Genomic DNA, 72089 nt, shown 5'->3' with positions numbered 1-72089 from the left:
ATTTTATCAAGTTGATGGAGAAATTCAACATTGGAGTAAAAAATTAGATGTGGAAATATGGTTTGGAAATACTCTATGGATCCTGTAGGATGCTCTTGATCGTCAGCTAGTCACCTAAAAATGGATGAACACTCCAGTCGGGAGTGCCGGAATTAGCACTCCGACGGACAAGTCAATGTATACTCTCTTGGTTGCTTGTATCTCAAGTTAATCTTATTTGTTCTCACACCCTTTTTCTTAGCTGATGCTCCTTTTATTTATAGTCGTCCTTGATATTGATGATTAGGCCCACCTTTGGATCAACGAATAATTGCTTACTCAACTATTCTGTCCTACCTATTCGTACTCGACCTAGTTTACAGATGATTCTACGGTCGATTTGGTCATTCAACCTCTGTGTCCCTTCAGGATAGAGCCGTATAGTACATAACTTGATTTCTTTCTTTAAACTAAATCGGCTTGCCTACGTAAGAATATTATCCGGCTCCCACAATTGCTCCCCAAACATCTTATTAATGTCAGTTATTCGGCATGTTTGGTCTTGGACTTAGAGGGTCAAAAAATACGGCGGTTTCCCTTATTCCAACGCAAGCGTCAGAACGCCTACTCTTTTTAGGAATTATTATAATCTCTCGCCCCTTCGTACGCTTCATTCATTTAATACGATTTGAAACCATGTTGTCTCTTTGTTTGTATGCTTTTTTGAATACACAAGGTTTCTCGTTGCCTGTAAGTTCACCTCCCTCGCTTTACGACCTCTACAACTTCTTTCCGTTCCTTATTGTCCTCCTCATTTCTTGTAAGTTTTTCTCTCTTCCATTTCGACTCCCATTTCCTTGTTTGTTTTCTGTTTAGAGTGTCCACTTCACTGGCTATGATGGCGAAACATTTGAAAGCCCTTCTTTCTGCGAATCGAGTCTCTGGTTTCCGTCACCATTTTTCTATCCCTGACGACGTCTATATGTCACACATGGCAGAGAGCATAGTTGACATGGAGAGGACTGATGAGAGTACAATCGCCTTTCCTCTCTTGTCAATCGCTGAGGGTGGAGTCCGTTTCCCCCTTCATCCATTTTTTAGGGTTGTCCTTCACCATTGGGGTTTAATCCCTTCTCAGCCGAACGTAAATTTTTACCAAATAATAATGGGAATTGTAAAACTAAATCGACACTTTAGGCTTAACCTTGGAATCACTGCTATTCAGCATTGTTATGCCTTGGCCAAATCCTCTGGTCGGTAGGGGCGCTACTTCCTCAGGGCCAAGGACACAACCATCATTTGGTGACTATGCTTGCCAGCTCTGGCAAACGTGTTAATGATGTCATGGTCGTTGTCTGCAGCAACTGGAAATTCGACGAGGGCGAAGATTGCCTAGATCCAGTGCCCAGGCGAAGAGGCGAACCAGGTGGCCGTTTAACCCCCCACAAATATTTATTAAGTATTTACCTGGTTCAAATTCTACGTATTTACCATTTTATTTGTGCAGGAAACGATTTGAAAAAAGTTCTCGTCTCGGCCGACGACGCTATACTTGCGCAGATCAGAACCGCACTCCAGTTCTTTGGCTGTCTGAATCTCCAGAAGCAATGGAGGGCGGCCCACATTCTTCTAAGATACGAGCCAACTTATGCTACTTTTTCGACCGCAGATAACATTCCGATTCCGAGGGGTGAACAACACCTTACGGCGCTTATTTTTCTGAACTTCAAGAACTTTAGGCAAATTGGTCTTGAAGCTTCAGACTTAGAGCCAACGGACGAACAAGCAACCGAAGGAGTCGTTGAGCAGCCAAATCAACCCTCCTTGGACAAATCCGACAGACTAGAGAAGAAGGTTAACGCGACACTAAATTTGGCTTTTGAAGAAGCTAGCCTCAATCATCCATCCACTTCTGGCCAAGCGGACATGTCCTTCGAAGATATTTTCACCGACTTAGGGGACCTACCTGGTTCATATCCTGACAACATGGCTGGTGAGTCACTTACTCAAATGGCTAGGAAAAAAAATATCGAGAGGATAGCAGCCCGTAGAAGAGCCGAAGCCGAGCGAACTGAACCTCCACCCTCTCCACCCGACGCTAGGGTAGAATCTCCTCCACCTGCTCCTGTTGAGGAAACAGTTCAGACTGATGTGGTCGAAACAGAGCCTGTTGTCGATCAACAAGAGGGCCAAGTGACGGAGCACAGGGGGAAAATGTCCGGCCGAACACGAAGTCGATTATTCGAAAAACCTAGTGGATAAACGGCCACGCATGAAAGAATCGGACTTGGTTGTGCCGTTTATAATATAACCAGGGATAAAGAACGTGCTTGTTGCTTCTAATGCATCGGTTGTAAAAGACGCCGCTGTGGCCTTAAGCTTGGCATCCTCCATTTCTCTACCGGTTGACAGAGTAACCTTTGGGGCAGAGCCCGATCTGCTGTCCGTCGCATTAGCTGCTCAATCGGCGATATTGGTACATGATCCTTGTTTATAATTTTGCAAGGCTAAAAAAAAAAAAAAAAAATTATATCAGCTATCTTACTGATTCCTTGTTTTCTAGGTGACGAGAATGATAGTTGAGATTAGCCGTCGCCAACATGACGCTATCGAACAGATCGACTTTCTCATAGCCGAGGTGGAAAATGAAAAGGGCAAGGCAGCAGACGCCTCTCTCAAAGCCGAGTCTGAGGCCATGAAAGCGACGGAATAAAGAGCGAGAGCCGATGCCGAAGCAGATACGGCCAAGACTGCTGACCAACTGAGATTGGCCGTCGAGGAAAGGGCGAACGCAAGCAAAGAAACACTCAAATTGGCCAACGAGACGATTGCCAAGCTGGGAGTCGATTTGAAGGAGTCGAAAAAGGCGATGGTAAACGCCGAATCTGAGATTTCCAAGTCATTCCAAGCTGGCAAGGATACGGCCTTGGAGAACTATGTAGAGGAAGTGCCTAAGTTCAAGAATAGGGGGTTCAAACACGGCTGGCTCAAAGCCTTAGCTGCCGCTAACGTGGTATCGGAGCAGCCGATTCCGTACGAGCAGGTAAACGTTGAGCCGCTGGAGTCTAACCCTGAAGACTGACCTAGAGTCAAAGTATTTTTCATTTTGTTTTGGTATCATGTGTATGTACGTTTTGTTAGATTTGTTAGATTTTTAACTATTTATTTTTGTGAGAAGCTAATGTAGGGTAGTTTTCATTTATAAAATGACTTATGTTTGTACTCAGTTTATGAATGAAAATTGTCTTTGCCTTTCTGCCTGATGCATGTGCTTGTTAACGGCTAAGTAAGATGTAAAAACATAAAATGAGATGAATGGAACAAACTACTGATAAAATAACTGCATAGCACTGTGACTTAGCCGAATAAATTAGTGAATATGTCATTCCCCAGCAAATTGATGAACAGGACCGCCGAACAACGGCAGTTCACGAATTGGCTGGGATAGAATAACATTTCGGCACACTCTGACATTTAGGCCGAATAGATTAATCAATCTGTCCTTGCTCCAGCAAATTGATGAACAGGACCGCCGAACAACGGCAGTTCAGGGATTGGCTGGGGCACAGTAGCATTTCGGCGCATAGCTCTGATATTTAGGCCGAATAGATTAATGAATCTACCCTTACTCCAGCAAATTTATGAACAGGACCGTCGAACAACGACAATTCATGGATTGGCTGGGGCACAATAACATTTTGGCGCACTTTGATATTTAGCCAAATAGATTAATGAATCTGCCCTTGTTCCAGCAAATTAATGAACAAGACCGCCAAATAACGGCAATTCATGGATTGGCTGGGACACAGTAACATTTCAGCGCACTCTGATATTTAGCCGAATAGATTAATCAATCTGCCCTTGCTCCAGCAAATTGATGAACAGGACCGCCGAACAACGGCAGTTCACAAATTGGCTGGGGCACAGTAACATTTTAGCGCATAGCTCTAATATTTAGGTCGAATAGATTAATGAATCTACCCTCGCTCCAGCAAATTAATGAACAAGACCGCCAACCAACGTCAATTCGTGGAGCAGAGCATTGAAGGGAACGCTTTGGGAACGTTGCACCCGCGATTAATAAGAAGTGTGGGGGCTACGTTCGTTTAGGGTCCATATTGGTGTCCAAATTTGGCAGATCACAAGAGGGAGCAGAGTAGTGGGTTTGAACTAGATGTTTAGAAGACTATTCTTCAACAGCAGAGGAAAGGGTAAAACACTGGCTGAGATGGATTCAGCGATGAATAGAGGTGGCGAACCGTTGCGAATGGGAAGTAGGACATCGGGGGAGCGCAAAAGGCGCCATTCTCTGTGTCGTCGAAGCAGGTCACCTAGGAAGGAAAGGCAACAGTGGGGGAACTCCTCTCACTCGCGAAGTAAGACCAGTGGGGCACCACGCCCGTTGAGCTTTTTAGTCTTCGTGGGGAACAAACCGATGACAGAGACAGATTCGATCATTCGTGATCCAAACGTGGCAGTTGAATTCGCCCGACAGATTTTTTCACGAGAAGTCCAGCAGTTGATGGTTGGGTGACCTGATTTTGAAGTTTTTCAAGAGGGCATCCACGGAACGATGAAAGAGCTATATACTTCATATAAAATCAGCATCCGTCTCTGTGCCGCGTGACAGGAGATTGAGCAGAAAGATGAGTGCATTCGGAACTTAGAGGCGCGCATAAAGAGAGCCGAACAAGAACTAAAACAGGCAAAAACTACTGAAAATCACTCGATAGGTCAAGGTAACCTGATTGTAGAGGAAAGGGTGACCCAATGGCTGTTAAACTAGACCATTGTCGACCGAGATATGGCGAGCATGTTCGCAAAAGAAACGATAAGGACGAAGGCCTATAATGAGGGATTTTTTTACAGTCGAAAGATTGGTATAGAGAAGATGAAGGAAAAGTTGGCCAAAAAGGTCTGCCGATGCGAAAATCGTGGATTCAAGCATGGGTGGACCAAGGCTCTACAGGCAGTGGGCATTGATTCGGCGTCGCCTCTATATCAGAGTTATAATTTGCCCTTCGCGACTTTTGAAGCTGAGAAGACTAACGATGATGATGGTGCCGAATAATATATTTCTCTTCAAATTTTTTTTTTTAACACATGTATTAAATGAAACAGATCAAAGATATGCATGACCTATTACAAATTTGATGCGAATTATGTATTTTATGATCTATTGAATGAAACATCTTATTTTGAATGTCTCTGTATTATTTCAATTATTGTTCGTAAATTAAGTCATGACCATCGATTACTGTTAATCGCGTATGCGGCGGCCAACTGCGATGTCGACGAAGCGCTTCGATTCTGGATGTTTATTCGGCCCAACCGTGACATACACGGAAGGGGCTCCAAATTCATAGGCTTTTGTTTTGGCCAATCGTGTCATCCACGAAGGCGCTCCAAATCCGGAGACTTATTCGGCCCAAACGTGTCATTCACGGATGGGGCTCCGAATTCGAAGGCTTTTATTTTGGCCAATCGTGTTATCCACGAAGGGCGCTCCAAATCCGAAGGCTTATTCGGCCCAAACGTGTCATTCACGGATAGGGCTCCGAATTCGGAGGCTTTTATTTTGGCCAATCGTGATATCTACTAAGGGCACTCCGAATTCGGAGGCTTATTTGGACCAAACGTGTCATTCATGGATAGGGCTCCGAATTCGGAGGCTTTTATTTTGGCCAATCGTGGTATCTACAAAGGGCGCTCCAAATTCGGAGGCTTATTCGGCACAAACGTGTCATTCACGGATGGGGCTCCGAATTCGGAGGCTTTTATTTTGGTCAATCGTGGTATCCACGAAGGGCGCTTTGAATCCGGAGGCTTAATTGGCCCAAACGGGTCATTCACAAATGGTGCTCCAAATTCGAAGGCTTTTATTTTGGCCAATCGTAGTATCCACAAAGGGCGTTCCGAATCCGAAGGCTTTTGATTTACCGAACTAAATTTCACATAGCGAGGAAATAAGAGGCCTTGCATCGTAAAAGTGAAAGTTGTACACGGCGAACATTCAAAACAAGTTATCATGCCCCACAAGTCGGGTTAAAGATAAAATTTACGCAAATGCATGGAATTCCAAGGACGTGGCAAACTTCTCCAAGACATGTCTTTGAGCCGATATGCCCTTGTGCCGGCGATTGACTCAACCTGATAGGGGTCGTCCCAATTAGGACCTAGCTTTCCGTCAACGGGCTTCCTAGTAGCAAGAAGACCTTTCTTGAGGACCAATTCTCCAGATATATAAAGTCACAGCTGCACGCGTTGATTATATGATTTAGCGAGCTACTGCTGATACTGCGCCATAGATGCGAGGGCACAGTCTCGGCGTTCCTCGATCAGAGTCAAATCCAATGCTAACATCATGTCATTACGGCCCAAGTCGAAGACCTTCATTTTCAGAGTGGGTAAGCCAATCTCCAGGGGGATAATTGCCTGGGTTCCAAAGCATAGGGCGACCGGCGTTTCCCTAATGGACCGTCTTGGTGTAGTGCAATGAGCCCACAACACACTAGGGAGCTCTTCGACCCACCTGCCTTTAGCTTTTTCCAACCGTTTCTTGATGCCATCCAAAATGGCTTTGTTGGAGGCTTCAGCTTGACCATTGCTCTGTAGATAAGCCGGGGTGGAGAAATAGGGTCGAACACTATATGTGCAGCATAATTCTCGGTAGACGCCACAATCAAATTGGGTGCCGTTGTCTGAAATTAGTGTTCTTGGAATGTCGAATCGTGTTATGATATTTTTCCATACAAAATGCCTAACATCAGTATCTCAGATGTGTGTTAGTGCCTCCGCTTCGACCCATTTTGTGAAGTAATCTGTCACGACAATCAAGAATCGCTTGTTCCCTGGGACCCGTGGCAATGGTCCGACGATATCAAGTCCCCATTAAGCGAACGACCAAGGATTGGTGATAGAGCTTAACTCCTCAGCAGGAAAATGAGTTAAAGGGGAAAACTTCTGGCACTATTCACATTTCTTGACGTAACACTCGGCATCATCGCTCATGGTCGGCCAATAGTAACCCTGTGTTACAGCTTGAGGGGCCAAAGAACGCCCGCCAAAATGGGCACCACAACTACCTTCATTTATTTCAGTCAAGAGTTCCTCGACTTTATCCGGATGAATGCATTCTAGGTATAGACCAGAAAGGGATTTTTTGTAGAGCTTTCCTTGCGGATCTAAGTAATATCGCAGGGCTTTGCTTCGCAGTTTGTGCGTTTTTTTCTTGTCCATTGGGAGTTGTTCGGAAGATAGAAATGCAGTGATAGGGTCCATCCAACTTGGACCTGATTCTATGATATTGATCTGAATTGACTCTGAAGGGGCAATACTCGGCTCAGGGATGAATCCTACTTCAATTGTCCGTTTAATTTCTGAGTTGATGGCGGAGGCTAGACAAGCCAGGGCATCTGCTTGTGTGTTTTGATCCCGGATTATTGGATTCAATTCATGATGGTCGAATTTTGCCAACAAAGAATTCGCCATTTTCATGTAGGCTGCCATACGGTCATTTTTGGCTGCGTATTCCCCCTTCAATTGGTTGATGACTAGTTTTGAGTCGCAAAAGATAAGCAGACGCCAAGCACCAAGGAGAAGTGCATTTCGTAAGCCGGTTAACAATGCTTCGTATTCGGCCTCATTGTTCGATGCTTCGAAGCCCAGTTTGACAGCCTGCTCGATCATTGCCCTGTCGGAAGCCATGATCACTACACCCCCCCCACTGCCACGTTGGTTGGATGACCCGTCACAATACAACTGCCAAATGTCCCCAACGTAGATTCTCCAGTTCGGCTTAGGTTGAATTTGATCAGACTTAAAGTCGGCGAGACACCCAGTGAATTCGGCCACAAAGTCGGCGAGCACTTGCCCCTTGATTGAGGTTCTGGGTAGAAATTAGATATCGTACTAGTCGAGTTCGAGAGCCCATTTTGAAACGTGCCCTGATGCTTCCATGCTACGGAGCACTGACCGGAGTGGGTAGTCCGTTAGTACCCCAATGGTATGCCCTTGAAAGTAATGCATCAGTTTTCTTGCTACCATGACGAGAGCAAGGACAAGTTTTTCCAACAAAAAGTAATGTGTTTCGGCGTCAACATTTGCTTTGTCAAAAGTGGAACTGATCGGAGGTAACTCTTCAAACCGTCCAAAGCGGCTTCGCACTCGAGGGCCAAGTTTGTAGAATGACTAATGAACCTGTTAAGTGCGGCGGCCATTCCCATCAGCTTCTGAGCCTCTTTAACCGACCGATGAGAGCCAAGTTCTAGAATTGCTATGATTTTCCTCGGGTTGGCTTCAATTCCATGGTGGTTAACAATGTAGCCAAGGAATTTGCCGGATCTGATGCCAAATGTACATTTGGAAAGGTTCAGCTTCATTTTGTATTTGCGAAGAATACCGAATGTCTCTTCCAGATCGGCTAAATGAGTTTGCTCTTCTTTGGACTTGACCACCATATCGTCGATGTATACTTCCATGGTACGACCGAGTTGCTCCTTGAACATGGCAGTCACTAGTCTTTGGTAGGTTGCCCCGCATTCTTCATCCCGAAAGGCATAACCTTATAGCAATAAGTTCCTCTTGGGGTGAGGAATGTAGTTTTTTCTTGGTCCTCCAGATGCATGGCAATTTGATGGTAGCCCCTGTAGGCATCCAGAAAGCTCATATGTTGATGATGTGCTGTTGCATATACGAGTTGGTCTATTCTGGGGAGGGGAAAGCAATCCTTAGGACAAACTTTGTTTAAGTCCATGAAATCCACACAAACACGCCAAGTTCCATTTTTCTTCTTTACAACTACAGTATTCGGCAGCCATGTAGGATAGGTCACTTTGCAGATTGCCTCGGCATCAAGTAACTGATCAACTTCTTCAACAATGGCAGCAACATGTTCCACGGCTGACCGCCGGCTTTTCTGAATAATTGGCTTACATTTGGAATCAACGTTTAAGCGGTGTTGGGACACAGATGGATCCACCCCCAGCATCTCATATGGTGACCATGCAAATACATCAAGGTTGCCGAGTAAGAAGGATATTAGCTCTTGCTTGTCGATTTTATTCAGGGAAGCGCCGACCATGAAAAACTTGTCAAGATTTCCGTCAATTTCAACCCGATCCAGGACTCCAGTTGCCTTTTCACTTGGGAGCCGCCCAACGTCGTTGAGGCTCTCTTGATCCGGCACCTCAATTGAATTCACTTCCATCTCTCTTAGTGTCTTTGCAGCAAGAAGATAACATATCTGCGCCAATTTCTGGGAACTTCGAATTTGCTCTATGTCGCGTTCAGTTGGAAAGCGAAGTAGTTAATAATAGGTGCTTGGCACGGCCTGCATGGTATGCAACCAAGTTCGTCCCATGATGAGATTATACGGCGAAGGAAGCTTGACAATAAAAAATTCTACATCCACTGATCGAGAGTCCGCCCGAACTGGTAATGTGATTTTGCCCAAAGGATATTCTGGAAATGACTAAGGGATCAGTGTGGGGGAGCATTATGCCGACCAAATCAGAATCATCGAAACTAATACTGGCAGCTTTATAGGGCCGTTTCGCTGGTGTGATTTGCTTTTGGGGGTTAGACTACAGCTGAATTGTATGTACCGCGATACCGTCAGCAAGTTGTATATCATATGAATTACACCGAGTGAAGGTGAATCCTGCCATAAAGCTACTGTTTTTGTTGAATTGTTCTTTCGGACGTGTTGCATAAGCCGACCGTCTTGTACCAACTTGTCATGACCCAAACCTGCCCCTATAGGTTTAGCATCGTAACCAGCCAGTAATCTTGGGATTACTGAAGGCCTCTGAGACAAATCAACATAATATAAGGGGCTAGCAGAAGCAAATAACAAATATACAACGTCCATTGAGCTGTACTGACTTATATGAGACAGAAAAATTTTAAACTTTTTATATACATATATGTACATCATCCTTACGTCATTATATATATACAGATTAGACAAAAAGGGACTTAGCCATATTTACAAAATACACAAGACTTGTCTAACCAATCAAGAAAACAAAACTTAAACTTTAAATCACATAACCATAGTCACTTGACACATCTGGAACCTCCATAGGAGGCACATAGGTTGGCTGACAAAAACAGATCCCAGGCAGATGCCTCTAAGCCTGGTCACGCGCATGCTCACCTACATACATAAATAATACAGTGAGCTAGAGCCCAATGAATAATAACAGAGTAAAGGGTTTTACTGAATGATGTCCATATCGAATTCAGAAATCAGATTTCAAATCTCTTATCAAATCAGAAACATAGTCATGTTTATGTTCGTATTCGTATCAGAAACAGAGTCATATTCATATTCATATTCAAATCATGTGTGGTACTTCCTTTAGCGTAACATATCATGTTGGTCAAGCATATCAAGTTCCATAATGGAACCTCCGGTACCGGATAACATATCTCATACATCGGTCACGGTATTATTTCCCTCGGGCGAGGGCCTGGGCCACGGTATTGTTTCCCCCGGGCGAGGGCCTGGGCCACGGTATTATCCCCCGGGCTAGGGCCTCATGACCATAAGCCACAGTATTATGTCCCTTGGGCGAGGGCCTCTGCTAAGAATATCACAATTACGTTTCAAAGAAAATTGGACAATCATTCATTCATACAAAACATAGCATTTCAGAAAACTTGTCATTTCATATCATCAGAAAATAATTAAAGTTAAACATAACTTTACAGACTCATAGATAGCTGGAGAAGCAGATCAGACAGATCAAGCAGACAATAGCACGTAACCTACACAAGCACATAACATATACACATTAAAACACAATATCATTTCCTTGATCAAACTTAACTTTTCTTGTCTTTTTCTGTCTAAGTAGTCCAAAGTTCTACTATGATTATTCTTTTTTATTCAATGAATCAGGTTCTCATTTCACATATTCTTTCATTACTAAATCATTCTTTTCTGATTAAATCAATTCCTTACTTGGCTTCTTAATCAAGTACTATCAAGTTAATGACTTATTCTTTAATCAACTAATTAATGTTGATTGTTAGCTTATTAATCTTTATTGAGCCATAAATCATGTCTAAAATTCTTTGGAAAGAGATGAGAATAAAAATATGAATTAAATGCAATTTTTCAAAATATGCTGAAAATAGGGTCTTCGCTCGAGCGCCACTTTGGTCGCTCGAGCGGACTGTAAAATTTTGAAAAACTTCTGGGAGCTCGATTTTCACGCTCGACCGAGACTTTCCTCGCTCGAGCGGATAGTGTGAATTCTGGAATTTCTAGAATTGTAATTGAAGTTCAAATTTGATATTCAAAGCCTCAAAACTTGTATTTTTGGTACACAAATATAGAGAACCATTGTATAATTTAGTGAACACTCTCAATTAGAAATAATTTATTCAAATTCATGCTCCAATCGTCCAAATTTAGTTTTAACTCATTTTCTTTATATCAAACCCACAATTTTAAAATATGAATTTAACTTTCCAAACTCTTGAAATTTCGTGATGTATATAAAAAGAGAACCCAATTTTATTATTAATAACAAAAATTAACTTAACTATGAATTACACAAATCAATTTCTTAGAAATTCAACTTAACTCAATTTTTAACCAAAAGCTTAATTTATAATCATAGATGTTCTAAAATGTGTTTAAATTGAATAAAACTTTTAAATTAAATTACATGCATGGATTAAATATCAAAATCAAACAAATTCCTAATTTTCAAAACTTTTCCTCTTCTCTTTTTTTTTTCTTCAAAATATGAGATTGAATTAGTCCAAATTCTTCAAAATCCAAGATGCATGTATAATTAGAGTATTAAACTTGTAGAATTTACTCATGCATGTAACAATGAGGCTTAATTTCATGCAAGATCATAACTTCAAACTCAAAATAATTAATTTCTAAGTTAATTTCCATAAATTTGAACCTAACTCCATTGCATGGATCAAATTTTCAATACATCATTGTTGCACGTAATTTATATAACAAAATTTAAGAATAATTCTCAAAATTAAACTCAAACTTAACAGATTTAAAGAATCATAACTCATAATCTTCATCCTAACTTGATTTTTCATGCAAAAACCCAATTTCTATCAATTTATATAATTGATCCTCAATCTTCATTTTTAATCCTCTCAAAATTCATCTTGAATCAATTTATGTCTAGATTATTTAAACAATACTAAGAAGATGATAGAATTTCTTATCTTAAGATGAATTTTCCATAATTTTTAATTTCAATTTTTGGCATCCCACAAGACTCTCTTCTTCTTTATTCTTCCTTCTTCCTTTCCACGGTTTGCTCCACCAGATTTGGCCACAATGCATATATATATATATATATATAGATAATGAAGTTCTATCTCTCTCTCTCTCTCGGCTGTCTTGTTCAAGCCAAAAACAAAAACAAGATAGATGTATAGCTCCAATGTACTACATTCCCCCCCCCCCTCCTCTTTTTTTTTTTTTTTTTTTTTTTGGTTTAAGCCCACGGTTTTGCTCCAGCAGAGGGTGACTACATTGCATATATAGGTAATTGAGCTCTCTTTCTCATTTCTCATATTTCTAGAATACTCCAATTCTCTCATCTTATTTAATTGACTTGATTAGATTATTACACTGATTATCCATTAGCTTAATTAATCACCACATCACTTGAAATAATTTTAATCATAATTTAAATAATCATATCTAATCACAAGTTCCAAATAATTTAATTAGTCTAATTAGCTTCAATTAAGGCCCAATTAATTATTGTGTGGGTGAAAATCTAACCACACTGCTTACTTAGTGATCAACTGGTGAGCACAGGCAGAATAGATGGCTTCAGCAACCTGAAACAGAAAGAAAAAGGCTCCGGCGGTGGTTCTTCCACCCGGGGGCACTCCGACGATCAAGTCAGTATATCTCTCAAAGATAATCAAGTGCAAAACTTAATACTCAAAACATAAATTGCATACCTTAGACCCACGGGGTGCCTCTCTTTTATAATATACTCAATCCAAGTCCCACTAAAAGTATGACTTCTATGAACTCCAATTTTAGTGCTTACTTTGGACTCTTTTAAGAGATAAAGATAAACTCCCTAAGAGCTTTATCCTTATCTTGGTTAAGTCCCCTCTTTGCCTTAGGACTCTTGTTCCTTATCTGCTTATCTCGGATTCCGATATCTTCGGGAATAACCTCGGCAACTCCGAGATCTTCTCGGCATAACTACCATGACACGTGGCACCTCGGCTGACACGTCGGCGTCACCATGCCACGTGTTGGTATTCAGAAAATATATCCCCACAACTGCCCCCTAGGTTCTATTACCTCGGCATTCTGAGGTGATGGAACCTATACCGACATTTCAACATTTCTTTTCTGAGAAATGGCTCAAAAACTGTTTAGCCAAGATAATCCTCTTCCAGCCGATGTGTTCTCTTCGGAGAACAAGGTTTCGATCGTACTTTCCCACGCGCATGAGCTGTCATGCATATCTAACCGTTTCTTTCCACGTGTTTTGTCTTCATTGGAGCGTGTCTGTGACGCGCCTGAAAGCTGTCTGTCATTTGTCTGCGCCGTCTGACGCCTGCGTTGCTCTAGGCGTAATAATTGCCCTAATTTTGCCGCCGTTTAAAATTTTTTGACAAAACTCTTTTTTGCCTCTACTTTTCCTTCACTTTTTCGTTCTGGTTTCTTGCTCTTTCTCTCTCTGAAAGCTTTCTCTTCCTCGAACCTGCCATTGCTTCGATCTCTCATCTGGAACTGTCCTTAATCTCCCATTTTTGTGAAGCTTTCTTTGCTGTTGCAACCGATTTCTGAGCTCGGCGAACATTGCCCCGGCTTCATTTGTTCTGGTAAGACCCTTTCCTTTAATTCTTCTATTCTCTTTATGTGCTTTTACCATTACTGCTTTGTTGCTCGATTTCTCCCATATTTTGAACATTTGTACTGTTTCAATATTTTTCTTGCCATAATTCTTGACCTTTATCCCTTTGTATTCTTCGTGTTTCTAATAGTCCATCTTTGTTCTTGAATCTGAAACTTCGTCTTTATTTTCTCTTTTTTGTATCTGTCCCAGATCTGTGCCTTCGATCTTGATCTTTATAGTTCTTAGGTTTGGGATTTGTGCGTAGAACCTTCAAATTTAGGGAAAACTGAAATAAGCCTTATCAGCCCTTTCCTAGATCTTTGCCGAGGTTCTTGTAACCCTTCTTAAAAACGCCCATCTTCTAAAACATATTTTAAGCTGACATAATGGGTATGTGGAGGCATAGGGTAAATACCCCAACAAAACTTGAATACTTTAGGCAAGAATTCTCTATCCCAGCCGATGTTCACCTTAAGCTAGCTGGGGATAATGATACCATCATGCCCACATATCATACAATGCCTTTTCCTATAGTAGCTTTTACCGAATGTGGACTTCGGCTTCCACTTCATCCCCTTTTTCGTGAAGTTCTTTATTTCTACAGGCTGAACCCCATGCAACTTACTATCAACTCATATAGGGTGATTAACGGTATTATAGCTTTAGCTAGGCAGGAGAATCTTAGAATCACCCTGGCCGACCTTCAGTACTGCTATACCATGTGTCCCCTCAACCTGAAGGATAGGGGCTTTGTTTATTACCTTAAGCCGAGATCCACCCAGTTTAAAATTGTAGCCGACCTTCCAGACTCCAACAAGGGGGCTGGAGATGACTTTGTTATTGCGTCGGGAAATTGGAAATTTGGCCCAGACGAAGATGTCCACCTCTACCCTCTTCCTCGAACAATTTCAGAGGGCAAGGGTAAGAGCCCTGAGCCAACACTTAGTTGTTTTTATTTAAGTCTTTAATACTTTCTGTTTCTGACATCTGTTTCTTTGTCATGCAGATCTTCATCAGCCACCGAAAAACTTCCGCCAATCCTTCTTCCCAGGAACAGATCTGAAAAAGCTCCTTGACCTTCCAATCCACAAACGAAAAGCCCCACTATTACTAAACTTCATCCCTACGTACAAATCCACTTTGCCCGACATCCCAAGAAGGAAGAAAAAGAGTCTGTCTCCACCTACTGCTACAACTGTAACCGCTTCTTCATCCCGGACAGATCAAGGATCCACCTCTGACCCAGCCGATCTTCCATCAACTTCGGCCCCCTTCTTAATACCAATTCCAAAACGTAAACGTCGACGAAGACTTGTAAAGACTGCCGAGATGGTTCGTCCAAGGCCTGTCGTTCAAGATCTTCTTGACGACCTTCCAACTGACGCCGAGGCTGTACCAACGCAATCAATGCTCCCACCAAAGCCAAAGAGAGTTAAAAAGGCTCAGCCCAAGGCCAAGGCTACAGATGCCGAGGCTGAGGATGCTTTGCCTATTTCTAAACTAGCAGAAAGCAAAAAATCAACCTCTGTTGCCACCAAGAGGTCTGCTGAGGGCCAACCCTCAGGGTCTACACAATCTAAGAGGCCAAGGTCATCGTCCGCGACGACCTCGGCATCAAAGAAGCCCGACGTTCCATGGGCTCCTGAACTAACTCTGGAGGATAGGCCTATCATGGCCAGTGAAAGTGCCGACGATATTAACGTTGATGTCGCCCTCAGCACTGCTCTTCTCCTTCCAAATGATTTGGATCGAAATGCTAAGCTTAGTGAGTATGAGAATTACGCTCTCATGCTCCAACACTCCGTTCAAGTAAGTGTTCCTGTTTGCACTTGCGATTTTTCCTTCTGTTTCCTACTGAAAATATTTTCTAACACTTCTGTTTTTCCTTAGGCCATTCAGCACGCCCATTCATTTTCAATGCAATCTTTTGAAAACCGGCAAAGATTGGTTGATATGAAGAGGGAAGCATCTTCCATGAAGAAGGAGATCAGATCTCTTGAATCAAGGATGAAAAAATTGGAGGATCAGGCCGAGGCGGCTACTAAGGCCCAAACTTTAGCTCTTGAGAAGGCCGAATCCGCTGAGGCCGTGAAAAAAGTTGCTGAGGCCGAGAAAAGAGATGCTGAGGCTAAGAAGGCCCAGGCGGAGAAAGAACTTCAGCAAGCTCTGGCCACCAAAGAGGCCGAAGTAAAAGAGGCCGACGAAAAGGCCTATGCCCAGGGCATGGCTGACGTCGCAGAGGACTACAAACTTCAAGTCAGGCAGGCATGCAACAGGGGATTTTCTCTTGGTTGGATGTCCCTGATAAAGAATCTTGATCTTCCTACTGACTCGCCATTGCGCCAGGCCGACGCTATTCCATTACCATTTCCTCCACCTCCACCTGAAGGCGAATCAGAGTCTGAGGCTGATGCCGAGGATGAAGATAAGGAAACCAATGAAGAAGCCTTGGTGAGAAAACCCAAGGATGCCGTCGAAGCCAAGTCCCCTCCTCCTGCTGAGCAGGTTATGGACTTAACCTTGGATGAGGAGGGTGATGAGGTTGAGGGAGCAACCAAGGAAATTGTCACTAAGGAAATTGTCACTGGGCAGCTATCGTCCGATCTTCTCTTGATGGAAAGAAGTGTAGAGACAACAATCGCAGAGATTGATGCCGAGATACAAGCGGAAAAAGTGGCCGAGGAGTTTCTTCCAGAGTCGTCCGAGGTCCCAACCCCTGCAGCTGCTAGTACTGAAGAGTCTTGATAACGTCTTTTGTACTTTTTTCTTCTTTTTCTGCACTTTGTACTTTGTACTTTCTTTTAATTTTTAGATAATGAAAAACTCCTTCTTGTGGCCGATGTAACTTTTTCAATGTGTAACTGCAACTGCTTTTTCTATAGATGCTTTTTAACCTTTGTGATGTTCTGTTGATTGCTTCTGCATAGCTCTATACTTAGAAATTTTTGTATGCTTCTTCATGTTGCATCCTTTGTGCAATCTTCTCGGGGTTACATACCTTGGGTATAACTAAAAAAAATTTTCTTCGGCAAAATACTGACCTGCAATCTTGTAAATTGCTACAAATTTCAACAAGTGTTAACATATACTGTAGACTTTTCTAAGTGTTAAATAAATTTCAACAAGTGTTTAGACGATATACTTAGCCTTTACTTCAACTTGTAAGTTTCTGTATACCTCGGCTGGTGACCATATGTCGACTTAACATAAACTTGTAAATTGCTAAAATTTCAACAAGTGTTAAGCATCTTCCTTAGGGTTTCAACAACCCACATGTTGCTATGAGAACTTAAGCAATAACTTTCGGCTTAACTTCAACTTGCAAATTGCTACAAATTTCAACAAGTGAAGATAAGGAATAACCTCGGCTTAACTTCAACTTGTAAATTGCTACAAATTTCAACAAGTGAAGATAAGGAATCAGCTTAATTCCAACTTGTAAATTGCTACAAATTTCAACAAGTGAATTAAGGAATAATGTCGGCTTAACTTCAACTTGCAAATTGCTACAAATTTCAACAAGCGAAGATAAGGAATCAGCTTAATTCCAACTTGTAAATTGCTACAAATTTCAACAAGTGAATTAAGGAATAATTTCGGCTTTTTCTTTGCCCCCAATGTGAACCTGAGTTTGACTTGGGTTCATATTAATTATGTCCTCAATAAATATCAATGCATAACTTTCTTAATCATGTGTGTTGAGAGAATTCTGAAAGGACTTTATTGATGATATCGGCCAGAATATGATGTACATCTAATGATAGAAAAATTTCAAATTACAAGTATTCCAAGGTCTGGGCAGTGCTTTGCCCTCATTGTCCTCAAGCCGATATGCTCCATTGCCTAATATTGAAGTAATTCTGTAGGGTCCTTCCCAGTTTGGGCCAAGCTTGCCTTCCCTGGGGTCCTTCTTGTTTCCGACGACTTTTCTCAGGACTAGGTCGCCGACTTGAAAATCTCTTGGATTGACCTTCTTGTTGTAGGCTCTGGCAAGCTGTTGCTGGTATACTGCAAGCTGAATGGCAGCTTTCTCTCTTCGTTCTTCTAATAAATCCAGATCTCGGGCTAAGAGTACGTCATTGGTGCCATTCTCTACTCCCTGGGTTCTGATCCTTGGGATGCCGATCTCCAATGGGATGACTGCTTCTGTGCCATAAGCCATGGCAAAGGGGGATTCTCCTGTTGATCTTCTCGGCGTACTCCGATATGCCCAAAGTACTTTGGGCAATTCGTCTACCCATTTTCCTTTTGCTGCCTGCAGCCTTTTCTTTATTCCATCCAGAATTACTTTGTTGGATGCCTCTGCTTGCCCATTGCTTTGGGGGAAACTTGGTGTTGAGAAATAATTCTTGATCTTGAATTTTGCACAAAAGTTCTTGATGAGCTTGCTGTCAAACTGTGTTCCGTTGTCGGCAACTATTGCTCTTGGAATCCCAAATCTGGTGATAATGTTTTTCCATATAAAATTCTTGACGTCTACATCTCGGATTTTGGCAAGAGGCTCTGCCTCTATCCATTTTGTAAAGTAGTCTGTTGCTACCAGCAAGTATTTTCTCTGTCTAGTTGCCTGGGGAAGTTGTCTAACCAGATCCATGCCCCATTGGGCAAACGGCCAAGGGCTGGATACTGGGTTTAGGTCAGCAGCTGGCTGATGTATCAAAGGTGCAAACCTTTGGCATTGTTCGCACTTCTTCACATAGGCTTCGGCATCCTTTTGCATGTAGGGCCACCAATACCCCTGGGTAATGGCCCTGTGGGCTAATGATCTGCCCCCAGCATGGCTTCCACAAATTCCTTCATGGATTTCGTAGAGAAAATCTTCAACCTGCAAAGGGTGTACGCACCTTAAGAGCGGTCCAGTGAAGGACCTTCTGTAGAGATGGCCTTCTGCTGTTAGGCTGAATCTGGCCGACTTTAGTCTGATTTTATTTGCTTCCTTATGGTTTTCTGGCAGCTTCCCTTCTTTTAGGAATGCAATGATTGCATCCATCTAGCTTGGTCCCAAGTCTACGCACATTGCTGCTTGTTTGGTGCTCTGTTTGTCTATGCTCGGGGCCGACATGTAATCGATCATAATTGTCCTTGTTCTTCCAGTTTGAATTGAACTGGCCAGGTTAGCCAACGCGTTGGTGTGGGTGTTGTCATCTCGGCTAACTTGGAGTAATCTGCAGTTCTGAAATAGGGATGCCAGTCGGATGACTTCCTTTGCATATGCCGACATTCTTTCGTCTCTGGCTGCAAATTCTCCTGTTGACTGGTTAACAATGAGTTGTGAATCACAAAAAACAATTACCTCGTCTGCCTCTGCTGCTGCTGCTAGCTTTAGCCCTGCAATTAATGCTTCATATTCTACTTCATTGTTGGAGGCTTTGAACCCCAGACGGATGGACTGTTCTACTATTTCTCCATCTGGAGATATCAGCAGTACTCCTGCTCCTGCTCCCTGGCGGTTTGAACTTCCATCGACGAATAGTCTGAATGAATCGCCGATGTAGATGCTGCATGGTCTGAGCTTCTCTTTCTCTTGCTTTTTTGTCTTTGGCTGGGATTCTTTTTGCTTATTGGGACAATGCTCATCTTGGCTCGACGGAGCCCGATGTGTGATGGCTTCAGGTGTGAGTTCTGCGACGAAGTCGGCCAAAACTTGGCCTTTTATTGCTGTTCTCGACCTAAACTCTAGGTCAAATTAGCCCAGTGTTACTGCCCATTTTGCTATCCTTCCTGTTAAGTCTCCTTGATGCAACAAGGACTTCAGTGGGTGCTCTGTTAGGACCACAATCTTGTGTGCCTGAAAGTAATGGCTCAATTTCTTTGAAGCCATTACTAAGGCTAGCATTAATTTCTCCAATGGTAGGTATCTTGTTTCTACGTCGGCCAAAGTTTTACTTACATAATAAACAACCTTTTGTTCTCATTTCTCCTCTCGGATTAGCACTGCACTGACTGCGTGTTCTGAGACTGCTAAGTACAAAAACAGTTCCTCCCCTGGTACTGGGTTGGAAAGAACCGGAGTTGTGGTCAAGTACTTTTTTAGGTCGGTTAAGGCGGTTTCACATTCCTCTGTCCATAGGAAGTCCGTGGCTTTTTTTCACCAGGTTGAAGAATGGTCTGCACTTGTCTGAGCTTCTGCTGATGAATCTGTTTAGGGCTGCGGCCCTTCCAGCAAGCACTTGAACTTGCTTTGCCGATGTTGGGCTCTGTAAGTCCAGGATGGCCTTGATTTGGTCTGGGCTGGCCTCAATGCCCTTTCTTGTTACCAGATATCCTAAAAATTTACCTGATCCAACCCCAAAGGCGCATTTTGAGGCGTTGAATCGGAGCCGATATCTTTTGCGTATGCGAAAGACCTCTTTTAGGTCGGCAAGATGACCATTTGATTCCCTTGTCTTTACGACCATATCGTCGATGTAGACTTCTATTGTTTTGCCAATCAGATGCTTAAACATCTTTGTTACTAACCTCTGATAGGTTGCTCCTGCGTTTTTCAACCCAAAAGGCATTACCTTGTAACAGTACAGGCCTTTAGGGGTGATGAACGCGGTTTTCTCCTCGTCTGGAGGGTACATGGCAATCTGGTGGTACCCTCTGTATGCGTCCAAAAAACTCATCCTTTCATGTCCTGAAGTGGCGTCTACCAGTTGGTCGATTTTGGGCAGAGGAAAGCTGTCTTTGGGGCAAGCTTTGTTGAGGCTGGTAAAGTCTACACAAACCCTCCATTTGCCATTCTTCTTTTTTACTACTACTGTGTTGGACAGCCATGTTGGGTACTGAACTTCTCGGATGGCCCTGGCTTCCAGGAGTCTGTCTACCTCTTCTTCTACTGCTTCGACGTGTATCAACGTCGATCTTCTGGCTCGTTGGATCGCAGGTTTTGCCGCTCTGTCGACATTCAGTTTGTGGCAAGTGACCTCGGGGTCAATGCCTGGCATTTCATAAGGTGTCCAGGCGAACACCTCTATGTTTGCCCTTAAGAAATCTTCCAGTTCTTTCTCTTCTTCTCTAGCTAAGCCTGAGCCGAGAAGAAAGAAACGCTCTTCGTCGTCCTCTTGGACGAAAACTTTTTTTAGCGCCCCTTCGCTCTTTTCGGCTGGTTCCTTCCCGACGTCTTCTAGGACCTCCATGTCCTCATCTTCAACTTCTGCGTTTCTTGGCTCTCGTATACTACAGGTGAATTTCATTGCTGTCATGGAGCAATTTTTTGCTTGTAGTTGATCCCCTCTGACTTCTTCAATCCCATGCTCTGTTGGGAACCGGAGTAGTTGATGCAACGTTGAGGGAACTGCCCCCATTGCATGCAACCACGGCCTTCCCAAGATGATGTTGTATGGTGAGGGCGTGTCGATTACCAGGAATTCCGTCCTGATCTTCTTAGTGCCGGCTTGTACCTCTAAGTTTGTTGCGCCCAGTGGCCATGTCGGCGTTCCATTAAAGCCGACCATCGGGCCGCTGGATTGTTCTAAGTCATCAGGGTGAAGGCCTAGCTCCTTGTAACATCTGACATACATGATGTCACAGGAGCTGCCTTGATCTATTAGGATGCGTTTTACTTGGCACTCCCCAACCTGGAGGGATACTACCAAGGCATCATTATGCGGATGTTGGACCAATTCCAGGTCGGCTTCAGTAAAGGCTATCATCGGCCCTTGGCATTCTTCTGGCCGATGTCTCTTTTCCCCGACTTGGTAGATATGCTGTAAATGTCTTACCCTCTGGGTATCTCCTCTGACTTCATTTTCGTTGACCCTTGAGTGGATCACATTAACCACCCTCGGTTCTCCTGCTTGTGGTAGCTGTGCTGGGGGAGGGGGTGCTGCTGGTGCTTGAGGCAACCTTGCCTGTTCTTCTCTTGTTCTGGCCTCATCGACCAGGTCCCTCAGAAGGCCTTGTCTTACCAGGTCTTCCAAGTGTGCTTTTAAGGCTCTGCAACCTTGAGTTGGGTGCCCTTCTTCATTGTGGTAGGCACAACGTCTACCAACGTTCCTTCCCATGAATTCCCCCGGTGCTCTTGCCGGAGCCCTGAAATAAGGTTGATTTCGAATCCGATCTAAGACTTTATGGATTGGGATCCGGAATACCGTTGTTACCGCCTGTTTATTTCTCAACTCTGTTTCTTGTTTGGTCGGTCCAGTGTTGCTTCGGCTTCGCTTCGGCGAGCCGTTTCCCTTTTCTTGCTTTATCTCTTTGTTTCCCGATGTATCTTCTTCGGCTCTGGCATACTTCTCGATCCTTGCCATGAGTTCTTCCATGCTTTTTGGCAATGTTTTTGCCAAAGACTTCCGTAGCGGGCAGTCATCTTTCAGGCCATTTTTGAAAGACACGACCGCTACCTCTTGGTTGCATTAGGGTATTCGGTTGAACACCTCGTAGTACCTCTTCGCATAGGCCCTAAGGCCTTCTTCCTTGGTGATTCTTAGAGCCATCAAAGCATCAACCCTCAGGGGTTGCAGCTTGTTGGTCACGAACCTGGCCACAAACATCTCGGCCAGGCCTTCCCATGTCTTTATGCTTCCCTTTGGTAATTTATGGAACCAATCAGATGCAATTTCCCCAAAGGATGAGGGGAATACTTTGCAGAGCAACGGCTCGTTCCCGCTATATAACGCCATTGAATTCAAGTATAGTCCAACATGAAAGTTTGGATCTGACTTGCCATCATAAATTTGGAACCTCGGCATGCTGAATCTCTTTGGTGGTTCGAATTTGTCCAGTTCCACCGAGAAGGCTGTCTTCGGTTTTACTGGGGAGTTTACCTCGGCTTCAGCATTCTGCTGCCACCTTTTGAGGTAGTCCCTCAGGTCTTCTTTGCTCTTCCCTGGAGCTCGGCTGTCTTTGGATTTTAGTCTTTTTGGTACACTGCTTTCGTCCTCGTGGTGGGTCCGTTTGGATCTTTCTCCATGGGTTGTGTCAAAGCAGAGTGCTTGCTTTTGAACATGCCGATGTTCTTTAGGCTCTGGATTCTTCGTGTGGTGCGTCCTTCGGGACTCCTCTTGCCTCGGTTCTTCTCGTCCGACTTCCCCGGAAGGCTGGTGAGAATGCCTTCCGCTCCTGGTATGCTGAGGGACGTCGGGGATTGTTTTTCTTCCGCCCCTCTGGGCGTTGGTTGCTGGCATCGGCGTATCTTGTAGCGGGTATGGTGGCTGCATAACATTATTTTGCATCATGAAGTTGACGACTGACTGAAGGTCTGCCAGCTTGTTCGCTAATTCTTTTACTTCCTCATCCCTCCGTAGGCACCTGTCCCTCCATACCTGGAGGTTATCTTCATTGTAGTACTTTCCTTGGTTTGTCCTTTTTGACGTGTCGCCTTCCGGGGTGACGTCGTTCTCTCTGTGACCTTGGTCGCGGGCTTCTGTATTGTGGTTGTCTCCTTCAATGTCAAGGTCAATTGGTCTGCCATTCCCAGTGGGAGCGTCATCCCCAATATTTTCCTGCTGTCCGTTACTGGCCATCTATTCTTCCTTCGTTCCCACAAACGGCGCCAAATTGTGTGGGTGAAAATCTAACCACACTGCTTACTTAGTAATCAACTGGTGAGCACAGGCAGAATAGATGGCTTCAGCAACCTGAAACAGAAAGAAAAAGGCTCCGGCGGTGGTTCTTCCACCCGGGGGCACTCTGACGATCAAGTCAGTATATCTCTCAAAGATAATCAAGTGCAAAACTTAATACTCAAAACATAAATTGCATACCTTAGACCCACGGGGTGCCTCTCTTTTATAATATACTCAATCCAAGTCCTACTAAAAGTATGACTTCTATGAACTCCAATTTTAGTGCTTACTTTGGACTCTTTTAAGAGATAAAGATAAACTCCCTAAGAGCTTTATCCTTATCTTGGTTAAGTCCCCTCTTTGCCTTAGGACTCTTGTCCCTTATCTGCTTATCTCGGATTTCGATATCTTCGGGAATAACCTCGGTAACTCCGAGATCTTCTCGGCATAACTACCATGACACGTGGCACCTCGGCTGACACGTCGGCGTCACCATGCCACGTGTTGGTATTCAGAAAATATATCCCCACAATTATATTTAATTTTATCATTCTGAATCAGATTTTTAATCAAACCCTCAAAAGGCTCCAAATATTAATTAAACTTATTATCATTATCAATTTTGATTCCTTAAATCATTTAGGCCTTCAATTTCTTATTAGACTCCAAATTTTTGTCAATTAAATTACATATTCAAATTGGACACCTCATAAATAAATTTAATTCGTAATAATCACAATTCTCAATCTTCATAATTTAATTAACTCCAATTAGGACCTAATTAATCGAATCTCAATTTTACTAAATTGAATCAAATATTTAATTAAACTCCCCAATGGGTCCGTAATTAAAATTAAATTGATTCAACTTCTCAATTTTACTTCCTTAAGCCATTTGGACCCTTAATTTCTAATTTCAAAATAAATCTTTAATAGAATCATATATGAATCAATCTCTATAATTTTTCGTAAATCCCTTATTAAATTATAATAATTGGCAATTAAATTTCAAATCTCCTTAATTAATTAAGTGCTAATCATTATACGTGGTGGGGTCATTACATAACTCCTCAAGGTGGTCCTTCAACGCATAGCAACTGTCGGTATCATGACCGTGGTCGTTGTGATATTCGCACCGCCTATCCCGTCTCCTCGTGTCGGGAGGTCCCACCATCTTGGGTAGCCATTTGAAGAATGGAAGGTGTTAAACTTTAGACATAACCGTACTGATCGGCTCCGATAACTCTGTATATTTCTTGTCCACGTGCCTTATGTGCCTACTATCCACTTGAAGTTGTTCATTAGCTCGATGTGAACATTGGTCATTTGATCGGCACAAATCTCGTCTTTTGTCTCGTTTAGCTCGATTCCGTGGTTCAGGGCTCCGTGATGGTACAGAGTTTATCGGCTGAACGATTTCAGGTGGGGCCATCTTTTTGGCCTTGTGCCCGACTTTGACCCACAGGGCATCATCTTCCACTTTGCAGTATTCCTCGACTTTCTTCATTAACGACCAGACTGTTTCAGGGGGCCGTCTGGTCAAGGAGCTACAGAGGGCACTATCAGGATGCAATCCCATCTTAAAGGCGGTGATGGCCATGGAGTCATTGCAAGCATCATCTACTAGATTAAAGCATTTCCAATAGCGTGCCGATTATGCACGAAGGGTTTCTCCTAGTTGAATTTGCATTGCCCAGAGAGAATCGGCTTGCTTCAGCTAGACCTCGTTGGTGATTAACCTTGCCCTAAAGGATTTTTGGAGTTGGTGGAAACTCTTAATCGATACCGGTTCCAATTTATAATACTATCTAACGACCAGTGGCCCCAAACTGCTCGAAAATATTCAACACATGAGAGTCTCGTCGTCTGCATGAAGCGTCATGGCTTGTTTATAATGATGAATATGATCAGTGGGGTCCGATTTTCCATCGTATAGGGTAAATGATGGCGCTTTGAACTTTTTGGGTAGCACTGCCCTTGCGATCCGTCGCACAAAGGGGTCATGTTGATCCTCTTCGTCTGAATCATTTTTTCTTCGCTTATTCCGCGCACGCAGACTTCCTCCGGAAGAACTGGAGACTTCAACTCGTCCCTTGTTTTTAGATTCTGGGGATGATGAGTCAGAATCACTGCCACTATCATGTCTCTAAATTCGAGATCGTCGACCATCCTTTCCCAAAGGTCGTCCCCGATCTTGGCACGCGGCCTGTTGCGATTTTGCCACCTCCAGTGCCAAATCCTGTCAAAGGCGCTCGTTCTCAGCCATCATATTTTCCAACCTCTGTTCATTTTGCTTCGTCTGATCCATAATCGCTTACATTGTCTCATGTACTGATGTCGAGAGTGAGGTCTGGGCAACTGAGTCGAAGTTCAAGACCGTTCGTGCGGCAATGTTCTCCGGCCCAAGCATGTTTCTTAGAGTGGTATCATCTCATGGCGTAAGGTTGTCGGTGACTATCGGAGGATCTTTTGTCATGCCTGCCATGGACGTGCTTGGGTATTCCCACAAACGGTGCCAATTGTGGAAATATGGTTTGGAAATACTCTATGGATCCTGTAGGACGCTCTTGATCCTCTCCTAGTCACCTGAAAAGGGATGAACACTCCAGTCGGGGGTGCCGGAATTAGCACTCCGATGGACAAACACCCCTTTTCTTAGCTGATGCTCCTCTTATTTATAGTCGTCCTTGATATTGATGATTGGGCCCACCTTTAGACCAACGAACAATTTCTTACTCGGCTATTTTGTCCTATATATTCGTACTCGGCCCAGTTTACAGCTGATTCTACGGCCGATTTGGTTATTCGGCCTCTGTGTCCCTCCAAGATAGAGCCATATAATACATAACTTGATTTCTTTCTTTAAACTAAATCGGCTTCCCTATGTAAGAATATTATTCGGCTCCCACATTAGAGAATCTTAAAAAGCACAAATTTTATGTGTTTCTAAGTGCTTTTCCAAGCAAAATTTTCTCTCCACAAAAATCATGGCCAATGACAAATTAGGTTCTGAAAATGTCATGCCTGAGAGACAATTTTTTAAGCTATTAATTGAAAATGAAGACCAACTTCTTTTGCCAAAAGCTATTGAGCATTTTAATCCAATTGCGGGATATGGTTTTAAGTCAAATATGACAAAGAATGTTGAACAACCATTACAAAATGATGGTGAACATTCAATTGGAGAGTATAATTTTAAGCCAAACATGACTAAATTTAATGAACAACCATTACAAAATGATGATGAAAATCCAATTTAAGGGCATAGTTTTAAGCCAAACATGGCTAAATTTGATGAAAAAACATCGCAAAATGATAGTGAAAATTCAATTAGAGGGCATGGTTTTAAGCCAAACATAGCTAAAAATTATGAACAACCCACATTTAATGAATTTGAATTTTTCGACATTGTTAATTTTGTCAAAAAATTTAATTTTCTAAAGTTAATTGACATTATGATTTCTGTCATCTAACAACTACAATGGCTTTGTGGTTCACATCAAAAAATTAATTTTGATGAAGTGGTTTACAAAAAGAAATTCTAAATTTTATTTTCATTTTTTTTATAACAGTAATGGGAGAGTATTTCGATGTGGCCACAACAACAAAAAACTATATATATGTGGTCAATCAATTATAATTTTCATAGTTTTTATTATATATTTATGTTCATACAACTCTTTAAGAATTCGAATACTCATTCTTAAAGAGTTTGGGGCATTGTTTGCGCGATAAATAAAATTTATGCCGATTATAAATAGGTTTAAACTTTCTATTACTTATTATTATTATTATTGTTATTATTGTTATGATTATGCAGGAAAATCTTGAAAATTAAGAGAAGTTAAGTCAGGTTTTGAAGATTCAATAGATGGAGAACAAGTGACAATGTAAAAAAATGACAGTTATATGAGTGGTTAGATGATGTTTACATGTGGTTGGTAAAAAATTATGAAATTATGAAATTATAATTCCTAATCTTTATTATCTTCTCTCGCCCTGGCTTTATTTAACTTCAACGCTGAAAAGTTCTTGGTATAAACGCTCTCTAATAATAACTTTTGTTTACCATAACCATACACATTTAATAAGATCACTACAATATAGTAGATTTCAAAAAATTGAATCATTTGGTATAACTTCAACGCTGAAAAGTTCTTGGTATAAACGCTATAACTTTTGTTTACCATAACCATACACATTTAATAAGATCACTACAATATAGTAGATTTCAAAAAATTGAATCATTTGGTAACAAGCAATGAGGTCCATGAATTCAAGTATACGTTCTCACCATAAACTAATCAATTAAATTTATTTATACACACATATATATATATATATATATAGGATAAATTATATTTTATCTCCTTTATGTTTGATTACTTTTTGCTTTGGTCATTAAAAATAACTAATTTTTGTTAAAAATTAGATAAAACATGACATATTAACAATCACGTAATATAAAAATATTTCATTATATATAACTTACATTTCTGATACAAACTCAAAGTCTAATATAATAATATATTTTCATGTTATATGACAGTTTTCATGACATTTTCTATCTAATTTTGAACATAAGTTAACTCTAGTAAATTGACAAACTTTAAGAAATAAAGTAAAAAAATGACCAAACATAAAATGACAAAGTGTGATTTACCTATGGAAAATGTTTAATACCCACAAAAAAATCTCCCAATTGTATCCACAATTATGTGATATTACATGTGTCAACTTTTGATTTATTATATATCTAATAATATAGGATCCACCCTCTTACAACATCATTGTAGGTGGAGTTACGAGTTAAAAGTATGAATCTGTATCATTACTTTTTACCAATATAACTAATTGCATTGTATGATTGAAATTAAATTATAGCACTTCTGAAGTGTGTAAGTACATATTATATGTTCTTGTGTGAGTTCTCATAAATATACATAAATTATCTTACAAAATGGAGTAAGTTTTAATAAATATATTTAAATTACCCCGTAACAATTTAAAAAAATCACAAGTTACGTATATTTGGGAGATAATTTATATATATTTATAAGAATTTATACAAAATATATGACATATAACTTGGAAACCCAAACACTTCCTAACCTACCAAGTCTTCCTGTTGACTAAAACTTCAGAACATACCAAGTCTTCCCGTTGACTTGAACAACCACCGCAGAAGACTCCAGGAGGAGCCAACTTCGACTAGACCCGCATATTTATTCAAGCAATATATATATATAGATATATATTATTATATAAAATAAAGAAAATTTCAAATGCGATTTCTATTCATCTAATATGTATATAAATATTCTTATTATGTGAGTTCAGTCATCATTTTTTCAGAGTTTCAACTTCTGTTCTGCTCATCTCCAATTTGTGGCGAAGCTTTGGATTGCATTAATTGTAAGTCTCTCTCTCTCTCTCTCTCTCTCTCTCTCTCTCATTTTTGTTCTGGGATTAGCCTGTATATGTTTATTGGTTTTGTTTTTGATTCCTGAAAACTATCTGCTATAAAATGTGAGAAAAGTTCTCACACAGAGTACTATGTAGTGAATCTACATCCTTCAACATAAGCTATTACTGTGAGTGAAGGTAGTGAGGATGATTGATTCTTGATGCATTAATCTCAACTTAATATTTGAATGATTAATTGATAATCTTTCATCTTTCTTATCATGAAAATGATCATGAAAGATTTTCCACCGTTAGATTACACATATAAGAAAACACCACACATTAATCAAATGATGAAAAAAATTTATGAAACATTTCATGATATTTTTTTCATAATCCCTAATAATATTCTTCTTCTTTAAATGGTAGATGATAATTATTTTTTTGGCAATTAATGCATGAGAAAAGTTATTATTGGTTATATGCTCTCCTAAGCAAAAAAAAAAAAAAAATCTCTTTTTCCTTCCCATTTTCTCTCCCTTCACAGTTATTCTATCAATTTTTTGATCCAAACACAACCTAAAAGTAATATGAATTTTATGTGAAAAGGGAAGAAGAAAAATAGTGGAAACAGAGTGTTCTAGGTCTTCTTCTGGTGCAAAAACTTGCGTAGTTTTGGGTTATTAAAGAAGTCAGAAAAGTGAAATTGACGTTGAATAATTTTACAGAAATGTTATGTACCGAGAATTTAAATCTATGGCGTAGATTTAAACCCTAATGGGGGTGTTGTCTACAATTAAAATAAATCTAATCCATATATTTTAAATTCTATTATATATATTGGATAATATTTTAGTATGTCACATTGATGATAAATTTATGAGGGAATTACATCCCCCTAGTGGGTCAAAAAAGTTTTTTCTTTTTTACCCAATTATGAAGGGGTGCAAGTCATACTTACAATCTCATAGGATTTCACTTGCACCCCCATCACAAAATCACTTGCATCTCATATGTTTTTTGTAACACTCATCTCATATGTTTTTTGTAATTTTTTTTTTCTGTCCCACTGTACTATAGTTTTTCCTAAATATATTGACCATCTAATTTTGTGATGTACTATAAAAATAAAAATAAAAATACTCAAAGTACGAATCTATGACAGTAGAATTTTATCTTGTTACAATTTCTAGTGAAGTTTCTTTATTAGGAAACCATGGCATAATTGCTTTAGACGAAATGCAAGTAAACATATAAAGGATTATACATTAATAAAGTAGCATACTATTACACTGATGTGCCTTTTTATTTTTTATTTTTTATTTTTTTTTTATCATGAGTACAAGAAATCAAAGTGATTGAGAGTTACAAACTAGATGAAATTACAGGGAACTATCACTCATGAGATTAATAAGTGATTCTGAGGAAGGAGAAGATGTCATACCAATGGATCCGATGTTAAGAACGATGAAACCTATCTGCAATAAAATTCGACGTGCTCTTAACAGCCCAATCTATCACCCAAGAAACCGCTCCAATTAGAAAACAGAAAGCCCACTGTTCAGGATTTAACCTTGCACTGCCAGCAAAAATATTTGCAATCTTCGTACACAACGCCAACAAAACAATAGTACCAACCATCGCCATCCAAAACCAGCAGTTTCGATGGATACCCTTGAACACGTTCTTTCTTTCCAGTTCTCGTGCGTTGAACCAATTGAAAACCTGGCAAAGGACAAAACTGTTGAAGATCATAGCATTACTAACCTTCTGGGTGGTGTCCAATACAGCTTGTCCTTTAAACCGAAAGGTCACCAGAATTGCAGCCTGGTATAGGGCTTGAAGGACTATGTTTCTCCGCATGGTTCTTGTCATTGGCGAGTCAATTGATCTTATTGGTGACTTCTTCATTAGTGTCTTGGTGGGTGGATCCATCAATAAAGCTAGGCCACCTGGAACGGCCACAATGAAGCATACGTAGAAATACTGAATTGTTGTTATTGGGACATCTCCAAAACAGATAGTTGTGATTATATTTATCAGTACCCACGCAATGGTCACGGTGAACTCAAGTTGGATGAACTTTTGAACGTTTTCATACGCACATCGTCCGCACTTCATGATGGTGAACAACGAATTGAAATCACCATCCCAGATGATGATGTTGGAGCTCTCTCTGGCCATTTCTGTGCTACCACTTCCCATTGTGATTCCGACGTTTGCTTCTTTAATCGCTGGCGTCTCATCTGTTCTGGCACCCACCATTGCAACTATGTGGCCCTTTTCCTTCAAACACTTCACCAGCAGAAGCTTGTCTGAAGGGAGTGAACTTGCCATAACACAAATTTGATCTACCATTTCCATCCTCCCTTTATGTGTAGAATTTCGAAAATTTTCACCAAGCACCACTGAATCTGAGTTGGGTATGTTCAATCCGCACTCTAGAGCTATGGATTCTAACTCAGACGCATCACATCCTGACACCAATTTGATGTTGACGCCAGCACCTATGCAATCTTCCATTGATTTTCTGAATGAATTTTTTAGACCTAGTAATCCAAGCAAGATCAAGCCTGTTTCTTCGAGAGTAGCTCTATCAGTTTGTTTGTAACCAAATGCAATAGTTTTGAGATGTTTACCTTGCATATCTGCAATAACTTGCTCGAAGAATACTCTTTGTTGTTCATCGATAACATTCATCGCTCCTTCACTACTGTAATAGGATGAGCACATTGCCAGTATTGTTGATGCAGATCCTTTCCAATAGGATGAGTTCACACTTTCCCCGTCCTTTCTCATCAAAACGCCACATCCTTCCTCATCAAAGTTCAATTCTTTCACCTCAACAATTTTACATTCTTGCTTCAGAATATCTAGTTTCGGTCCCAACTTCAAAGAAGCCCAATAGAGGAGCGAGTCTTCCATTGAAGAAAGAGGTCTCTCCAATCCTAGAATTGGTGTGGCAATTCCTTTGCATAGAGCTTCTATGACTTTTGGGGCTATAGCGGATTCATTGTTGAAGAACTGTCCACTAACGTACAACATGTCAACTTCTCTCTGGTTCAAGTTTAGCCCACAAGTTTTGTCAGTGCAGATCGTTGTTACCGAACCCATGGTGATACAAGCCTAGAAATCTTGAGTTGTGGCCTTACCCAACAATGCTTTTTTATTCCAATAATAGAGGGCGAGAGTTACCATTAAAGGTAATCCCTCTGCAATCCCCACCAAAATCATGGCAAGTGAAGAAGTCAATAGATCAGTCTTCCCCTTCGGCTTCTTGACAATTTTATAAATGGCATCTATAAATTCTTTGATAGCAGCCGGTTTAGCTTTGAGATCAGGAATTACAGAGGCAGCACTACCCTTACTGAACTCAAAACGAAGGAACAACACGACAAGGATGATGATAGTGATTAGGACCCCAATGATTTGTATGCAATTGTTCAACTGGTCAAGTTGAACTTGTAGAGGGTTGGAAGCATTTATCACATTACTCATCATTTCACCCCATACTGTGTCCTTGCCAATGGATACCACAAGCATTTTCCCTTTTCCGTTAATCACCTTTGCACCGTGAAACATAAATGGGTTTTGGTCATCAATGGTGGATTCCAATTCATCATCCAATTTTAAAGATTCACCAGAAATGAACAACCCATCTGCAGGAATTTGATCCCCCTTGTTCAACCATACAATGTCACCCGATACAACATTGGATATGGAGATTTGATGTTGGCTTCCACCTCTGAAAACATGGACGGCTATTTCCCTAGTCTTCGATAGCTTTTTCCTCCTTGGCTGATACCATGAATACCAATACTCGCGTATCATAGGAACAGATACAAGCACAATGATGGCACAAATTACAAAGGCCCCCTCATACCACCCGGTATGTAGGCCTTCCTCCAGAATCCCAAAGACAATTGACAACACTGCACACAAAAGGAGAAGGAAAATGAGGTACTTGTTGCATACATTCCAAAGGATATGAAAGAAGCCTTCTTGAGGAGCCTTTGTTTCCGATTGTGGGCATGTTAGGCGTCTACAGCAAAGATCATCTTCATCATTCGCCAACCCATTCTCTAAGTCAGTATCCAAAGCCTCTGCAAATCCTTGTACACCTCCAAACTCATGCAGGGAATTCAAGTCCTTTGCCTTCACAATCCTAGTTATTTCAGCATTTTGAAGCTCTTTGTTGCACTTGTTGCTCTCATCAGCACCATCGGATTGGACATCCAGGGACACCTCCGGTGAGGTTGGTATAATTTCAAGTTCTACATTCTGCAAAGGACATAGCAAATTAGTGTAAAAAACGTGATTAATTACATGTGAAAAAATGAAGAAGAAGAAGAAAATAATTGTTTACACTGAAAATCAATCTTATTCTTCTATATATTCCAATCATACAGTGAGGCAAGCACTCATATATACACACAATACTTCTAACACACTAACTAATGTTGCTCGTCTGTCCTAACTCACTTTGTTTGATTTCTTCTAAAAGCTCAGGTTCACTCACTCTAACATCCCTCAATGGAATGGGAGAATTATTGACCATGAGTTTGGGTTTCAAAAAATTAAATCTCGCAACTGATAATGAAATAGATCAGCAAGCTATAGAACCAATGTGATTAATAATAATTTGTTTGCTGAGAACTTATTCTAATCTACTTTCACATTCTAGGTTATAGCATTAAAATAGAATTTGAAGGCAAGTGACACAATTGAAAGATAGTCACAGTATATTAAACACTATAGCAGTGTTGAACATGACATGGATACGACAGGTACACGAGTCCAACATGGCGTGTTTAGATTTTAATTTTTTTGAAAAAAAAATTATTTTACTTGCTTATAGTTTGAAGCTAAAGCACTCTACGTCCTATGTCTTATGATTCAAATATAGTTAAAATGCCTCAACCTAGTTTGGAACTGAAGTATAATCATTAATAAAGTTAACTATATATGTGATATGATCGTAATACTCTTAAACCCTTTTTTTGTTATTTTTCTCTATCCTCTCTCATACACATAAGTTATAATATTTAACATTAATTCAATTAAATCACAATTAATTATAAATTCTTAATTATTTATTATAATTCTTAACTCTCTTTTTTTCTAATTTTAATTTAATTATATTTTAGATCACAATTAATCCTAAATTCTTTTAATTTAATTATTTATTGTAATTCCTAGCATGTTAATCTAATTTTAATTTGATTATATTTAAGATCAATTCTTAATTATTATTTATTTTATATTTTTATTTAATTATATTTTAAATCACTTCTTAATTATATTATATTATATTTTAATTAACATATTAATCTAATTTTAGATTTAGAAAAAACAGAGAAAAAAATCAAACTCACTTTAAAAAATAGTGTGTGTGATACATTTTCTATTCGTTTGAATAGAAAAATTAACTGTATCTAAAATCACACGAGGATTTTTTGATAATTATCAGAGGCACACTCTACCACTGAGCTAATAGCTTGTCTTGCAAGCCTTCCATTGGGGAACCCTATGCCAAAAACAAGAGAAACTCCATCCCTCTCTTTCCTTTTTTTTGCCCCATGTCGCACCCCTGCAGGTAGGGGGTCAAGATGTAAAAAGAGATCCTATCAACTTGTTCTGACTTAGTATAATAAGTTCATGAGCTTGGTCTTAGTACTTCACCATGGAGAAATGAAAGAAGGCTTTCTTTTCCAAATTTAACTAGTCATAACGTCTTTCTTTTTGTTATATTTGAATCATATGGGGGGTTCAAGATGTAAAAAGAGATCCTATCAATTTGCTCCGACTTAGTATAATAAGTTCATGAGCTTATAATAAGTTCATGAGCTTGGTCTTAGTACTTCACCGTAGAGAAACGAAAGAAGGCTTTCTTCTCCAAATTTAACTAAGTCATAACGTCTTTCTTTTTGTTATATTTGAATCATATGGGGTAAAGTGTATGAGAGGATAAAATAAATTTAACCACTTTTTTTTTTCCACCAAATATGGCGGGGACACACGGGGATATGGTGGTGGCTAGATGGAATGGGAGACGGAGTAAGGAATGAATTTTTTTTCTTCTTAATAAATGATTTAGCCTGTTATTGTTATTTTTTGTTGGGTTTACAAAAAAATTAGTAAATTTGAAAAAAATAAATATTAAACAAAAATTTTAAATATAACTAACAACTATAAATGGAAATCATACCAAACATGCCTAAGGGTTAAAATTACTAGGGACATCCAATTCAAAACTAGTTGGTATATACTAATGAAGTTTGAGTGATTTAAGAGTGTGTTTGATTGGACGGACTGGATAAGGAGGGATTAGAATCCATCGGACTTAAATCCTGGGACCGTGAATCTCCCGGACTATTTGGTTGGACTGGATGTGTATCTCGTGTTTGTTTTCTCATGAGATTAGATATCTGGAAATGACTATTTTTAGTGAATCCAATGTTTGGTTGGACGGACTGGATAAGATAAATGAACAAAAGACTATTTTACCATTTTTCAATTGTTTACTAAGTAATAGCAATATTAAACAAAAAATTATTTTATTTTATTTTTTACACAATTAAATAAATTTATTTTTTTTAAATTAATTAAATAAAATATCAATAAAAATATATGTTATTTTTTTAATTAAAATTTTAAAGAAATTTATTTTTAAAAATAATAATAATTAAATAATGAAATTAAAAAAAACATCTATTAAAATTTAAATAATGAAATTAAATAAATTATAAACAAAATTTTAAAATAAAACATGAATAAAATATCTATAAAAAATTATTTAAAAAATTAAAAAAATAAAAAATCAATAAAAAGTTAAATAAAATTATTTTATTTTTAAATTGAGACATTTAAATTTTATTGAATTTTACGAAATATAATACATAATTAAATAGTAGATGGTTAAAATGATCATTTCACCATCTAATCCCAACAGTGGATAGTCTCTCGAAAATTCCCCCCCTCTCCAGGATACAATAGTCGTCCATATGGAGGATAAGGAGTCCGGTCGAACTCCATGTCCGGCGAACTAAAAAAACAAAAAACAAACACCGGATTAAATGCTTCCCCATATTACAATCCGCACAGTAAATAGTCTAAGGGGGGACTATTCACTATTCAGATTGCTTATCCGAAGGAGTGAGTAGTCCATCGTTTTTTTTTTTTTTAGGCCGCCGGACATGGAGTCCGGCCGGACTCCTTATCCCCCATATGGGGGATTTTATTATCCCGGGGGGGGGGGGTGGGGCAATTTTGGGGGTACAATTTACTGTTGGTAAAATGACCATTTTGACCCTCTACTATTTAATTATGTATTATATTTAGTAAAATTTAATAAAATTTAAATGTCTCAATTTAAAAATAAAATAATTTTATTTAATTTTCTATTGATGTTTTATTTATTTAATTTTTTAAAATAATTTTTTATAGATATTTTATTGATATTTTATTTTAAAATTTTGTTTATATTTTATTTAATTTCATTATTTAAATGTTAATAGATGTTTTATTTAATTTCATTGTTTAATTATTATTATTCTTAAAAACAAATTTATTTAAAATTTTAATTAAAAAATAGCATATATTTTTATTGATATTTTATTTATTTAATTTTAAAAAAATAAATTTATTTAATTGTGTAAAAAATAAAATAAAATAAATTTTTATTTAATCTAGCTAAAAATAATTAAAATATTAAAGATATGTTTAATATTGCTATTACTTAGTAAAGAATTGAAAAAGGGTAAAATAGTCTTTTGTTCATTTATCCTATTCAGTCCGTCCAACCAAACATTAGATTCACTAAAAGTAGTCCTTTCCAGACATCTAATCCCATGAAAAAATACACACAGGATACATATCTAATCCAACCAAACAGTCTGGGGATTCATAGTCCCAAGACTCAAGTCCGATAGATTCTAATCCCTCTTATCCAGTCCGTCCAATCAAACACACCCTAAGGCCCTGTTTGATTCCAAGATATAAAGGGTGGGATTGGATATTATATCCTATGGGGTCCACATATCCCATATTTGTAAATTTTTTTCAAAGAGGATATAATATACTATGGGATTGTATATTCCCCAAAAGTGGAGGATATACAATACCACCACCCCCTATTATATCATATCCCCTTGGTTGGGATATGATTTAAAAAGTCCAATTTACCCTTTTGTCTATCTAACATAATACAATTTAATATATTTTTTGAATTTAATATAATATAATTATTGAATTTAATTTAATATTACTGGATTTAATATAATATAATATTATTGAATTTAATTTAATATAAATATAAATATTATTGAATTTAATTTAATTTAATATAATATAATATTATTTTATTTAATTTAATTTAATATAATATAATTATTGAATTTAATTTAATATTACTGGATTTAATATAATATAATATTATTGAATTTAATTTAATATAATATAATATTATTTAATTTAATTTAATTTAATTTAATATAATATAATTTAATACAAATTTTGAATTTAATATTATTGAATTTAATTTAATATAATATTATTGAATTTAATTTAATATAATATAATTTAATATAAATTTTGAATTTAATATAATATAATATTATTTAATATAAATTTTGAATTTAATATAATATTATGAGGGCAATCTTAGAAATTACTTGTTTATATCCCACAATATTTTTTGTAAAACAAACATAGATAATATATATCCAATCTTATATATCAAGTCAACAAATATGAATTGAGGATATATTATCCAATACCTATATCATATTCATTATATATCATGACTAAATCCTACATCATATTATATCCTCCATTTTATATCCAGTGAAACAAACAGGGCCTTAGAGTAACAATAGATATCATGAAAAAAAATATCATGAAAATGATCATGAAAGATTCTTTACCGTTAGATTACACATACAAGAAAATACTATACACTAATCAAAGGATGAAAAAATTTTATGAAACATTTCATAATATTTTTTTCATAATTCCAGTGTTATCCGTGATTTAATAACAAAAAAAATGAGAATGATTTAATAACAAGAAAATAAGAAAGTTCGGAAGCAAGCTCAAGACAAAAGGCATATATAATTAAGAAAATATAAAAATTAAGTCAACGACACAAAATTAAACAAACGATAATAGATCATATGGTAACAAATAAAATATAGAAACGAGTCAACAACACAAAATTAAACAAATGATAATAGATCACGATAACCAAGAAAATAACAATACACAATTAAACAAATAATAATAGATCGTGATGTTAACAAACCCAGAAAATATGAAAAAGCAATGAGTAGTATTAATTAAAACAAAATGAGAGACAGAGCACAGAAATTCAAATGGTGAGCTTACTAGTCCATCACCATCCCCGCCGGTATTAGAGGTGGCGATGGACGGTGGCGGAGGCACCACCGCAATCCCATCAACGGCCAGTGACTTGTTCCTTGCACTGGAGATGAAAGCTTGGCGTACATGGAGGATTATGATGATGGATCACCAACGATGACTGGGACCACTAGTACTAGTTGTACTATTATCACCACCATCTTTCAGTAAGAGATGACTCTGAGATTCAAGATCAAAATGATCACCACCACCAGAGCTTTCCCTTGACATGTTATGATTAGATCAGAAAGAATAGGACCAAACACTGATGATGAGGAGGGGCACAAGAACTATGGGTTATGGACAGATGAGGGTGAGGAAGATTTTTTTTTTTTTTCCTTTTTTTTCGAAACCAGGGAATATGGAGCAAACAACAACACAAAACAGAAAACAAAACTACAACACGTAAAAGGTCGACCGTAAGGCGAAGCTTGAGGCGAGGGTGGAGCAGATGTATAAATGAACTGCAACACGTAAAAAGTTAATGATCCCAAAACAAACAGTCCTACCAATACTAATCTTGTCTAATTTTAAACAAATATTACCTCATCTGGTATATATGATTTTTTATTTAAAATGATAAATCTTACTATTTTTTAACTGTAACGAGTCTTATATATATATATATATATATACATCAAATGCATAAGAAGTGAAAATAAAATTATTTTTAAAATAATGTTATTTAATATTTATTATTAATTTTTCGAACAAACGAATACAATTTGTGCGATGATCTCACGCGGAGTGACGAAATTACCCGGAACGAGTTGGCGGAGTGACGAAATTACCCGGAACGAGTTGGTGGAGGCGTGTCATCTCGAGCATCTCTTTGTCGGCAATGGGTTAACGAATTCAACCCGGAAACGAGTTGGCGGAGTGACGAAATTACCCGAAACGAGTTGGCGGAGGCTTGTCATCTCGGCCTTCTCTTTGTCGGCAATGGGTTAACGAATTGCTTTCACACCTCTGAAGTTGGGAACTCCCAGACTTTTAAAATTATATGAATTAATCGTGTGTTTTTATTTTTTTTATTTTATTTTTTTCTTTTATTTTTGAATCAATTACAAATTGTATGAGAGGGTTTAAGAACGTTGTTGGAAAATTTAAAAATCTTCAAAGATCTTTGAAGAAAATTCGAATTTTCTGAAATGATGAGAGGTTAGATTCTTCAATAACCACAACTAAGAACACAAAAGCAGAGATGATGGAGATAAGAGATTGGGTGAAAAATAAAACAAAGTTATTAAAGAGAGAATAATGGCAAGGCTCTCCCATAGATCTCTCACTTTCACTCTCAAGATTGATAATGAAGAAGGAAAATTAGTTTTTTCCCAAGAGTTGTCTCTCCGAAATCCATCCATTGTAAAGCTATAGATGGATGCTATTTATAGGCACCTCATGATGTAGGATGGAGCCTATATGTAAGGCACATGAGGAATATTCTCTCTAACCACCTTGTTCGAGGAGGTGACCTCTCCGAAGATGAGGAAAACCCCGAAGACGAGATCAACCTCTCGGTGAACCTTCAACAAGTGTTAAACATGATCTCGGTTTAACTTCAACTTGTAAATTTTTTACAAATTTCAACAAGCGTTAAACATGATCTCAGTTTAACTTCAACTTGTAAATTTTTTGACGAATTTTAACAGGTGTTAAACATGATCTCAGTCTAACTTCAACTTGTAAATTTTTCTCAAATTTCAACAAGTGTTAAACATGATCTCGGTCTAACTTCAACTTGTAAATTTTTCACAAATTTCAACAAGTGTTAGACTGATTTTAGCTTGTATATTCTATCTTTTCAAGAACCATTTTCCAACTCTCTGTCCCCTAATGTGAACTTAAGTTCCACTTAGGTTCTCATTATGCATGTATTCCAGAAACATCATCAACTATCTTATCAGTCACAAGTGTGAAAAATCAAGCTAAAACTTTATTTATTACTTTGGCTAACAACAAAGAACAAGAAAGTCTAATGGTAAAAAAATTTCAAATTGCAAGTATTCCAGGGCCTTGGCAATTTTTTGCCTTCATTATCTTCAAGTCGATATGCCTCATTGCCCAATACCGAGATGATTCTATAGGGTCTCTCCCAATTCGGGCCAAGCTTGCCCTCTCTGGGATCCTTCTTGTTGCCGACGACTTTTCTCAAGACCAGGTCACCGACTTGAAACTCCCTTGGGTTGACCTTCTTATTATAAGCCCTGGCAAGCTACTGCTGGTATGCCACCAACTGAATTGCAGCTCTCTCTCTCTTCTTTCTTCTAGTAAATCCAGATCTCGGGCTAGTAATACATCATTAGTCCCATTCTCTACTCCTTGGGTTCTGATCCCTAGGATGCCGACTTTTAGAGGAATGACTGCTTCTGTGCCATAAGCCATGGCAAACGGAGATTCCCTAGTTGATCTTCTCGGCGTAGTTTGATATGCCCAGAGTACACTTGGCAGTTCATCCACCCACTTCCCCTTTGCTCCTTGCAGCCTCTTCTTAATCGCATCCAAGATGACTTTGTTAAATGCTTCTGCTTGTCCATTGCTTTGAAAAAAACTTGGGGTGGAAAAATAATTTTTGATTTTGAACTTTGCACGGAAGCTCTTGATTAGCTTACTGTCAAACTGTGTTCCATTGTCTGCAACTAGTGCTCTTGGGATCCCAAACCTAGTGATGATGTTCTTCCATATGAAGCTTTTCACATCCACATCTCGAATCTTGACAAGGGGTTCAGCTTCTATTCACTTTGTGAAGTAATCTGTTGCTACCAGCAGGTACTTCCTTTGCCCAGTTGCTTGGGGCAGTTTTTCAACAAGATCCATGCCCCATTGGGCAGACGGCCAAGGACTAGATACTGGGTTCAGGTCTGCTGCTGGTTGGTGTATCAGTGGTGCAAACCTTTGGCATTTTTCACACTTCTTGACATAGGCTTCTGCATCTTTCTGCATGTAGGGCCACCAATACCCCTAGGTAATGGTCTTATGAGCAAGTGATCTGCCCCCAGCGTGGCTTCCACATATTTCTTCATGTATTTCGTACAAAAAATCTTCAACTTGTGAAAGATGTACACACCTCAAAAGGGGTCCAGTAAAGGATCTTCTGTAGAGATGTCCCTCTGCTATCAGACTAAATATTACCGATTTTAATCTGATCTTGTGTGCCTCTTTGTGATCATCTGGCAGTTTTCCTTCTTTCAGGAATGCTATTATTGTATCCATCCAGCTTGGTTTCATGTCCACACACATTGCTTCACGCTCTGTAGTCAATGGTTCGATGCTCGACCCCGACAAGTAGTCAACCATTATCGTCCTTGTCTTTCCAGGTTTTATGGCACTAGCCAGGTTGGCCAGGGTATCGACGTGACTGTTATCATCTCGGCTAACCTGCTATAGTCGGCAATTCTGAAACAAGGCTACCAACCTGCCTACTTCCTTTGCGTATGCCGACATACGTTCATCTCGGGTTGCGAACTCGTCTGTTGTCTGGTTGACTATAAGCTGAGAGTCACAGAAGACTATCACCTCATCTGCTTCTACTGCTACTGCCAGTTTCAGTCCTGCAATCAGTGATTCATACTCTACTTCATTGTTTGAGGCCTTGAACCCCAAACGAATGGATTGTTTTAGTATCTGTCCATCTGGAGATACTAGTACTACTCTTGCCCCCGCTCCTTGTCAGTTTGAACGCCCATCAACAAACAGTCAAAAAGAGTCGTCGATGTAAATGCTGCAGGGTCTGAGTTTTTCTTCCTTCCTTTGTTCCGTTGCCTTCGGCTGGGCTCCTCTTTGTTCGTTTGGACATCGTTCACCTCGGCTTACCGGAGCCCAATGTATGATGGCTCCTGGTGTGAACTCGGCCACGAAGTTGGCCAAGACTTAGCCTTTAATGGCCGTTCTGGGTCTATACGCCAGGTCATACTGGCCCAAGGCCACTGCCCATCTGGCTATTCTTCCCGTCAGATCTCCTTGCTGCAACAGGGACTTCAAAGGATGTTCAATTAGCACCACAATTTTGTGGGCTTGAAAGTAATGGTTCAACTTCTTTGAAGCCATTACTAAAGCCAGCGTTAACTTCTCCAAGGGTGAATACCTGGTTTCTGCATCAGCCAGGGTTTTGCTTACATAGTAAACAGCCCTTTGTTCCCCTTTTTCTTCTCGGATTACCACTGCACTTACCGCATGTTCCGAAACTGCTAAGTACAGGAACAGTTCCTCTCCAAGTTCTGGATTTGAGAGAACTAGAGCCGTGGTCAAATACCTCTTTAAGTCGGTCAAGGTGACTTCGCATTCTTCTATCTATAAGAAGTCTGTGGCCTTTTTTACTAAGCTAAAGAAGGGTTTGCATTTGTCAGAACTTCTACTTATGAACCTATTTAGGGCTGCAGCCCTTCCAGTCAACATCTGTACTTGCTTCACCGATGTTGGGCTTTTCAGTTCTAGGATGGCCTTGATCTGATCTGGGCTGGTCTCAATGTCCTTTCCGGTCACCAAGTATCCCACGAATTTACCAGATCTGACTCCAAATGCACACTTCGATGTATTGAGTCGAAGCCGATATGTTTTTAGGATGTCAAAGACTGCCTTTAAGTCTTCTAGATGGTCCTCAGGTTCCCTAGTCTTCACGACCATGTCATCGATGTATACCTTCACTGTTCGGCCAATTAGGTGTCTGAACATCTTGGTTACCAATCTCTGGTAAGTTGCTCCTGCATTTTTCAACCCAAAAGGCATCACTCTGTAGCAATACAGCCCCTTTGGGGTGATAAACGCAGTCTTCTCCTCGTTTGGGGGGTACATGGCTATCTGATGGTACCCTCTGTAGGCATCCAGGAAACTCATTCTTCCATGCCCTGAAGTGGCATCCACCAGTTGGTCAATCTTGGGTAAAGGAAAACTGTCTTTGGGACAAGCCTTGTTTAGGCTGGTAAAGTCTACGCAGACCCTCCATTTACCATTCTTTTTCTTCACCACCACTGTATTCGATAGCCATGTCGGGTAATTTACCTCTCGAATGGCTCTGGCCTCCAGAAGTCTGTCTACTTCCTCTCTATTGCCTCAACATGCATCAACGTCGGTCTTCTTGCCCGTTGGATTACAGGTTTTGCCGACCTGTCTACGTTCAGTTTATGGCAAGTGACCTTGGGGTCAATGCCTGGCATTTCGTAAGGCATCCATGCAAACACTTCGATGTTTACTTTCAAGAAAGCCTCTAGTTCTTTTTCCTCTTCTTCGGCTAAGCCCGAGCCAACAAGGAAGAAGCGATCTTCATCCCCCCTGCTGGACGAGGGTTTTCTTTAGGGCTTCTTCACTCTTCTCGGCTGGTTCCTTACCGACGTCTTCTAGGACTTCCACGTCCTCGTCTTCGATCTCTGCCCTTTCTGGTTCTCATATGCTGTATGTGGATTTCATTGCTGCCATGGAGCAGTTCTTTGCCTGCAGCTGATCCCCTCTGACCTCCTCTATCCCATGCTCTGTTGGGAACCGCAATAGCTGATGCAATGTTGAGGAAACAGCCCACATTGCATTCAGCCATGGCCTTCCTAGGATAACATTGTAAGGGGAGGGTGTGTCGATTATGATGAACTCTGCCTTTATCTTCTTAGTGACAGCCTGCACTTCCAAGCTTGCTGCTCCCAGTGGCCACGTCAGTGTTCCATTGAACCCGACCATTGGGCCATTAGATTGCTCCATATCTTCTGGGTGAAGGCCAAGCTCCTTGTAACATCTGACATGCATGATGACACAAAAGCTGCCTTGGTCAATTAGGATGCGCTTCACTTGGCATTTCCCAACTTGGAGGGATACTACCAAGGCATCGTTGTGTGGATGTTGTACCATCTCCAGGTCGGCTTCAGTAAAGGACACTACTGGTCCCTGGCACTCCTCGGCCCGAGGTCTTTTCTGCCGAACCTGGTACACATGCTGCAAGTGCTTTACCTTCTGGGTCTCCCCCCGTATTTCGTTTTCGTTGACCTTCAAATGAATTACATTAACTACCCGAGGTTCGCCTGCCTGCAATTGCTGTGCTGGGAGAGGTGGAGCTGCTGGTGCCTGAAGAAGTCTCGCTTGCTCTTCCCTTCCTGGCCTCATCTATAAGGTCCCTCAAATTGCCCTGTCCTACCAGGTCTTCCAGGTATGACTTCAGGGCTCTACAACCCTAAGTCAGATGTCCATCTTCATTATGGTAAGCACAATACTTACTGTAGACACCCCATTTTTGACCGTCCTCAAGACTTGGACGTCATCGTTTGAACATGCGATGATTATCCATGTTCGTGTTCGTCTTGAGTTCTCGGAGGTTTCGGCCGCGCGCCTTGCCTCAAGACCTCTCGACTTATTTGTTTTGTGCTTGGTTGTGGACCAAGCACTTAGGTTTTTGCCTCTGAGGGTAAAAAATGGCTTGTTGGCCACCCTCACACCCCACCGGTCTTGGCATGTTGCCACCGGCCCTGTTTTATTGCTACCGGCCAAAAGTGTTGGCCGGTCGGCATTATTTTTGGTCGGCCGGCCGTTTGTTTGGTTAATCGGCCATATTTTCTGGCCGGGGCTTCTTTTTTGCCTTTTTTAGGCATTGTGCATGCCAGTTGTGCCAGCTGGAGCACACAGACCTATCCTCCATACACGTGTATGAAGGATTTGCACCCTTTGCACCCTTTTGCTCTAGCTTCTTGAGGAAGCTTGAACCCTTTGCTCTAGCTTCCTCAAGAAGCTTGAACCTTTGTCTTAGCTTCCCCAAGAAGCTTGAACCTTTGTTCTAGCTTCTTGAGGAATCTTGACCCCTTTGTCTTAGCTTCTCCAAGAAGCTTAGGCCCTTGTTTTGTTCTATAAAAGAGGGCCTCCCTTCTCCTTTAGGGAGGTTGAGCAAATCAGATATATATCAGATATATACATCACATATATCACTCCATCTCTACATCTTCCTCTCTGTTTCTCTATAATTGTGTGTGTAATAGTGTCCTAAAGTGTGCTTTTGTTCTTATTTTTGCACTAAAGCACCTAGTGTTACACTATACCTTGGCTATTGAGGTGTTGAAAGGTTTTCCTTGGAGTTTTTAAATTGGTTTTGATCAGAGGAAGGGGTTGGAGTTGCTTTTCTTGAAGCATTCTTCAAGGGTGAGAACTTACCCTTTTATTTCCCATTTTTGTACAAGCTTTTAACCTATCTTGCATGCTGTTTTGAGCTTTATGTATAACTGATAAAAGTCCTATTTTTTTATGTTTAAGATGTTTCATTAAGGTCTCTTTTGTTTTTGGGGTTGTCCACCCCCTCTTAGGCCTTGTTTGGCCTCTTTTTGTGCCTGTCTCTTTGAGCTTTGGGACCCCTTTGTTTCGACCTTCTCACCACTGAAATCCAGAGGATTTTCAGTGGTGGAGAAGTGGTCTTGAGGTCATGTATAAAGGAGGGACACCCCTCTCCCTTTGTGTCTCATTTACTTGTGTTTTTGGCTCATAAAGGTAGCATGCATGCTTAGTCGATTTTGGCTCTATCTCAGTGGGTATTTAGTAATATTTTGTCATGTTATACCTCTGTTTTAAGTTGGTTTAATGGCCTCTTGCATGCATCATATGCTTGTCTTGTAATCCTATATTTTGGCCTAACATGCATCATGTTGTAAGGTGGCATTTTAGCATGATTTTGGTTTGGTTCCAAGAACATTTTAGCTCTGTTTTGCCATGCTTAAGGTCTGTTTGGTGTCATTTTGGTCATGCTTACATCGCTTTGTATAGCCACCACGCATTCTAGTTTGTTAGCCTCGGGTGTGTAAGTCATTAGCATGCATTACTTTGACCTTTCTCATAATTTGGCATCACTTGAGATCATATTTCAGTCCATGCTTCATGCTCGTATGCTTGCATTCGCCACCCTTTCAATGCTTTGAAGAATTGTTGTCTTATGCTCCATGTTTAGGCCATTGTGCATGCCTCCATGTTTAGATTATTTAGCTGCCATATCAGTAGGTTTTGGGGGTTATTTGGCCATGCTTGACCTCTGATTTTGGTCTCCTTCCCCCTTTGGAACTTGCCTCATGTGGTCATGGCTTAAGCCCCTTGGTTAGTCTCAAGTTTTAGGCTTCTTTGTGTGCCTTACTTGCATGATTTGAGTGGCTTGGCATCATCATTTTGCATGTTTTTCAGAGTTTAACATGATTGTCTAATGTCCATATTTGTCATCTTTTAAGTGTCCTTGAAAGTTGCCCTTTCCATGCTTAGGTGATAGGCCCATTGGTATGCTTGTTTGTGTGCACATTTACTCATCATTTCCATTGTACTTTGGCCACTGTTTTGGGATTGGCTGAGGTCTTCCCATTTCGGTTTAATCCCATCTTTGCATATAGTTGCATGTTTGACATGTTGCATTTGTGTGTTGTTGCATGCTTGCATTATACCATGTTTGCGTGTTTATTATATTACATGTCATTTAGCTAGTTGCATCACATAACCTTGTTGCATACTTGGTGTGTTTGTGTTACATTAGCTTAGCTTGCATGTTAGGTCGCATTGCATTGCATCTTGCATGCTTAGCACATTGTACATTTGCATGTTTAGGTTGCATTGCATTTGGCATGCTTTGCTAACTTAGCCTCATATTGCATACATGAGCCATTTTGCATATTTGAGCCATATTGCATACATGCATTGCATTGTGTTTGGTTTGGGGTGTCAAACCAAACATGAGGAATGAGGTGTGTTCGTACTTAAAGTGACGAAACACGCCTCAATCCTCGGTCGCTGACACTCTTGATCCCAACATGATAGAGTGTGTAGCATTCATTTGTTTTCATTGCATTCATTTTACATTGATTTGCAAACTTGGCACCTTTGGCCATCATGCATCGAAATACGTGATTGGTGGCCCGAGGACCGAGAGCCATGCTCTCTTGAGTTCATTGCATGATAGGGAGAGTGGCTATGCACACATTGCCTTGAAAATACCTTGCCATGCACTGTCTGTCCTCTGCTGCAGCAAAACCAGTGTTCTGCAGGAAGGAATGGCCGGTCGACCACTTTCAGTGCCGGCCGATTACCAAAGTCTAGTCAGTGGTCCCACTTTTGGTCGATAACTGTATTCCAGTGACCGGTGGACTTGCATTATGGCCGGTGACATCCCACAGTGCTATGGGAGTGTTCCAGAAGCATCACAAGTATTTTCATAGTTCTCAGAGGTGCAGAACAGTGCTAACAGAGGCAACAGTGGCATGGCGACGGGTTTCCGAGCAAGGTGAATCGAGCATACATCATCCAAGCATTCCGAGGCGGGGCTGCAGCGGCCTCCCTTTGTAACTAATTTGTTAATTAATTTAGGGTTTTGTAATATTTAATTAGCTAGAGTAGTTAATTATTTATTTGTTTTGTATTATTTATTCGGACCCTCTGCGAGAGGGCAATGTTGTAATAAGTGTGTGTGCGTGTGATGTATGTCTTCCAACCCCACGTCTTTCTCCCTTTTATTTACTAGCTTATGATGGTTACTTTAGGGCATGTTTCAATTAGCATCCTTATGCTATGCATGCGTGCATCCATTCATCTATATTGCATGCACCAGGCTCGACGCATCATACTAACTGCATCGTACTTCAATTCCAACTTAAATACGTGTATCGAGTTGTTGCATTTCACATGCCATCCTTAGATTAGCCGAGCCTATTCTAGTGACATTTTGTATGCGATGCATTAGCCATTTTAACATGGACTTGGATCATACATTGATTACTAACATGTTCTTTGTTTTGGCTCGGAGTACACTGTGAGTGTTTATGCTTTAGCATCTTGCATGTATATGGGTGTTAACATGAAAGCATGCTTGCCATGAGGCTAATTGCTTATGTGATACAACTGCCTGAATGCCTGTGGGTGAAGGTTGGGTTGCTTGAATTGGGATAATTCTTTAAAATCCGTATTTTAGCCTATTTGCGAGTAGCAAACTTCAAAACGCTTTCCAAACAAACGGATATGCAATGCTTTGTTCCAAATTAGGCGATCTAGTCTATACTTGTTTTGCTGTGCGCATCACATAGTAAATTCTAGCTAATTAACCGGAATAAGAACGCATGTGTTTTCGAAAACTAGATATCATGTTTAGTACAGGCCGATCTTCGGATCGGGCGAACGGGGGTGCTCATAGCTGACCTTCCCCAATCATACCCAAGTTCCCGAGCCGAGGCAACTTTGGTGATGACGGACACGTGGCCTTAGGCAACGAGTCAGGGTTTCCTAAATTTCCTCCAAAATAAAATATTTAGGTGGCGACTCTGTATCTGGCAAAGCAGTCCATGTTTGGCACTTCTTTCTAAAAATCTATTTTTCAAAACGATTCACCGGATTTGGACTCTTTGGTGATTTATCAGTCTTGCATTGCACATTGCGAGATCATATTAAAAACCGTGACAAACGAGTCCGAACTGTAGAAGCAGTAAAGCCCAAGGGTGCGTCTACACTTACCAAGACTTCTTCCCATAAACTCTCCTGGTACCCTTGCTGGCGCTCTGAAATAGGGTTGGGTTCAGATTTTATCCAGGACTTTGTGAATTGGGATTCGAAATATAGTTGTGACTGCCTGTGCAGCCCTCAGTTCTACCTCTTGTTGTTGGATTCGTTGTTACCTTGGCCTCGCTTCGGCGAGCCGTTAGCTTTCTCTTGCTTTGTCGCCATAATCCCAGGCGTGTCTTCCTCGGCTCTGGCATATTTCTCAATTCTGGCCATGAGCCCCGCCATGCTATTTGGCAATGTCTTTGCCAATGACTTTCGTAGTGGACAATCATTTTTTAGGTTGTTCTTGAAAGACACGACCGCCACCTCTTGGTTGCACTCGGGTATTCGGTTGAACATCTCATAATACCTCTTTGCATAGGCCCTAAGGCCTTCATCTTCACTGATTCTCAGAACCATTAGGGCGTCTACCCTTAATGGCTGTAGTTTGTTTGTCACAAACATGGCCACGAACATCCCGGCCAAGCCTTCCCAGGTCTTCACACTTTTTTTTGGCAATTTGTGAAACCAATCCGATGTAATTTCCCCGAAGGATGAGGGGGAACACCTTGCAAAGCAACGGCTTGATCCCAGTGTATAATGCCATCGAGTTCAGGTATAAACCGACGTGAAAGTTGGGGTCCGACTTACCATCGTATATCTGGAACCTCGGCATACTGAATCTTTTCGGGGCCTCAAATTTGTCCAAATCCACCGAGAATGGTGTTCTCAGCTTAACAGGGGAATTTACCTCGGCATTTTGTTGCTTCCTCTTGAGGTAATCTCTCAAGTCCTCTTTGGTCTGCCCAGAAGCTCGGCTATCTCCTAATTTCAGTCTTTTAGGTGCACTACTCTCAGCTTCGTTGTGAACCCTTTTTGACCTTTCTCTATTAGTTGCGTCGAAGCATAACTCCTATCTTTGAACATGCCGATGTTCTCTAGGGTCTGCCTCCTTGGTGTGATGTGTCCTTCGAGATTCTTCCCTTCTCGACTCTCCTGGTCCGACCTCCCTTGACGGCTGGTGAGAGTGTTTTCGCTCCTGGCATGCTGGGGGGCTGCAGGGATTGTTTTATGCCCTCTCTTCTGGGCATTGGCCGCTGGAATTGGCATGTCCTGCAGCGGGAACGGTGGCTGCATGACGTTGTTTTGAATCATGAAATTGACGACCGATTGCAGGTCTGCCAATTTTTTTGCCATCCCCTTCATCTCTTCGTCCCTATATAGGCATCTGTCTTTCCATACCTGGAGGTTATCCTCGTTATAGTACCCGCTTTGGTCCGTTTTCTTTGGTACGTCGCCTTCCTAGCCGACGTCCTTTCCTCCATGATTCTAGTCATGAGTTTCTTCGTTGCAATTGTCTTCTTCGACGTCAAGGTCAACAGGTCTCCCACTCCCAGTAGGAGTGTCATCCCCAATCTTCTCTTTCTATCCATCGTTGGCTATCTATTCTCCTTTCTTTCCCACAGGCGGTGCCAAATTGTGTGAGTGAATTTCTGACCACACTGCCAACTTAGTATTCAACTGGAGAGCACTGGCAAAATAGATGGCGCCTGAGTGACCTATAACAGAAAGAAGAGATTCCGGCGGTGGTTTGTCCATGGGGGTGCCTCTCTTTTATAGCCAACACAATCCTAGTCTTAATAGAAGCCTAGCTTCAATGGACTTCAGCTCAGTGTTTATCTTGGACTCTCCAATAGATAAAGATAAACTCCCTAAGAGCTTTATCCTTATCCAGGCTAAGGTCCTTCCTCATTCTCGGACTCTTGTCCCTTATCCGTTTATCCCGGGCTCCAATATCTTCAGAGATAACCTCGGCCTAGCCAAGATCACCTCGGCGTCACGACCAGGACACGTAGCACCCCGGCTGACACGCCGGCGTCACCTTGGCCACGTGTTGGTACTCAAAAAAAATATCCTCACACTATCAAATGTTATGTTAATTACGTAAATATAATTAGGTTAGGTAACTATTGATCAATTTAAATTATATTCTCTAAAATTAAAGAATATTAAAATGAAATGTTGTTATAGAAATGCTCTTAGCACTTATTAAATTGTATAAAATCTCACAAAATAATTTTTTAATTTTAGATGAAACATGATATTTGGAAGGGAATTTACTAAAAAAATGAGAGCTATTACACAATGGAAAATGTTTTGTTCCCCGAATTTTTCTTCCCCAAATCCCCCGACTACCCAAAACGACGTCGTTTTGGGCAGTTTCTTTTTTTTTCTTTTTTTTTTCCTCTCCTGCTTATGTCTGAAACAAGAGAGCAGAGAGAAGAAAGAGAAAGAGAGGAAGAGGGAGAGAAAGAGAAAGAGAGAAAAGAGAAGAGAGGGGATCGCCGCCTCGGCCTCGGAATCGGCCTCCGCCTCCACCTCGCCTCTGATTTTTTTTTTAGCCCCATTTTTTTTTTTTTTTTTTTTTTGATGATGATGATGATGGTGATGTGTGGGTTTGATTTTTGTTTTTGATTTTGATTTTTGTGTTTGATTTTGATTTTGTTTGATTTTTGTGGGTTTGATTTTTTTCTGGATCTGATGATTGATGATGAAGATGAATGGTTGGGTCTGATGGTTGATGATGAAGATGAATGGTTGGGTCTTGGTCTCTCGTCGATCTCTCTCTCTCTCTCTATCTCTCTCTCTTCTTCTTCTTCTTCTTCTTTCTTTTTTTTTATTTTCTTCTTCTAGAGGAAAAAAAAAATTCAAAATGACAAAACGACGTCGTTTTGATTTCGGGGGGATTCAGGGAAGGAAAGATTCGAGCTATATAGCACAACTGATTACACAATACAGTTCAATTATCACAACATTAGTTTTTTCTAAAATTAGATTATAGGAACCAACCAACTCTTTGTCCACGTAAAATTAGTTTGTGTAATTTGATATACAACAGTGCTATATTAACATGATTTTTTTTTTTTCTCTATAATCCCTCTAATAAGGTGGTAAGACAAAATGTTTATAAGGAGAGTTTTAAAAGAATATTTGAAATTAGTTTGTGTAATTTAATATACAACAGTGCTATATTAACATAAAAAAAATTTCTTTATAATCCTTCTAATAAGGTGGTAAGACAAAATACTTATAAGGAGAGTTTTAAAAGAATATTTGAATGTAAGTCAATTTTCAAATTTTACTTACTACATCATTAGGGGAATTATAAGGAGAAAAAATTGTGTGAATAAATCATTTTTCTTTAACATATTTGTGTAAATATATTTAAGGAAAATTCTATGGTACACACTCTCTCTATGTACCTTTGGTTACAATCTTCAAGTCAATGGTTATAACCTACTGTGTTGTTAGTATGACATATTGTGATGTTAGTTATGACAAAATTTTTGTTATGATTTAAGAGTTGTTTGGTTATACCTCATATAATATTTAGTTATAACTCAATTTATTTTTAATTATGACTCTCATAGTATTGAGTTATACTATTTGCAATAATCAAACTTATAAATGATATAACTTACATATGATACACGTAAAGAGAGGATATGTACCATAATACACTACAAGAAACTACACTTTTGGCGACTAATTTTTTAGTCGCCAAAAGCATTGATTTTGGTCACCGAAGAGATACCCCAACCAAAACTTTTAGTCGCTGGCTTTGTCGCGGATACGTTGTCAGCAAAGGTAGTAGCGACTAAAACAAATTTAGTCGGCATAAGTGCACACAATGGTGACTAATACGTTGGTAGGGGAAAATGTAGGGTATTAACGACTAAAAGAGGGTTAGTCGCGGATGAGTGACATTGGTGACTAATTCTTAGTCGCCCAAAGGTGTATCAATTCATAACTAACATTTTCAGCTACTATTCCTTTTGTCGCCAAAAAATTAAATTTTTATCTACAGCGACCAAATTATTAGTCGCCAAAAAGTGTTATGTTTTAGCTACGAAATTTTTCGTCGCGGAAAAGTTGATTATTCTTTAGCTACTACATATTTTAGTCGCTCATGACATAATTAATTATGCTTTGGCGACTAAATATTTAGTCGCCAAAACTGTTGTGAGTTTTACCTACTACAAATTAGTCGCCATTTGTGTTTTCAATTTGTTTTTGGCTACTAAGAATTTAGTCGCCAAAAGTTTTTTTACTTTTTGCTACTAAACAATTTGTCACCAAAACTTTTTTTCATTTTGTTTTAGCTACTAAATGTTTAGTCGCCAAAATATTTATTTCTTTTTTTGGCTACCAATTGTTTTGTCACCAAAAATATCAAATTTTTTTTTTTGTTTTGTTTTTTTCATTTTAATAAATTTGTTCACAACCTATATGCATTCACCACAACCTGTGATAGGTATACAAACAAATCAATATATATATATATTATCACCTATTCCGTAATGCATGTTTCACTTACAACCATCAAACAAAAACAAACACCTTACAATATAAACTTATATACAAACCAACTAATATATTCCAATTACGAATAATAACGTCATACATTCCAAATGTCCTACCAAAACAATGTCCTCTACACACAACTTTTTTACTATACTATGTATTGTAATGACCATTTGGCATGGTACAAATTACCATGGTAATATGTACCGCAACAAAAGGTAATCTATATATATCACCAAAGCAATTAAAACAAGTTCCAAAAATTATATGTACGATTCATCCAAATTCCACACAAAAAATAGAGAACGTCCAAAAACTTTCCAATGTTGCACAACTGTGAATTATCTTCCGCACAAAAAAATAGAAGATCCACATGTCAATGCCAATAGCCATCTACACAACAAAAATTACACCCATTAGTTCCATTGTAAACAAAAATTTTCAACAAAAAATTACAACCATCTACAGAACACAAATTGCAAGGATGTCAATTGTAATTGAAATTGTATTTAGGGTTACTTTGAATTTAGGAAGTATTTGTTAAAAAAATTTCACTATTCAAACTAGGACACATGTTTAAGCAAACGGCCCGGACTGGGCAATGAAGTCCACATAACAAGTGAAGCAAAGCCCATTAAAAAAAGAGGCGCTTTGAATCGCTTTGAATCTCAATACCCTTTTCAATTTAGACAAACGAAAGGCCGCTAAGACTACTAATTGACCCAACAACAAGGTACCTATGGCTACAATGAGAGTTCTAATCAATCCACACAACCAGAGGAACATCTTTATCTGAACCATTTTTAACATGATCAGACAGAGGGATGAATAGAAGAGGAGAATATGAATCTAGGAAGCAAGGAAGGCATTAGTCTAGTGAGATGAATACACTTCGAATCTATGTTCATTTGGTGTTTACATCTTATCATGTGGGATACATATAATCTAATGATGAAAAAATATTTAATGATGAATCAAGAAATGCAACAAATAACATCTTATTGGAAATTTTTTGCTGAACTCTATGAATTATTCTATGCATCTGACTCATTTTGATGAATTTCCGTGGTACAAAATACAACAGACTTCAAGGTTCTGTAAAATGTGTTGAACACTTTCGCCATGGTGCACCCAAGTTCGATAAGAACATGCGATTCCTCTTCGAATCAAGTGCAACCGTACAACGTGTGGAGCAAATTTTGTGTCGTTCAACCAATCAACCCAAGGACAACGGATTTCATCCTGCGAGCCTAAATTCTTCGTAGCGAACTCAATAAATGACTGAACACCTTGAAGATACTCTTTACTTTTTAGTCTATCTTTTATCATCATCCAACTCTTGTCCATTATTAGAACAGTACACATCAATCAAAGATGAACCTGGGAATGGACGGCAACTTGGAAAAATACGCTGTACTAGAAGAGACCTTAAGTAAGTTTAGGGTTCGAAAAAATATTGCAATAATGAAATGAATGAAATAGTAATAACAGATCGGGATGTTTTTCCTATTTGTCAACTGCATGTAGTTGGCTAATTTCACTAGTAATTTGGCATGCATTCATAAGCAAATGTGACATACATGAACACTTCTTTGTGAAGTCATCTTAGAAGGAGACATATAATTGTAACTTTATGTAAAGAGAAACTAAATGTCAACTATAATTATATGGAGGGAGTTAAGCAATGTAGGCAGCAAATTTTTGAGAAGTCCAGTTTGAACTGTCCAAGTCACACATGACATGAAAATGAGTAACAACATAAAATAATGTGTAGGGACATGCCTCCTGCCATATACAAATCCATCAGGTTAAAAAGAAAAATATAGCAGAACACTTTTTGTTGGATGGATAAACTTTTCAGCAGAAAAAATATGCAACTATCTGGTTCATGAGCTTATCACAAATGACAGATGTAACTTCTTAATATTTTTAAAGATTGAATCACAAAATAATTGCACAAAAAAATAACAAATAATTATTTTATGCCACGATAGAGAGAAGTTTCCGATATCAAGATGTTTAAATGGACGCACTCCCATAATGACTCTTTGGTGGCCAACAGCCTCTGACTTCAGAATGGAAGTTATCAAGAGGGGCTACTAAAATCTGAACGACTAGACTCCTAGTGCTTTTAATGGTTGCCACTACTTTGAATGTAAACCTTAGTTATATCTTGGTATTTTAGTTTTTTTGTTGTTTTAATGCTAATTTTTCCATATACTACTACTAAATCCATAGTGGATGAGATGGGGTATTGAATGAGCAGCAAGTTATAGTAGGATGGCAGCGACTACCCCGTCGAAGTGATGCTACTGTATGTAAAAATTGTAGATGTTTAAAAATGATTAGGGCTCTCAAACATTTTTTTATAATGTAGTTGAACTTGGGGCTCTAAAATTTGAGTGTTTGATTACATTCAAAACATATGTTCTAAATGCTGGGAACAACATAAATAGGATGTTAATCATCAGATAAAAAATAAGAAAAAAATTACAAGCAAATTAGATGGAAATTTTTTGCAAAGAAAAGGTACCTTAAATCTCAAAAAAGCACAGCAGAAGGGAACTGTAATGTCACTTTAAGCTCCTTAGCTTACTTAGATTGCAGAGGTTTTGTCCTTGTGGTCTCAGGTCCTCTCACTAACACACAAAACAAGGTAAATAGAGAAGACCCTTGCAGCTCCTATTGCAATTCTCTTCCTGCTGTTCCAGTGTAGTGCTGGTTTTTCTGTAATAATGACCACGACACGTTGGATTTTGGTACGTGTTATTGGATTAAGCATAATTGTTTATAAGAAAGTTGTGTCCCATTATTCCTTTCTTTTGTTGTCATGAACCATAAAACTTTTTCATGGGAACGGGATACATCAACATTTTCTTGTAATATGAAGAGAATCGACACAATTTGTAATTGATGGCCAACATGCATTCATTTGATGCATACAATTGGCAAGTTTGAGTTATTTACCAAACCCATGCCATTTTTAAACAAATTTCGCAAATACGAGTTGTTTTGAACATGATTCTCAAACCCACATTGTTCGTAAAACACAAGCTTCAAATTCCCAAGCTGGATTTGGGAAATAAGTTCAAAATAATTCGCATTTGGGAAATCTGTTTCAGAACAACATCGATTAGGTAAAAACCTCAGAAACATGTCTTAGTGCACAACTGGATGCCAAAGGGAGTTGACAAACCCATTTGTCTGTAGGCCACCTAGTATATGGTGGTCCATAGCAAGTTCGAAAATAAGGTAAAACATTATTCCTAAAATAGAAAACAGAGGTAAAACATTATTTAGATTTGTCACCTATGCATGCATATATATATATATATATATATACATACAGAGGCACATTTGGTCACAATCGAGAATCAGAAAAATGGGCAATCCGAAATTTTGACCAAACCCATTCACGAAATCATAAAAGCCCTAAAAAATGTCTACGAAATCAGCAGAAAATAAAAAAAAATGATTAAAAACCCTACAGAAATCGTTAGAGTCACGGGGATAGGAGACAAGCGACAAAGATATACAAATAGACAGACCCAGATGGACAGAGAGGGAGAGAGATCAGAGAAAAACACCTGTAATCAATGGTGGGGCTGATTTCCAGTGCTCGTGGTGGCCAGCGCCGGCGGCCAGCGATGGTGACAATCGGCGGTCAGGTTTGGTATCGACTGTTGGTGTGTGAGGTCTGTACGTATATGTTGGTATGTGAGACAAAACAGTTCCAAAATGGGTCTGTGAAATAAATAGTGGGCGTGAATATGTAATAAGTTTCCCTCTAAAAAAAAATTTCAAAGATTTAGCGACCAAATCAATGTTTGTCGCCAAAATTCCTTAACAGCGACTAAATATTAGTCGCCAAAAGCATCCTAATTTGGCTACTAATCAAATTTTTCGTCGGCAATGTTTACCATACAACAACTAACTGAGTTTTGGTCACCAGAAATTCAAAAAAAATATGCCAAAAAATTGGCGACAAATATTTTTTGTCAGCAAATGGTAGCAAACAACGACTACAATGAAGTTTGGTCGCCAATAATAATATATGGCGACTAAATGAATTTAGTAGCTAAAAATTTTCCACGAATGCCGACTAAATTATGTTTTTGGTCGCCCAATATGCTGCTTTTGGCGACTAAAATTGTTTTGGTAGCCAATTTTAGTCGCCAAATGTGTTTTTTGTTGTAGTGATATATTCCTTTATTTAAAGTTTATATAAAAATGGTGTAGACAAAAAAACAATATTTTTTTTTTCTTGTTTTGGTGAATTTTTGTTTTGTTTTTTTTTTCGTTTTTAGTGATTTTTTTTTTAAAAAAAAAACAAAAACAAAAACAAAAAGGTTAAGGGCCTGTTTGGTAACGTTTACATTTTCAGTTTATATTTACAAAAATTTTATAAACTGGTTTTTGTTTATTTTTAAAAAAACATAAACTACAAACACGTTTGGTTTAGACAAAATGTTTAAAAAAAATTTAAAATATAAAAAACAGTGAGAAATGACAAGTGATGGCGGGTGGTGAGTGGTGACGAGTGGCGGCGGCGGAAGACGGTGGTGAAAAATGATGGCGGGTAGTGGTGGCGGAAGACGGTGGTCAAAAATGGTGGCAGGTGGAGGGTGATGGTGGCAGAAGACGGATGCCACCTAAAATTTTTGGATTCTACTTGATAGACCAGAAAAGTAAAATATTTATAATAAAAAAACTAAAACTAATTAATTTTTTTGACTTAATTTATTTTTAAATTTTTTTTCGAAAATAAATATTACTTTTACAATTCATCCACATAAGATGGACTCCAAAACCAAAAAAAAAAAAAAATTGGCATAAATTTTAAAAAATATCACTATAAATGTTTCCAAACACTACTATCTATCTTGATATTGCAAGTTTTTTTTTTCTGAATAAGAAAACGAATAGGGTAAATTATACTAATCTCTCTTGAGGTTTGCCTTAATTACAGAGACTCCTCTGTGATTTTAAAAATTACACAGACCTCTCTTACTTTTGACACTAATATACAAAGACCCCCTTCTGTTACCTATTTGTCTAAATTCAAATAGATTATGCTGATGTCATCCATAATTATTGTACAAATTCCAATACTACCCCTTGTATTACCCAGCCATTCCATCTCTCTTCCCTCTCACTCTTTCTCTGTGCTTTGCCTCTCAAAATTTGATTAAACAAAAAGTAAGAAAAATTTAGAGAGAGAGAGCGCGCGCCATGGATTCGATCATCAACGGAGGCAATGAAATAACAGTGGGATGCATTCTCTCAACCAAAACCACACTCGGAGAAGAGCTCGAAGGCCAAGTCATGTCCTTCGATCCATACTCCAACATACTTGTTCTTCATATCCTTCTCTCCCTCTCTCTCTCTCTCTCTCTCTCTCTCTCTCTCTCTCTCTCTCTTTACATATCTGATTCCTTACTTAAACCCTTGAATCAATTTGTCAAATTATCTATGTATGCACTGCCAATTTGAATTCTTTAACACTGTGTGTGTGTGTGTGTGTGTGTGTGTGTGATAGGCATAAGAAGGCATTCAATCGGTATCGGGATAGCAAAACATTAAGCTTTTGAAGTGCAATTTCATAGGGGATATTACTTACTTGGGTCGAGCTGAAGACCCTTTTGATTTCAAGAAATGGGACATCGATCTTAATACCCTCTAAGCTCGTGAAGAGTCTGCAATTAGGTAACCCAAAAAGCTCACTTCTTGATTTTCTTGACTATTTTCTCTGTAATCATTTTGCAGTGGGTGTGATTGTTGTATTGGAATGGAATTGCAAGCAAGCAGAGATAAAAGCTGAGAGGATTGGTGTGGGCTCAGAGTTCCATAACGAAGTGATTAACGGTGGTGGTGATGATTTAAGGGAGAGATTTGAGGTGGAGATCCAGAAATGTGGAGATTTTGGAGATACAGAGGTCTGGATAGAGAGTTCCATCGCAAGCTAAGTAAGCGATTTGGGTGTGTATAAGAGGGGCTATTGTTGGATTGGGTTTTGGATTTTTTATTAGAGAGGTTTGGGAAGAGAGTGTGAGGACTACAATGGCGGAAATAGGTAGTAGAGTAAGGAAGATGATGATGATACAAAGTGGGTTAGGTCTTTGTGGAAGACAATGGGTTGAATGATATTATGGTCAATACCACTATCAAGTTAACATCGTTAAGGTACTTTTGACAAGAAGGGGAAATCTGACTATTAGTTTTAAAAGTAAGGAAGGTCTATATAATTTTTGAAACCATAGAGGAGGTTAGTGTAATTTACCCAAAAGAATATGTTCCCTAAGGATATCATAGCATCCGCTAACTCTAGTTCCAAGATAGCCGGTTGACAACCACATTTAATCCAACCTAAAAGAAGGGACCTACCACTTCAATACTTAATAGAGCTCAACCACAAGCTATAAAAAAGATTACGTATCGATCGGAGTATAGCATGAACAATTTTTTTTTTCTCTTTTTTTTAAACACGTAGATATTGCAAGTTGTAAGAAGGGTTTTTTTTTTTTTTTGGGTGGTGGTTAGCAACAAATTAATAAGATTAAAAAAAGTTGCAACAAGTACAACGCATATACGGAAAGACACGTCAACTTTGGTTTTTTTATTCAAATGTATGAGTGTAAAAATTAAGAGTATACACGGTTCGGATTGGTTCGGTTTTGAGAAAATTTAAGAATCGAATCGATTCTAACGGTTTTGTAATTTTGAGAATTAGACCAAACCATTATACTTGTAAAATCGGACCAGAACCAAACAGAAAAACGGTTCGGTTTCGGTTTGGTTCACGGTTCCAAAATGTTCTATTTGTAAGAATAAATTGTTAATATTAGCAAAATAATTACTCAAACTAATTACATTTAACTCATGATAAAAACTAATAATATTAAAACATTACTCAACATTACATATCTATATCATCATAATATCATTAAAATTACAAAAAATCAATTACTAAAAATAAAACTTGATATTATATATATATATATATATATTAAAATTTGTTTCAGTTCGAACCGTGATTTTTTCATAAAATCCATTAACGGAACCGTTTTTACCGTTCTCATATTTCTTAAACCGAAACTGAACCAATTTTTAATAGAATCAAACCAAATCGTATGATTCGATCTGGCTCAGTCCGGATTACCGTTTGAACAAATTTTTGAACAGTCCTAGTAAAGATGGCTCGCATTTTGTGGGCAGCCCGAAATTTGCCTGTGGTCCGTGGTTAATTTAGTTGGGTTAAAAAAAATATTAAAAAAAAATAGGCCAAATAAATGAAAAAGACAAAATATCACATTTAAATCATAATCATATCACTTTTTCTCTAAAAAAATTAAAAAAGTCAAACCAAAATAGTTTTTTAATACCAAACTAAAAAAATTTCAACTCAAAAAAACTAACTAGAAAAATCAATGCCAACTAAAAAATTTAACTTGTATTTCTTTTAGCTAAACTATAACATTTCGGTCAATGGCGATGAGACTACTAACTTGGTTAGGTTTTTCAAAAAAAAATTATTTTTTTATTTTTCGTATTTTTTTATTTTTACTAAATTTTTTTAATATTTTAAGTAATTTTTTTTTTACTTTTTAGATATAACTAACATAAATATACTTAAAAAGTAAAAAAATTGTGAAAAAAACCTTTTAAAAATTCACTAAATACCAAAAATATAAATAAAAAAACGAGAATTCAGTACATTTTTTGTATTTTTATGCATTTTTTAATTTTTAAAAATATTTTTTAACAAATTTTTTACTTTTTAGATACATCTAAATAAGGTGCATTTAAAAAAATAAAAAATATATTTAAAATTTAAAAAATATTTAATAAAAACAAAAAAATATAAAAACTAAAAAATTTAACTTTTAAAAAACTTAATTTTAAAAACTCAAACCAAACACTAGGGGTGTGTTTGGTAACGTTTACGTTTTCAGTTTATATTTACAAAAATTTTATAAACTGGTTTTTGTTTATTTTTTGTTTATTTTTAAAAAAACATAAACCACAAACGCGTTTGGTAATTGACAAAATATTTTAAAAAAATTTAAAATATAAAAAAGAGTGAGAAATGGCAAGTGGTGGCAAGTGGCGACGGAAGACGGTGGTGGAAAGTGGTGACGGTGGGTGGTGGGTAGTGGCGGGTGGGTGGTGGTGGTGGTGGTTGGGTGGGTGATGGTGGCGGGTGGTGGTGGTGGTGGTGGTAGGTGGTTGGTGGTGGTGGCAGGTGGGTGGCGGATGGCGGGTGGTGGGGAGTGGTAGCGGCGCGGGTGGTGGTGGTGGCGGGTGGTGGTGGTGGGTGGGTGGGTGACGGTGGCGAGTGGTGGGTGGTAGCGAGTGGGTAGTGGTGGTGGTGGTGACGGGTGGTTGGTGGTGGTGGCAAGTGAGTGGCGGATAGTGGGTGGGTGGTGGTGGGTGGGTGGGTGACGGTGGCGGGTAGTGGGTGGTAGCGAGTGGGTGGTGATGGTGGTAGTGGCGGGTGGTGGTAGCAGATAGGTGGCGGATGGCGGGTGGGTGGTGGTGGCGGTGGTGGTGGTGGATGACGGTGGCGAGTGGGTGGTGGTGGTGGTGGGTGGTGGTGGCAGGTGGGTGGCGGATGGCGGGTGGTGGCGGGTGGGTGGGTAGGTGACGGTGGTAGGTGGTAGGTGGTAGCGAGTGGGTGGTTGTGGCGGTGGTAGTGGCAGGTGCTGGGTAATGGTGGCAAGTGGGTGGCAGATGGCGGGTGGTGGTGGTGGTGGTTGTGGTGGTTGGGTGGGTAACGGTGGCGGGTGGTAGGTGGTAGCAAGTGGGTGGTGGGTGGTAGTGGCAGGTGGGTGGCGGGTGGGTGGTAGGTGATGGTGGTGGTGGTGGTGGTGGTGGTGGCGGCGACGGCAGCGAGGGGTGGGTGGTGGTGGCGAGTGGGTGGTAGATGGGTGGTGGCTGGTGGGTGGTGAGTGGTGGTGGCAGGTGGTGGTGGAGGTGGGTGGTGGTGCCGGAAGACGGTGGTGGAAAATGGTGGCGGGTGGTGGCTAGTGTTGGGTGATAAAAAAAAAAAAAACTCAAAACTCAAAACGGAAACATATTTTTTGTGTTTTCATTTTTTGGCCAAATTTATAAACTGAGCCCACTGATTTATAAATCAAAAATTTTACCAAACAAGTTTTTATTTGAGTTTTTAAAATTTTTGTAAATATAAAAAGAAAACAAAAAACATAAGTGTTACCAAACGGCACCTAGGTGAATATCTTTATGTGCCTAAGGTGATACGTTATCCAAAAACGCGTTATCACCGCTTTTTTGGTCTCTTTCTAATGAATTTTTTTTTATATAAATATATTCATTTGTAGACACATAAAGATATTCTTTTTTTGGTCTCGTTATCATCGCTTTCATGCATTTATAAATATATTCAAGTTGCTTGGTTAGGTTTTTTAAAAAGAGTAATGTTAGAGATTCCAAATATTCTATTAAAAGTTTTATCAAATGTCTCATATGGGTGTGGAACCCACACAATGTGGGTCCCATGTGGGTCCCACACCCATATGAGACATTTGGTAAAATCTTTGGTAGAATTTTTGGGGCCTCTAGCATTTTTGTTTTAAAAAACATTTTTTTTAAAAAATTATTTTATTTTATTTTATTTTTTTATTGAATTTTTTAATATTTTAAGTATTTTTTTTGACTTTTTAGCCATAGTTAACATAAATATACCTAAAAAGTAAAAAATTTGTGAAAAAAAATCTTTTAAAAATTCACTAAATACCAAAAATACAAAAAAAAAATGAGAATTCAGTACATTTTTCGTATTTTTATGTATTTTTTAATTTTTTAAAATATTTTTTCATAATTTTTTTTACTTTTTTGATACATCTAAGTAAGATACATCTAAAAAAGTAAAAAAAAAATATTTAAAATTTTAAAAATATTCACTAAAAAAAAATACGAAAATCAAAAAATTAAATTTTCAAAAAATTTAATCCAAAAAACTGAAACCAAACACACTGATTCTTTTTTTGGTCTCTTTTATCATCGCTTTCTTTTCAAAATTGTTTTTGAGAGGGTAATTTATATCTAAATTGGGCCGAGCTAAGGAGGAGACTTCTTTGGAAATTGGGCCGCACGACGGACCAAGGTAAGAGCAGATGTACTTCGGTCTAAGGACTAAGCGGGTATGGGCCGAGATTAGTGGGCTTCACAACCTGGACCTGGTATCTGTTAGGCCGATCAAAGGGCCGAGCTAGCTAGGCATTGTGCATGGGAGTGCCGAGCTAGCTAGGCATTGTGCATAAGAGGCCGAGCTAACTTTGGCATCGTACCTAGTTAGCTCGGTCTTAAATAAACAGCCCAGTTGGAGTATGCCTAACCAAGGTACAGGCACTGAAGGAAAGATATAAGCTAGGTTAGCTCGGTCAAAACTACTGTTCAAGCATAACAATATTAGCTCGGTCGTATTGTCATATTACCGAGCTAAAACCATTTCACTTGGTTAAAGCAGTAATAAGGATGTTGAAGGATTAGCATTATCTTTCAGGAGTATGATTCCTGGGAGGACTCTACATTGAGGAATAAGAGTTCTACTAGGATTGTGCCACGCGGAACCCATAAAAGCTCACAACATAACCTATGTAGAGGTAACACAACTTTGATTCTCGGAATACACAGAGCTTTTGTGTATTTGTCTATTTTGCTGACTTAGGCATCGGAGAGGTATCCGGCACACACCCGCCGGCTAGCTCACGTTTGTATTTTCAGGGAGTAAAGCGACGACGTACGAAGGAGCGCAGACTTGATCAACAGGGTTATACGAGAAGATTATTTCGTGCTCGTACAATTGGCACCGTCTGTGGGAATTCCAGAAAGAACAAAACCTTTTGATCGAGTTTTCCTCTCTAGTTAGAAGCAATGGTGCACAATGAAGACTTGCCACAATCAGCCATTGATGGGCAAACCCCTAAGGGGGGTAGGAGGCACGAAGGTTTGCCTTCTATCCCTCTCATGGAGGATTTAGAACCCCAGCGACAGAACCCCCAGAGGGATGCAAGAGGGAGGCAGGCTAACAGCCCCGCCGCTCTCAAAGTCCTGAAAGACAGAGGCGGAGGATGGACCCTCAAGTTCTGGAGGATCGCGTGAAGGAGCAAGACGAATTAATAAGGAGGATGGCGGCAGACATGGAGTCGATGAAGCGCCAGATAAAGGGAAAATGGGTGGCGACAGGAGAGGGGCGCAAAGGCAACATGCCCCCTCGCCACTCGAAGGATCGTGATAGGCGTACCACACCATCGCAGGCAGAAAGTAGGAGCCTTAGAACATGCGACACTCAATCAAGGACTTCCAGGACTCGTTACTCCAGGTCTGAGAGAACGAGAACTGAGAGGTCGTATACTGAGGGAAGCACCTATCGGCCCTCGCTCATGTACCAGACGTCATCTAGGCACACAGAGTTGCCTAGATCGTCTGACTTACAAATTGTGCATGAAGAAAGGGTACGATAGAAGGAGGATATCAGGGCACGCGACCCGCGCAGAGATTCAGCCCTTCAGTGGTTGGCCCCTTGGACGCATGGGAGCGTCAAGGTAGGAATGTCAATGCCACGTCTTGCTTACGAACCAAAGGACAAAGCATTAGCAAGGTTACAGAGCTCGCCTTTCGTTCCAGCAATTGAGAACGCGCCACTACCTTCAGGCTTCCAACAGTCCAAATTCACCACTTATGAGGGGAAGACAGACCCCTACATGCACTTAGGCCGCTTTCGCCAGGTTATGACAGTATACCGACGGAATGAGGCTTTAATGTGCATCTTATTCCCATCCAGCCTTGGCGACCTAGGTCTAACTTGGTTCGAAAGGCTACCAGAAGGCAGCATCGCTTCATGGGCACAGTTGGCAGAGGCGTTCGTGACTAGATTCAGGACGAACACCAAAACACCAGTGGAGATCGACCAGCTACTCTCCATAGACATGGAAGATAAGGAGACATTGAGATCCTACAACAGTCGTTACTGGGAAACCTTCAACCAGATTGGGGACTGCCCTACAAACCTCGCCATTGCACAATACAAACAAGGCCTGCCAGTCGATAACAAATTGAGGGACTCAATTACTATGACCCCACCCCTCACAATGGAGGCCTTAATGGAGAGAGTGCACCAGCATATTCGGGTGGAGGAGGATGGCACCCGTGCTAAAGTAAAATTTGGCACAACAGCAATACTAGATAAAAAGACTGTGGCAAAAGTCAACACGGTAGAGCAATCAAACAAGAATGGGCGAGGCAGGCAGGCCAACAGTGAGGACCTAGACCAAAAAAGGTTAAGATTTCGCACCGCCATTACCACAGTATTCAAAAAACCAATCTACCGAATTCTCAGTGAGATACGCGATGAACCTTTCGTCCGATAGCCAACTAAGTTGGGAGAAGCACAAAAAGACTATAACGAAAGATTCCGGTGCACCTCCATAATGAAAAGGGGCACTGCACTGAAAATTACACGCCGTTGAGACAGCATTTGGAGGAGTTAGTGGCAGCTAGGCTCCTGGACCAGTACATAGAAGGAGGGATACAGCCAGCCCCCCAGAACCACAACAACCCAAACGGAATGCCGATCGACGCCCCACCTCAAGGCGTAATTAACATAATACATGGGGTATTCGAATATGAGCGGGTATGTAAGCTCAAGGAAATCATCAAAAAGGCTGAGCACTTGAGGGAGGTGTAAAATGCACAACCTGCCATCAAAAAGGGGAGAACAAAGGCCACAAATGTCATATCTTTTTCAGACAAAGATTTAGCAAGGATATACTGCCCTCACAATGACGCACTGGTTGTCACTTTACGCATCAAGAATTACGACGTCAAGCGGATTTTGATTGACTAAGGGAGCTCATGTGAGATAATGTATTACGAAACCTTCAAACAACTGAAACTAGAGGACAAAGACTTGGCACCTGCAACATCTCCCCTGATCGGATTCAACTCAATGTCAAAGTAGCCAGTGGGAAAGATAATCCTCCCAATCAGAGCAGGAAGCATGACGAAACAGGTGGAATTCTAGGTATTGAAAATCCCTTCCACTTACAACATAATCTTGGAAAGGACATGGTTGCACGCCATGCGATCGGTAGCGTCAACCTACCATCAAGTATTACGGTTCCCCAACGAAGCTGGAGTAATTGAAGAGGTCTTTGGAGACCAAATTATGTCCAAACAATGCTTCGTCACAGTAAATGGCAGCCGCGCTGCCAAAGGGTATGTACAGATGATGGAAGAACCTGAGAGCAATGAATTGTTTGCGGATGTTGGCAAAGCCGCTGAACAGAAGGCAGTGGAAGACTTGGTACAGGTAAGGATAGATGAATAGAACCCAGAAAAGTTCTTTTTGCTCGGCTCATCTATGTCCAGCACTGAGAGAATAGAGATTATTGAATTTTTAACCTCTAACATCGAAGTGTTTGCCTGGACGCCGTATGACATGCCTAGCATTGACCCAAACTTCATCTGTAGCCAACTGAACGTCCACCCAATTGCCAGACCAATTACACAGCGCACACACAAATCAGCACTCCACCACGCCAAGATAGTGGCGAAAGAAGTGGGAAACCTGCTGGAGGCAGGATATAGCGATCCCGGTTGTCCCTTGACTGTTCTGTTGTATTCCGGACTCAGTTCCGTGGAGTTGAGTGTTGTATCTATCTTGTTGTCATCCTTTAATTCCGTTTGTTTGAGTCATAGGATGTGTTGGGCTTGTTTCGAACAGGTGGGTTGAACCTTGGTCTGAAATCTTGTTGCCGGGTTTTTGGTCGTTCCGCTCGAGGGGTCATTTTGCGCTCGAGCAGATATTGCACACTCCCAGATTTTTGTGTCCCTGCAAAACTTCTGCAGGTGTGATTTTTACGCTCGAGCGGGTTTCTTTACGCTCGAGCGGTGGCGCTCGAGCGGGTACTCTGGCGCTCAAGCGGGTAGTACCTTTTTGGTGTAAGTTCTGGGAAAGACAAATCTACGCTCGAGCGGACTGGTTTTCGCGCTCGACCGGATGTGCTTTATTCTTGTGTCTTGGCGCTTGAGCGGGCCTTCTTGCGCTCGAGCGTGTCCAGATTTTTGTTCTTGACACTCAAGCGTTGTGTTCTCCGCTCGAGCGGGAACGTCGTATATCAGTTGACAGCTGGGCATTTTAAAATCACTTTTTACATTCACACTCTCTCTCTTACTTTTCCAAAACGCCATTTGAGAGCTCCTCTCTCTAAAACCATAACTTCTCTCTAAGTATTGATCTAGCTAGAGTGTTTTCCCCACCTTTGGTCTTCACAAGAGTTGGGTTGATCGTCGAGGGCTATCCATTGATCTGAAAATATTGAGTTTTGGAGCACGTCGAGTTTTCTCACCTTCTTTCCTTGGGCTCCGAATTTGAGGTAGGGATTCTTACTCACTCTTATGGTCTTTGACCTAGATTTTTAGTTGTTTTGATAAAGTGTTGAAGTTGGGAAAATTTTGGGACTTAGGGTTTCAAAATGTGTTAAAGAGGGTTTTGTGATTTTGGGCTCATAATATGTATTTTGGACTTCAAAATAATGATGTTGTTGTTGGTTGTTGATATATAGGCCATTGGGTCAATATTGGGAAATGGGGTAGAAAACCCTAATTGGTTGTATAAATTAATTTGTATGATTAATTTGAGAAAATGATGGTTATATGGAATTGAGTTGGGAATAATGAAATTGACTCATTATATGGTTGAATAGTGGAGTTGGATTTATAAATCGCTCATTTCTGAAAACATTGATATTTTATCTGTTGGAGCTTTTATTATCTGTTTAGAAATAATTGCTTGGGCTACCGGTGGAGGGTAGTTTTGATTGTTGTAGACAATGCATGATGATTAGGCAAACTAAAACTAATCAATTGGATATGTCATAGAGTATGACGGTTGATAGAATACATTAACGTTATGTATTGATTGATTGTGTATATGACCTATGTGTATATACATTGTGTATGTGGGAGGAGATAGGGGATGTACTCCACGGTTTAGGAGAAGATAAGGGATGGACCTCTAAACCGGATGTTGTTTGGGAGGAGATAGGGGATGGACTCCACTGATACAGCTCATATGCTTGTCAGATAATGTGTTGATATAGCTCATATGCTTATCTTTGGAAGTGTTGATACAGCTCGTATGCTTATCATTGGAAGTGTTGATATAGCTAATATGCATATATGTTGAAATGTGGATACAGCTTGTATGCTTATCTGTTGAGATGTTGATACAACTAATATGTTTATCTATTGAAAATGGGAAATGTTTAATATGAATCATTGTCTCATATAAGTGGTTGGCCAAGTTCTGAGTCGTTGTTGTAAAATTGTGAAACTGACAAGAAATGGAAACTGAAGTGAAATGGAAATGGGTTATGAATTGGTTTATGAAAACTGAACATTTATCAATTGCTAATATCTTAGTCATTGCTCATACTGTGTTTAGCATATCTCTACTGGGCGTTGGCTCATCCTTTATGGGACATTACTTTCAGGTATAGGTAGTATGTCACCTCCAAGGACATAGCTTGGATGATGATGAGAGTTGAAGACTCTTTTTTTTGTTTATCTTGATGTATTACATGTAAATTCAAGCCAAGGGCTTAATATGTATTGAGTTAGTACTCTTCCTTTTTTGTAACCAAGTGTTAACTTGGAAAGCTGTAAGCCCATAGTGCATTTGCTTTTGTTGTTAACATGTAATACAGTTGTAAGAATTACTCTGATGAATAGAAATGGTTGATTTCTTTTGTATCAATGCATGTCTAAATGTTGGGTATTATGTATTATTTTGAGGGCGTTACAACTTGGTATCATAGCGTACCGGGTTCGAATACTTTGGGTACGTGGGAAGTGGTTAGAATCACAATGGGTTTGTCTCGCTTGATAGAGACCTAGATGTAGTGTCATATGCTATGTGCTTAATTGATAACATGCTTATGTGACTATGTGGGTATGGAATTTAGTTTCTAGGATGTTGATTGGATCCTTGGGTTTCTGGGAGTCTTGTTGGAAAGGCACTTGATCAATGCTGTTTCTAATCGGAACTCTAGTAACGCCTCGGGACTATCATTATCCGGAAATGAAATTCGTAAGTGCTTATGTGTTTATGTGCTTACGTGGAGTGAATTACAGTTGTCCATGCATTAGGACGCGAGTGTTATAGCTTCGGCACATTTGTGAATGTGTTAATAGTCTTGGTTACCTTTGTTAGGATGTCAGGACGAGGACGTGGTAGGCGTGGCAGGCATGGTAGGCAGGAGGTACCTTTACCAGATGACGTTCCGGCAATGCAGGAAGGAGTTGGTCAGGCCAACGTGGCCGAGCCAGCAGGTCAGCAGGCTGTGGGCGCCTTGGCCCGAGAGATAGCGGGAGCTTTGGGTATTCTCAGAGTTGAGAATCAGGTTGTTGAGGCAGGGCCTTCTTTCTTGAAGAGGGAATTCTTCCGGTCTAACCCAGACGAGTTTGTTGGGGATCCGAAGGAGCCACTTAAGGCTGACGAGTGGTTGGAACAGATGGAGAAGACGTTCGAGATGCTTGGCATCGAGGACGGGGCTTTAAAGGTGACCTTGGCATCCCTCCAGCTGAAAGGAGATGCGGGTCAATGGTGGAAGTACGAGAAGGGCAGTGTTGGTGGTGCATGGGAGGCGTTTGTGAATGCTTTCCAGGAGAAGTTTTTATCTGCAGCTGCTAGGGAGAAGCTGAGGGAGCAATTTTGCCAGCTTAGATAGTAGAGCTTGTCAGTGGCCGAGTTGGAGGCTACTTTTACTAGTCTGTCCAAGTTTGCACCTGAACTAGTGACGTCTGAGGAACGCCGTTGTTTTGAGTTTGAGCGGAAGCTGAGGCGTGGACTCAAGCTGAGGGTTGGAGGGTCGTTTATCCGAGAGTACAGACGTTTGGTTGATGCTGCTACTCATATGGAGATTATGATGCAGGAGGCAAACGAGGGGCAGAAAGGCTCCAAGAGGAGCCAAGACGGTCAGGGTGACGGTAGGAGACAGAGGGGTTCTAACCCTCATCAGTCTTAGGGTGGTTTGGCTAGATCAACCTTTCCAGTGCTGAATATGGGCTCTGGGAGAGGTAGTCAGGGAGGCTTGACTTGTTTTGTATGTGGCCAGCTGGGTCACAAGTCTTCGGTTTGCCCGCAGAAGGGAGGGGGTCAGCGAGCTGCTGCTTCTTCTTCAGCTAGACCTCAGGGCCAGAGTCAGGGCAGGGGCCAGCCTTTGTCTTACTATCAGTGTGGTCAGCCTGGGCACCTGAAGAGGTTTTGTCCACAGTTGAGTGCTACTTCAGGAGCGTCTGGTTCTAGGCAGACGCAGGGTTATCAGCCAGCTCAGTCTGTGCAGGCCTCAAAGGCCAATCCGGGAGCTTCGTCATCCCAGTCAGTGCAGCAGTCTTATGCTCCTCGAGGTGAGCAGGTAGATCAAGGGCCTACAGGGCGCGTGTATGCTGTTACCGCGCAGGACCTAGTACCGGCTCCATCAGTAGTGAGAGGTACCTTTTTGTTTTGCAACTCGGTCACTAATGTATTGATTGATACGGGTGCATCTCATTCTTTTGTATCTGCTGCATTTGCATCTGTTTTGGAATTGGAGTTGGCACAGTTAGCATCTCCTATATGTGTGGTATCGCCTATTGGGGGTGAATTGATCTTGAAACAAGGTGTTAGAGGTTTTGATATAGAGGTCGCCGACCATAGGCTTCCTTTTCCTTTTGTTGTCATGCCCATGAAGGGTTTTGATGTTATTTTGGGTATGGACTGGCTATCGTCATACCGGGCTGTTATTGATTGCTACCACCAGAGGGTCACGGTTTGTACCTTGAGCGGGGAGTGTTTCCATTTCTTGGGGGATTGGGTTGGTAGTGTGTTGCCACCGATGTATGATCCGCGAGGGCGGAATAAGCTTAGTGGTCTACTTGCTAGCTTTATGAGTGATGAGGGTGTTAAGACCTAGATTGTTTTGCCGAGGGTGGTTTGTGAGTATTCGGATGTTTTTCTCGAGGATCTCGTTAGTTTGCCTCCTCACCAAGAGATAGAGTTCTCTATTGATTTAGTGCCCGGCACAGCGCCGATTTCTATGGCACCTTATCGTTTTGCCCCAGCCGAGCTGAGTGAGTTGAAGATTCAGCTCCAGGAATTGCTAGATAAGGGTTTTGTTCGTCCTAGTGTTTCACCGTGGGGAGCACCGGCCCTCTTTGCTAAAAAGAAAGATGGTGCCTTGAGATTGTGCATAGACTACCGAAAGTTGAATCGGGCTACGATCAAGAATAAGTACCCTATGCCCCGTATAGACGATCTGTTTGACCAGTTGAAGGGTTCCCGTTGTTTCTCTAAGATAGACTTGAGATCGGGTTACCACCAGTTGAGGGTCAGGGAGGAGGATATTCCGAAAACGGCATTTTGTACGCGATATGGCCATTATGAGTTTCTGGTGATGCCGTTTGGGCTCACCAATGCACCGGCAGTCTTTATGGACTTGATGAACCGGATCTTCCGGGAATTCTTGGATCGATTTGTAATCGTTTTCGTGGACGACATTCTTATCTATTCGCCTTCTGAGGAGGAGCACGAGGAACACCTGAGAGTGGTGCTTGCGTTGCTTAGAGCCCATAGGCTGTATGCCAAGTTTGGAAAGTGTGAGTTCTGGCTAGGAGAGGTGAAATTCTTAGGCCATGTGGTATCCGGGAAAGGGGTGTCTGTTGATACATCCAAGGTAGAGGCAGTGCAAGATTGGGCACAGCCTAAGAGTGTGTTTGAGATCCGCAATTTTCTGGGATTAGCTGGGTATTACCGTCGGTTTGTGAAAGATTTCTTCAGGCTAGCTTCGCCGTTGACTAGATTGACGCGGAAAGGGGTCAAGTTTGTGTGGAGTGAGACTTGCGAAAAGTCGTTCCAAGAGTTGAAGGTTAGATTGACCACCGCTCCGGTTTTGATTATTCCGGAGAGAGGGTTGGGTTACGCGGTTTATTGTGATGCCTCACGAGAGGGTTTGGGTTGTGTGTTGATGCAAGAGGGGAAAGTGGTAGCTTATGGCTCACGTCAGTTGAAAATACACGAGAAGAATTACCCTACACACGACCTAGAG

The 72089-nt window shown here is 40.0% G+C and overlaps 1 long non-coding RNA gene and 1 pseudogene across 2 annotated transcripts; one reads left to right on the top strand and one right to left on the bottom strand.

Annotated features, from left to right (window-relative positions):
- The first annotated feature begins 28607 nt into the window (after window positions 1-28607).
- On the top strand, window positions 28608-54693 carry LOC145798949 (uncharacterized). The gene is made up of 2 exons (XR_014340881.1): window positions 28608-28746; window positions 54065-54693. It is a non-coding gene; the product is annotated as an uncharacterized LOC145798949 (long non-coding RNA).
- LOC114270813 (putative calcium-transporting ATPase 13, plasma membrane-type pseudogene) lies at window positions 30015-38580 on the bottom strand (annotated as a pseudogene). Its single transcript, XR_014340880.1, has 2 exons — window positions 38122-38580; window positions 30015-33018 (listed from the first exon to the last, which is right to left on the bottom strand). The product of XR_014340880.1 is annotated as a putative calcium-transporting ATPase 13, plasma membrane-type pseudogene (transcript).
- Window positions 54694-72089: the final 17396 nt, after the last annotated feature.

Source organism: Camellia sinensis, chromosome 9 (genome assembly GCF_055761805.1).
Source record: "Camellia sinensis isolate YWXY chromosome 9, ASM5576180v1, whole genome shotgun sequence".
Taxonomy (NCBI): domain Eukaryota; kingdom Viridiplantae; phylum Streptophyta; class Magnoliopsida; order Ericales; family Theaceae; genus Camellia; species Camellia sinensis.
The sequence above is the reverse complement of the archived record's forward strand: the minus strand, read 5'-3'. Positions and strand labels throughout refer to the sequence as shown.